Source organism: Ranitomeya imitator, chromosome 8 (assembly GCF_032444005.1).
Source record: "Ranitomeya imitator isolate aRanImi1 chromosome 8, aRanImi1.pri, whole genome shotgun sequence".
Lineage (NCBI taxonomy): Eukaryota > Metazoa > Chordata > Amphibia > Anura > Dendrobatidae > Ranitomeya > Ranitomeya imitator.
The window spans coordinates 3,444,726-3,509,358 of NC_091289.1; the positions used below are offsets into that span (position 1 = coordinate 3,444,726).

Genomic DNA, 64,633 nt, shown 5'->3' on the forward strand with positions numbered 1-64,633 from the left:
TGTGCTTACATGTACACAGCCCGTCCTGTAATATCGCAGTGCCCGCTCCGGGGAGGGTCGGAGGTGCTGGCACCACTCAGGTATATGTGCTTACATGTACACAGTCGGTCCTATAATATCGCAGTGCCCGCTCCGGGGAGGGTCGGAGGTGCTGGCACCACTCAGGTATATGTGCTTACATGTACACAGCCCGTCCTGTAATATCGCAGTGCCCACTCCGGGGACGGTCGGAGGTGTTGGCACCACTCAGGTATATATGCTTACATGTACACAGCCCATCCTGTAATATCGCAGTGCTCGCTCCGGGGAGGGTCGGAGGTGCAGGCACCACTCAGGTATATATGCTTACATGTACACAGTCCATCCTATAATATCGCAGTGCCCGCTCCGGAGAGGGTCAGAGGTGCTGGCACCACTCAGGTATATATGCTTACATGTACACAGCCCATCCTGTAATATCGCAGTGCTCGCTCCGGGGAGGGTCGGAGGTGCAGGCACCACTCAGGTATATATGCTTACATGTACACAGTCCGTCCTATAATATCGCAGTGCCCGCTCCGGAGAGGGTCGGAGGTGCTGGCACCACTCAGGTATATATGCTTACATGTACACAGTCCGTCCTGTAATATCGCAGTGCCCGCTCCGGGGAGGGTCGGAGGTGCTGGCACCACTCAGGTATATGTGCTTACATGTACACAGCCGGTCCTGTAATATCGCAGTGCCCGCTCCGGGGAGGGTCGGAGGTGCTGGCACCACTCAGGTATATATGCTTACATGTACACAGTCCGTCCTGTAATATCGCAGTGCCTGCTCCGGGGAGGGTCGGAGGTGCTGGCACCACGCAGGTATATGTGCTTACATGTACACAGTTCGTCCTGTAATATCGCAGTGCCCGCTCTGGGGAGGGTCGGAGGTGTTGGCACCACGCAGGTATATGTGCTTACATGTACACAGTCCGTCCTGTAATATCGCAGTGCCCACTCCGGGGAGGGTCGGAGGTATTGGCACCACTCAGGTATATGTGCTTACATGTACACAGTCCGTCCTGTGCAGTTATGGTGTATATTCCCTTCGCTGGCCTTGTTGGTGGGGCGGAGGTTGGCATCGGCACTGTACACATGGCATGTGACGGGATAGTGTGCACAGGAGCAATGCTCTGCAGGGAGCACACATACTTGTACAATGAGGTCAGGAACACATCAGTGATGACTTTTCAATCTGTGTCAAATATTCAGAAAGAAAGAAGGAAAGAAAAAAAGGAGGAAAACAACACGAGAAGAGACGGAGGAGGGCGAGGAGCCTGGCAGCAGCCGGTCACTGACCTGTACATGTGATGACTATAGCAGATCTACAACCCCTGGATGATCCCCTGCTGCACCGCTCATGCCATAACAATCCTCTGCATTCCCCCACAGCCCCCAATATTATATCCACACAACCACATGGAAAGCTATCTCCTAACAACAACCACGGTCACTACAACGTCTGCTCAACTGTAATCCTCACATCACAGATTACAATCCATCACCACAGAGACACCGTGTACATACAGCATTGTATTATACTCCAGAGCTGCACTCACTATTCTGCTGGTGCAGTCACTGTGTACATACATTACATTACTGATCCTGAGTTACATCCTGTATTATACTCCAGAGCTGCACTCACTATTCTGCTGGTGCAGTCACTGTGTACATACATTACATTACTGATCCTGAGTTACATCCTGTATTATACTCCAGAGCTGCACTCACTATTCTGCTGGTGCAGTCACTGTGTACATACATTACATTACTGATCCTGAGTTACATCCTGTATTATACTCCAGAGCTGCACTCACTATTCTGCTGGTGCAGTCACTGTGTACATACATTACATTACTGATCCTGAGTTACATCCTGTATTATACTCCAGAGCTGCACTCACTATTCTGCTGGTGCAGTCCCTGTGTACATACATTACTGATCCTGAGTTACATCCTGTATTATACCCCAGAGCTGCACTCGCTATTCTGCTGGTGCAGTCACTGTGTACATACATTACTGATCCTGAGTTACATCCTGTATTATACTCCAGAGCTGTACTCGCTATTCTGCTGGTGCAGTCCCTGTGTACATACATTACTGATCCTGAGTTACATCCTGTATTATACCCCAGAGCTGCACTCGCTATTCTGCTGTATCTAAGCCTATGACGTGTGATACTGTGCGCGGAGCCTCCTGTATCTTGCGTGGTGCGGGGACAATACCAACATCTGGCTGCTGTTTCCCACCTGTTACGTTTGCATGATGCCCCTGGTATCTCTCTGCTAAGGTGGGTGGGGGTCCTATGGCTTCAGCATGCCGGCAGTGCCCATGTTAAGCAGCATCCCCCGGCAGTGCACAGGTTAAGCAGCGTCCCCCGGCAGTGAGCAGGTTAAGCAGCGTCCCCCGGCAGTGCACAGGTTAAGCAGCGTCCCCCGGCAGTGCACAGGTTAAGCAGCATCCCCCGGCAGTGCACAGGTTAAGCAGCATCCCCCGGCAGTGCACAGGTTAAGCAGCGTCCCCCGGCAGTGAGCAGGTTAAGCGGCATCCCCCGGCAGTGCACAGGTTAAGCAGCGTCCCCCGGCAGTGAGCAGGTTAAGCGGCATCCCCCGGCAGTGCACAGGTTAAGCAGCGTCCCCCGGCAGTGAGCAGGTTAAGCGGCATCCCCCGGCAGTGCACAGGTTAAGCAGCGTCCCCCGGCAGTGCACAGGTTAAGCAGCGTCCCCCGGCAGTGAGCAGGTTAAGCAGCGTCCCCCGGCAGTGAGCAGGTTAAGCGGCATCCCCCGGCGTGAATCTTATCTCCTGTATTTTTACCTTGCAGGTAAATTCATGTGAGTCGGGAAGGAGAAGAACCTCACTTTCTGCCTCTCCTCTCTCCTTAGGAAACCACCAGATGTCCCTCCCTAGGGGCGAACAGGCAGCGACATAACTAAGACCCCTCCGATCAGACACTGCCCCCCAGACCCCGCTGTCCTAGGAGCTGAGAACAGTCAGAGAGCAGAGGTCACAGCCGGCACCCACAGTGGGGGTCACCTCTCCGCAGGGATGGCCGCGGTCACACCAGCACCAGGTATGTGGCGAATTACAGCTCAGCACACGACGACACACGGATGAGAGGGTGACGCACCAGCTCTGCTGCATCTGCAAGGATGGCAAAGTGCACCCCTAAAATGAGGAGTCGTCACCAACAGCGCTAGTCATGGATCCTAATCATGAGCAGGATCTCTGCATTCTGCCAGTGAAAGGAGTAAGTCCTACTTTCAGGGATGATACAATGATCACCTACTGAACGATGGCGGGCGAGGGGACAGCGAAAGGAGGTGAGGGGACTGCAAGGGGAGGTGAGGGGGATGGCGAGGGAACGACAAGGGAACAGCGAGAAGAGACGAGGGGAGACGAGGGGACGACGAGGTTACAGCGAGAAGAGACGAGGGGACAGCGAAGGAATGACGAGGGGATGGCGAAAGGAGAAGAGAGGGATGGCGAGGGAATGACAAGGGAATGGCGAGAAGAGACGAGTGGATGGCGAGGGGAGGCGAGGGGACGGCGAGGGGAGACAAAGGGACGACAAGGGGAAACGAGGGGACGGCGAGGGGAGACGAGAGGACAGTGACAGGATGATGAGGGGACGGCGAAGGAACATGAAAGGACGGCGAGGGGAGACAGCAAGGGGAGACGAGGGGAGACGACGGGACAGCGAGAGGAGATGAGGGGACAGCGAGGGGAAACGAGGGGAGAAGAGGGGACAGCGGGGGGAGATGAGGGGATGGCGAGGGGAGACGAGGGGACAGCGACAGGATGATGAGGGGACGGCGAAGGAAGACGAGACGACGGCGAGGGGATGGCGAATAGAGATGAGGGGACGGAGAGGGGAGACGAGAGGAAGGCGAGGGGAGATGAGAGGACGGCGAGGGGAGACGAGGGGACAGCAAAGGGAGATGAGGGGACAGCGAGGGGAAATGAGGGGATAAGACAGGACAGCGAGGGGATGGAGAGGGTACAGTGTGGGGAGATTAGAGGACAGTGAAGGGAGACAAGGGGAGACGAAGGGACAGTGAGGGGAGACGAGGGTACGGCAAAGGGAGATGAGGGGACAGAGAGGGGAGACGAGGGGACGAGAGGGGAGATGAGGGGACGGAGAGGGGAGATGAGGGGAGACGAGGGGTGTTATGACCTGGTGGTCAGGACAATAATGGACCTGGTGGTAAAGAGCACACGGAATTACCTGATAGTTACTGATAATAAAAGACGAGCTCTGGGACGTGGGAACTCTGCTGACCGCAATCCCTAATCCTATCAAACACACTAGAAATAGCCGTGGATTGCGCCTAACGCTCCCTATGCAACTCGGCACAGCCTAAGAAACTAGCTAGCCCTGAAGATAGAAAAATAAAGCCTACCTTGCCTCAGAGAAATTCCCCAAAGGAAAAGGCAGCCCCCCACATATAATGACTGTGAGTAAGATGAAAATACAAACACAGAGATGAAATAGATTTAGCAAAGTGAGGCCCGACTTACTGAACAGACCGAGGATAGGAAAGGTTACTTTGCGATCAGCACAAAAACCTACAAAAAGACCACGCAGAGGGCGCAAAAAGACCCTCCGCACCGACTCACGGAGCGGAGGCGCTCCCTCTGCGTCCCAGAGCTTCCAGCAAGCAAGACAACAATAAAAATAGCAAGCTGGACAGAAAAATAGCAAACCAAAGAAATACAAGCTGGAACTTAGCTTCTGCTGGGAAGACAGGTCACTAGAACGATCCAGGAGAGAACTAAACCAATACTGGAACATTGACAGGTGGCCTGGAGCAAAGATCTAAGTGGAGTTAAATAGAGCAGCAGCTAACGAATTAATCTCGTCACCTGTGGAAGGAAACTCAGAAACACCCACCAGAGGAAGTCCATGGACAGAACCAGCCGAAGTACCATTCATGACCACAGGAGGGAGCCCGACAACAGAATTCACAACAGAGGGGACAGCGAGGGGAGACGAGGGGACAGCAAGGGGAGATGAGGGGACGGAGAGGGGAGACGGCGAGGGGAGACGAGGGGACGGTGAGGGTATGGTGAGGAGAGACGAGGGGATGGTGAATAGAGATGAGGGGAGACGAGGGGACGGCGAGGGGAGACGAGGGTACAGCGACAGGATGATGAGGGGATGGCGAAGGAAGATGAGAGGACGGCGATGGGAGACGAGGGGAAAGCAAGGGGGACGATGAGTGGAGACAGCGAGGGGAGACGAGGGGACGTCGAGGGGATGGCGAGGAGAGACAAGGGGATGGCGAATAGAGACTGGGGGACGGAGAGGGGAGACGAGGGGACGGCGAGGGGAGACGACAGGACGGTGAGTGGAGACGAGGGGACAGCGAGGGGAGACGAGGGGACAGAGACAGGATGATGAGGGGACGAAGAAGGAAGATGAGAGGATGGCGAGGGAAGATGAGAGGACGGCGAGGGGAGACGAGGGGACAGCGAGGGGAGACGAGGGGAAATGAGGGGAGAAGAGGGGAGTGCGAGGGGAGACGAAGGGATGGCGAGGGGAGACGAGGGGACAGTGACAGGATGATGAGGAGACAGCGAAGGAAGACGAGAGGACGGCGAGGGGAGACAAGGGGACAGCAAGGAGAAACGAGGGGACAGCGAGGGGAGACGAGAGGACAGTGACAGGATGATGAGGGGACGGCGAAGGAACATGAGAGGACGGCGAGGGGAGACAGCAAGGGGAGACGAGGGGAGACGACGGGACAGCGAGAGGAGATGAGGGGACAGCGAGGGGAGAAGAGGGGACAGCGGGGGGAGATGAGGGGATGGCGAGGGGAGACGAGGGGACAGCGACAGGATGATGAGGGGACGGCGAAGGAAGACGAGATGACGGCGAGGGGATGGCGAATAGAGATGAGGGGATGGAGAGGGGAGACGAGGGGAAGGCGAGGGGAGATGAGAGGATGGCGAGGGGAGACGAGGGGACAGCAAAGGGAGATGAGGGGACAGCGAGGGGAAATGAGGGGATAAGACAGGACAGCGAGGGGATGGAGAGGGTACAGTGTGGGGAGATTAGAGGACAGCGAAGGGAGACAAGGGGAGACGAAGGGACAGCGAGGGGAGACGAGGGTACGGCAAAGGGAGACGAGGGGACAGAGAGGGGAGACGAGGGGACGAGAGGGGAGATGAGGGGACGGAGAGGGGAGATGAGGGGAGACGAGGGGTGTTATGACCTGGTGGTCAGGACAATAATGGACCTGGTGGTAAAGAGCACACGGAATTACCTGATAGTTACTGATAATAAAAGACGGGCTCTGGGACGTGGGAACTCTGCTGACCGCAATCCCTAATCCTATCAAACACACTAGAAATAGCCGTGGATTGCGCCTAACGCTCCCTATGCAACTCGGCACAGCCTAAGAAACTAGCTAGCCCTGAAGATAGAAAAATAAAGCCTACCTTGCCTCAGAGAAATTCCCCAAAGGAAAAGGCAGCCAACAACACATATAATGACTGTGAGTAAGATGAAAATACAAACACAGAGATGAAATAGATTTAGCAAAGTGAGGCCCGACTTACTGAACAGACCGAGGATAGGAAAGGTTACTTTGCGATCAGCACAAAAACCTACAAAAAGACCACGCAGAGGGCGCAAAAAGACCCTCCGCACCGACTCACGGAGCGGAGGCGCTCCCTCTGCGTCCCAGAGCTTCCAGCAAGCAAGACAACAATAAAAATAGCAAGCTGGACAGAAAAATAGCAAACCAAAGAAATACAAGCTGGAACTTAGCTTCTGCTGGGAAGACAGGTCACTAGAACGATCCAGGAGAGAACTAAACTAATACTGGAACATTGACAGGTGGCCTGGAGCAAAGATCTAAGTGGAGTTAAATAGAGCAGCAGCTAACGAATTAATCTCGTCACCTGTGGAAGGAAACTCAGAAACACCCACCAGAGGAAGTCCATGGACAGAACCAGCCGAAGTACCATTCATGACCACAGGAGGGAGCCCGACAACAGAATTCACAACAGAGGGGACAGCGAGGGGAGACGAGGGGACAGCAAGGGGAGATGAGGGGACGGAGAGGGGAGACGGCGAGGGGAGACGAGGGGACGGTGAGGGTATGGTGAGGAGAGACGAGGGGATGGCGAATAGAGATGAGGGGAGACGAGGGGACGGCGAGGGTACAGCGACAGGATGATGAGGGGATGGCGAAGGAAGATGAGATGACGGCGAGGGGATGGCGAATAGAGATGAGGGGATGGAGAGGGGAGACGAGGGGAAGGCGAGGGGAGATGAGAGGATGGCGAGGGGAGACGAGGGGACAGCAAAGGGAGATGAGGGGACAGCGAGGGGAAATGAGGGGATAAGACAGGACAGCGAGGGGATGGAGAGGGTACAGTGTGGGGAGATTAGAGGACAGCGAAGGGAGACAAGGGGAGACGAAGGGACAGCGAGGGGAGACGAGGGTACGGCAAAGGGAGACGAGGGGACAGAGAGGGGAGACGAGGGGACGAGAGGGGAGATGAGGGGACGGAGAGGGGAGATGAGGGGAGACGAGGGGTGTTATGACCTGGTGGTCAGGACAATAATGGACCTGGTGGTAAAGAGCACACGGAATTACCTGATAGTTACTGATAATAAAAGACGGGCTCTGGGACGTGGGAACTCTGCTGACCGCAATCCCTAATCCTATCAAACACACTAGAAATAGCCGTGGATTGCGCCTAACGCTCCCTATGCAACTCGGCACAGCCTAAGAAACTAGCTAGCCCTGAAGATAGAAAAATAAAGCCTACCTTGCCTCAGAGAAATTCCCCAAAGGAAAAGGCAGCCAACAACACATATAATGACTGTGAGTAAGATGAAAATACAAACACAGAGATGAAATAGATTTAGCAAAGTGAGGCCCGACTTACTGAACAGACCGAGGATAGGAAAGGTTACTTTGCGATCAGCACAAAAACCTACAAAAAGACCACGCAGAGGGCGCAAAAAGACCCTCCGCACCGACTCACGGAGCGGAGGCGCTCCCTCTGCGTCCCAGAGCTTCCAGCAAGCAAGACAACAATAAAAATAGCAAGCTGGACAGAAAAATAGCAAACCAAAGAAATACAAGCTGGAACTTAGCTTCTGCTGGGAAGACAGGTCACTAGAACGATCCAGGAGAGAACTAAACTAATACTGGAACATTGACAGGTGGCCTGGAGCAAAGATCTAAGTGGAGTTAAATAGAGCAGCAGCTAACGAATTAATCTCGTCACCTGTGGAAGGAAACTCAGAAACACCCACCAGAGGAAGTCCATGGACAGAACCAGCCGAAGTACCATTCATGACCACAGGAGGGAGCCCGACAACAGAATTCACAACAGAGGGGACAGCGAGGGGAGACGAGGGGACAGCAAGGGGAGATGAGGGGACGGAGAGGGGAGACGGCGAGGGGAGACGAGGGGACGGTGAGGGTATGGTGAGGAGAGACGAGGGGATGGCGAATAGAGATGAGGGGAGACGAGGGGACGGCGAGGGTACAGCGACAGGATGATGAGGGGATGGCGAAGGAAGATGAGAGGACGGCGATGGGAGACGAGGGGAAAGCAAGGGGGACGACGAGTGGAGACAGCGAGGGGAGACGAGGGGACGGCGAGGAGAGACAAGGGGATGGCGATAGAGACTGGGGGACGGAGAGGGGAGACGAGGGGACAGCGAGGGGAGACGAGGGGACAGAGACAGGATGATGAGGGGACGAAGAAGGAAGATGAGAGGATGGCGAGGGAAGATGAGAGGACGGCGAGGGGAGACGAGGGGACAGCGAGGGGAGACGAGGGGAAATGAGGGGAGAAGAGGGGACTGCGAGGGGAGACGAAGGGATGGCGAGGGGAGACGAGGGGACAGTGACAGGATGATGAGGAGACAGCGAAGGAAGACGAGAGGACGGCGAGGGGAGACAAGGGGACAGCAAGGAGAAACGAGGGGACAGCGAGGGGAGACGAGGGGACGGCGAGGGGAGACGAGGGGACGGTGAGGGTATGGCGAGGAGAGACGAGGGGATGGCGAATAGAGACGAGGGGACGGAGAGGGGAGACGAATGGACAGCAAGGGGAGATGAGGGGACGGAGAGGGGAGACGAGGGGACGGTGAGGGTATGGCGAGGAGAGACAAGGGGATGGAGAATAGAGATGAGGGGAGACGAGAGGACGGCGAGGGGAGACGAGGGGACAGCGAGGGGAGACGAGGGGAAATGAGGGGAGAAGAGGGGACTGCGAGGGGAGACGAAGGGATGGCGAGGGGAGACGAGGGGACAGTGACAGGATGATGAGACAGCGAAGGAAGACGAGAGGACGGCGAGGGGAGACAAGGGGACAGCAAGGAGAAACGAGGGGACAGTGAGGGGAGACGAGGGGACGGCGAGGGGAGACGAGGGGACGGTGAGGGTATGGCGAGGAGAGACGAGGGGATGGCGAATAGAGGCGAGGGGACGGAGAGGGGAGACGAGGGGACAGCAAGGGGAGATGAGGGGACGGAGAGGAGAGACGAGGGGACGGTGAGGGTATGGCGAGGAGAGACAAGGGGATGGCGAATAGAGATGAGGGGAGACGAGAGGACGGCGAGGGGAGACGAGGGTACAGCGACAGGATGATGAGGGGACCGCGAAGGAAGATGAGAGGACGGCTGTTGTGAATTCTGTGGCTGAATTCACTCCTGTGGTCACAAGTGGTACTGCAGCTTCTGAGCTTCCTCCTTCAGGTGTTCTGGTGAGCTCGTTAACTGCTTCATTACTTAACTCCGCCTGATGCTGCTATCCTTGCTCCTTGTCAATGTTTCAGTGTTGGATCTGAGCTTCTCCTGATTGTTCCTGTGACCTGCTGCTCTGTATAGCTAAGTGCTTTTTGCTTTTTAGTTGCTTTTTTTCTGTCCAGCTTGTCTTTGGTTTTGCTGGAAGCTCTGAGACGCAAAGGGTGTACCGCCGTGCCGTTAGTTCGGCACGGTGGTTTTTTTTTGCCCCCTTTGCGTGGTTTTGCTTTAGGGTTTTTTGTAGACTGCAAAGTTCGCTTTACTGTCCTCGCTCTGTCCTAGAATATCGAGCCCCACTTTGCTGAATATATTTCATCCCTACGTTTTGTCTTTTCATCTTACTCACAGTCATTATATGTGGGGGGCTGCCTTTTCCTTTGGGGAATTTCTCTGGGGCAAGTCAGGCCTATTTTTCTATCTTCAGGCTAGCTAGTTTCTTAGGCTGTGCCGAGTTGCCTAGGTAGTTGTTAGGCGCAATCCACAGCCGCTTTTAGTTGTGTTTAGGATAGGATCAGGTGTGCAGTCTACAGAGTTTCCACGTCTCAGAGCTCGTTCTTGTATTTTTGGGTATTTGTCAGATCACTGTGTGCGCTCTGATCGCTAAGCACACTGTGTTTCTGGATTGCCTTCATAACACCTGTCATTAGCAAACATAACAGTACAAGGAGCCAAACTAATGATTCTCAATAGAGGGAAAGAGAAAGTTCTGACATCATTTTTTTTTTTTTTTTTTCTCAGCTCTGTGTTCACTTTTTTTTTCCCCTAGACATTTGGGTGATTCTGGACACAGGTGTGGACATGGATATTCAGGGTCTGTGCTCTTCAATGGATAATCTCGTTATAAATGTACAAAAAATTCAAGATACTATTGATCAGAAATCTATGTAGAATTCCTATTCCTGATTTGTTTTTTGGAGATAGAACTAAGTTTCTAAGTTTCAAAAATAATTGTAAGCTATTTCTGGCCTTGAAACCTCATTCTTCTGGTAATCCTATTCAACAGGTTTTGATTATTATTTCTTTTTTGCGCGGCGACCCTCAAGACTGGGCATTTTCTCTTGCGCCAGGAGACCCTGCATTGAGTAGTGTCGATGCGTTTTTCCTGGCGCTCGGATTGCTGTACGATGAGCCTAATTCAGTGGATCAGGCTGAGAAAAATTTGCTGGCTTTGTGCCAGGGTCAGGATGATATAGAAGTATATTGTCAGAAATTTAGGAAATGGTCAGTACTCACTCAGTGGAATGAATCTGCGCTGGCAGCTTTGTTCAGAAAGGGTCTCTCTGAGGCTCTTAAGGATGTCATGGTGGGATTTCCTATGCCTGCTGGTTTGAATGAGTCTTTGTCTTTGGCCATTCAGATCGGTCGACGCTTGCGCGAGCGTAAATCTGTGCACCATTTGGCGGTACTGCCTGAGGTTAAACCTGAGCCTATGCAGTGCGATAGGACTATGACTAGAGTTGAACGGCAGGAATACAGACGTCTGAATGGTCTGTGTTTCTACTGTGGTGATTCCACTCATGCTATTTCTGATTGTCCTAAGCGCACTAAGCGGTCCGCTAGGTCTGCCGTCATTGGTACTGTACAGTCCAAATTCCTTCTGTCCATTACCTTGATATGCTCTTTGTCGTCGTTTTCTGTCATGGCATTTGTGGATTCGGGCGCTGCCCTGAATCTGATGGATTTGGATTATGCTAAACGTTGTGGGTTTTTCTTGGAGCCTTTGCGGTGTCCTATTCCATTGAGAGGAATTGATGCTACACCTTTGGCCAAGAATAAACCTCAATACTGGGCCCAGCTGACCATGTGCATGGCTCCTGCACATCAGGAAGTTATTCGCTTTCTGGTGTTGCATAATCTGCATGATGTGGTCATGTTGGGGTTGCCATGGCTACAAACCCATAATCCAGTATTGGATTGGAATTCCATGTCGGTATCCAGCTGGGGTTGTCAGGGGGTACATGGTGATGTTCCATTTTTGTCGATTTCGTCATCCACCCCTTCTGAGGTCCCAGAGTTCTTGTCTGATTATCAGGATGTATTTGAAGAGCCCAAGTCCGATGCTCTACCTCCGCATAGGGATTGTGATTGTGCTATCAATTTGATTCCTGGTAGTAAATTCCCTAAAGGTCGATTATTTAATTTATCCGTGCCCGAACACGCCGCTATGCGCAGTTATGTGAAGGAATCCCTGGAGAAGGGACATATTCGCCCATCGTCTTCACCACTGGGAGCAAGGTTCTTCTTTGTAGCCAAGAAGGATGGTTCGCTGAGACCGTGTATTGATTACCGCCTTCTTAATGAGATCACTGTTAAATTTCAGTATCCCTTGCCATTGTTATCTGACTTGTTTGCTCGGATTAAGGGGGCTAGTTGGTTCACTAAGATAGATCTTCGTGGTGCGTATAATCTGGTGAGAATCAGGCAAGGAGATGAATGGAAAACTGCATTCAATACGCCCGAGGGTCATTTTGAGTATCTAGTGATGCCGTTCGGACTTGCCAATGCTCCATCTGTGTTTCAGTCTTTTATGCATGACATCTTCCGTGAGTATCTGGATAAATTCCTGATTGTTTACTTGGATGACATTTTGATCTTCTCAGATGATTGGGAGTCTCATGTGAAGCAGGTCAGAATGGTTTTTCAGGTCCTGCGTGCTAACTCTTTGTTTGTGAAGGGATCAAAGTGTCTCTTCGGTGTGCAGAAAGTTTCATTTTTGGGGTTCATCTTTACCCCTTCTACTATCGAGATGGATCCAGTTAAGGTCGGGCAGCACGGTGGCGCAGTGGTTAGCACAGCAGCCTTGCAGCGCTGGGGTCCTGGGTTCTAATCCCACTCAGGACAACATCTGCAAAGAGTTTGTATGTTCTCTCCGTGTTTGCGTGGGTTTCCTCCGGGCACTCCGGTTTCCTCCCACATTCCAAAGACATACTGATAGGGATTCTAGATTGTGAGCCCCATCGGGGACAGTGATGATAATGTGTGCAAAACTGTAAAGCGCTGCGGAATATGTTAGCGCTATATAAAAATAAAGATTATTAAAGATTATTAAGGTCCAAGCCATCCAGGATTGGATCCAGCCGACATCTCTAAAAAGTCTGCAAAAGTTCCTGGGCTTTGCTAATTTTTATCGTCGCTTCATCTGTAATTTTTCTAGCATTGCCAAACCATTGACCGATTTGACCAAGAAGGGTGCTGATTTGGTTAATTGGTCTTCTGCTGCTGTGGAAGCTTTTCAGGAGTTGAAGCGTCGTTTTTGTTCTGCCCCTGTGTTGTGTCAGCCAGATGTTTCTCTTCCGTTCCAGGTCGAGGTTGATGCTTCTGAGATTGGAGCAGGGGCGGTTTTGTCACAGAGAGGTTCTGATTGCTCAGTGATGAAACCATGTGCTTTCTTTTCCAGGAAGTTTTCGCCCGCTGAGCGTAATTATGATGTGGGCAATCGAGAGTTGCTGGCCATGAAGTGGGCATTCGAGGAGTGGCGTCATTGGCTTGAAGGAGCTAAGCATCGCGTGGTGGTATTGACTGATCATAAGAACTTGACTTATCTCGAGTCTGCCAAGCGCTTGAATCCTAGTCAGGCCCGTTGGTCGTTATTTTTTGCCCGCTTCGACTTTGTGATTTCGTACCTTCCGGGCTCTAAAAATGTGAAGGCGGATGCTCTGTCTAGGAGTTTTGTGCCCGACTCTCCGGGTTTATCTGAGCCAGCGGGTATCCTCAAGGAAGGAGTCATTGTGTCTGCCATCTCCCCTGATTTGCGGCGGGTGCTGCAAAAATTTCAGGCGAATAAACCTGATCGTTGTCCAGCAGAGAAACTGTTCGTCCCTGATAGGTGGACTAATAAACTTATCTCTGAACTTCATTGTTCGGTGTTGGCTGGTCATCCTGGAATCTTTGGTACCAGAGAGTTAGTGGCTAGATCCTTCTGGTGGCCATCTCTGTCACGGGATGTACGTACTTTTGTGCAGTCCTGTGGGATTTGTGCTAGTGCTAAGCCCTGCTGTTCTCGTGCCAGTGGGTTGCTTTTGCCCTTGCCGGTCCCAAAGAGGCCTTGGACACATATTTCGATGGATTTCATTTCGGACCTTCACGTTTCTCAAAAGATGTCAGTCATTTGGGTGGTCTGTGATCGCTTTTCTAAAATGGTCCATCTGGTGCCCTTGGCTAAATTGCCTTCCTCCTCTGATTTGGTACCTTTGTTCTTTCAGCATGTGGTTCGGTTGCATGGCATTCCTGAGAATATTGTTTCTGACAGAGGTTCCCAGTTTGTTTCAAGGTTTTGGCGAGCCTTTTGTGGTAGGATGGGCATTGACCTATCCTTTTCCTCGGCTTTCCATCCTCAGACTAATGGCCAGACCGAACGAACCAATCAGACCTTGGAAACATATCTGAGATGTTTTGTTTCTGCAGACCAGGATGATTGGGTGTCCTTTTTGCCGTTGGCTGAGTTCGCCCTTAATAATCGGGCCAGCTCGGCTACCTTGGTTTCTCCATTTTTTTGCAATTCTGGGTTCCATCCTCGTTTCTCTTCAGGACAGGTTGAGTCTTCGGACTGTCCTGGTGTGGATTCTGTGGTGGATAGGTTGCAGCAGATCTGGACTCAGGTAGTGGACAATTTGATCTTGTCCCAGGAGAAAGCTCAACTTTTCGCTAATCGCAGACGCCGTGTGGGTCCCCGACTTCGTGTTGGGGATCTGGTTTGGTTATCTTCTCGTCATATTCCTATGAAGGTTTCCTCTCCTAAATTTAAACCTCGTTTTATTGGTCCGTATAGGATTTCTGAGGTTCTCAATCCTGTGTCTTTTCGTTTGACCCTCCCAGACTCCTTTTCCATACATAATGTATTCCATAGGTCGTTGTTGCGGAGATACGTGGCACCTATGGTTCCATCTGTTGAGCTTCCTGCCCCGTTTTGGTGGAGGGGGAATTGGAGTATATTGTGGAGAAGATTTTGGATTCTCGTGTTTCTAGACGGAAACTCCAGTATCTGTTTAAATGGAAGGGTTATGCTCAGGAAGATAATTCCTGGGTTTTTGCCTCTGATGTTCTTGCTTCCGATCTTGTTCGTGCCTTTCATGCGGCTCATCCTGGTCGGCCTGGGGGCTCTGGTGAGGGTTCGGTGACCCCTCCTCAAGGGGGGGGTACTGTTGTGAATTCTGTGGCTGAATTCACTCCTGTGGTCACAAGTGGTACTGCAGCTTCTGAGCTTCCTCCCTCAGGTGTTCTGGTGAGCTCGTTAACTGCTTCATTACTTAACTCCGCCTGATGCTGCTATCCTTGCTCCTTGTCAATGTTTCAGTGTTGGATCTGAGCTTCTCCTGATTGTTCCTGTGACCTGATGCTCTGTATAGCTAAGTGCTTTTTGCTTTTTTGTTGCTTTTTTTCTGTCCAGCTTGTCTTTGGTTTTGCTGGAAGCTCTGAGACGCAAAGGGTGTACCGCCGTGCCGTTAGTTCGGCACGGTGGGTTTTTTTTGCCCCCTTTGCGTGGTTTTGCTTTAGGGTTTTTTGTAGACTGCAAAGTTCGCTTTACTGTCCTCGCTCTGTCCTAGAATATCGGGCCCCACTTTGCTGAATCTATTTCATCCCTACGTTTTGTCTTTTCATCTTACTCACAGTCATTATATGTGGGGGGCTGCCTTTTCCTTTGGGGAATTTCTCTGGGGCAAGTCAGGCCTATTTTTCTATCTTCAGGCTAGCTAGTTTCTTAGGCTGTGCCGAGTTGCCTAGGTAGTTGTTAGGCGCAATCCACAGCCGCTTTTAGTTTTGTTTAGGATAGGATCAGGTGTGCAGTCTACAGAGTTTCCACGTCTCAGAGCTCGTTCTTGTATTTTTGGGTATTTGTCAGATCACTGTGTGCGCTCTGATCGCTAAGCACACTGTGTTTCTGGATTGCCTTCATAACACCTGTCATTAGCAAACATACCAGACGGCGAGGGGAGACGAGGGGAAAGCAAGGGGGACGACGAGTGGAGACAGCGAGGGGAGACGAGGGGACGTCAAGGGGATGGCGAGGAGAGACAAGGGGATGGCGAATAGAGACTGGGGGACGGAGAGGGGAGACGAGGGGACGGCGAGGGGAGACGACAGGACGGTGAGTGGAGACGAGGGGACAGCGAGGGGAGACGAGGGGACAGAGACAGGATGATGAGGGGACGAAGAAGGAAGATGAGAGGATGGCGAGGGAAGATGAGAGGACGGCGAGGGGAGACGAGGGGACAGCGAGGGGAGACGAGGGGAAATGAGGGGAAACGAGGGGAGAAGAGGGGACTGCGAGGGGAGACGAAGGGATGGCAAGGGGAGACGAGGGGACAGTGACAGGATGATGAGGAGACAGCGAAGGAAGACGAGAGGACGGCGAGGGGAGACAAGGGGACAGCAAGGAGAAACGAGGGGACAGCGAGGGGAGACGAGTGGACGGCGAGGGGAGACGAGGGGACGGTGAGGGTATGGCGAGGAGAGACGAGGGGATGGCGAATAGAGACGAGGGGACGGAGAGGGGAGACGAGGGGACAGCAAGGGGAGATGAGGGGACGGAGAGGGGAGACGAGGGGACGGTGAGGGTATGGCGAGGAGAGACAAGGGGATGGCGAGGGGAGACGAGGGGACGTCGAGGGGATGGCGAGGAGAGACAAGGGGATGGCGAATAGAGACTGGGGGGCCGGAGAGGGGAGACGAGGGGACGGCGAGGGGAGACGACAGGACGGTGAGTGGAGACGAGGGGACAGCAAGGGGAGACCAGGAGACAGCGAGGGGAGATGAGGGGACAGAGACAGGATGATGAGGGGACGAAGAAGGAAGATGAGAGGACGGCGAGGGGAGAAGAGGGGACCGCGAGGGGAGACGAGGGGACAGTGACAGAATGATGAGGGGACAGCGAGGGGAGACGAGGGGACAGCAAGGAGAAATGAGGGGACAGCGAGGGGAGACGACAAGACGGCGAGTGGAGACGAGGGGACAGCAAGGGGAGATGAGGGGATGGCGAGGAGAGGTGAGCGGACGGCGAGGGGAGACGAGGGGACAATGACAGGATGATGAGGGGATGGCGAAGGAAGATGAGGACGGTGAGGGGACAGCGAGGGGACAGCGAGGGGAGACGACGGGATGGCGAGTGGAGACGAGGGGACAGCGATGGGAGATGAGGGGACAGCGAGGGGAAGGCGAGGGGAGAAGAGGGAACGGCGAGGGGAGAAGAGGGGACGGCGACAGGATGAGGGGACAGCGAAGGAAGACGAGAGGAATGCGAGGGAAGATGAGGGGACAGCAAGGAGAGAAGAGGGGACGGCGAGGGGAGATGACGGGACAGTGAGGGGAGACAAGGGGACAGCGAGGGGAAACGAGGGGATAAGACAGGACGGCAAGGGGACAGCGAGGGGAGATGAGAGGACAGCGAAGGGAGACGGGGAGATGAAGGGACAGCGAGGGGAGACAAGGGTACGGCAAAGGGAGACGAGGAGACAGCGAGGTGAGACGAGGGGACAGAGAGGGGAGACGAGGGGACGGAGAGGGGCGACGAGGGTACAGTGAGGGGAGATGAGGCGACAGTGAGGGGAGATGAGGGGACAGCGAAGGGAAACGAGGGGACGGAGATGGGAGACGAGGGGGATGGTGAGGGGATGACGAGGGAACAGCGAGGGGACAGCAAGAGGAGATGAAGGGATGGCGAGGGGAGACAATAGGAACACGAGGGGAGACGAGGGAGACAACGAGGAGAGACAACGGGATGGCGAGGGAAAGAGGGGCTGACGAGGGAACGGTGTGGGGACGGCGAGGAGAGATGAGGGGACAGTGAGGGGACGATGAGGGAACACCGAATGGTCGTGCTGTGCCCACCTAGCCTGCAGTATGACAGTAGATCTGGTTTTATGCTGTTAGTTGTTGCTGGTGCATTTTCCATGTAAAGATAATGACCAGTTTCTTTCCAATCAGATCATTGTCCATCGAAATTGATGTGTAAATGGTTGTAGGACAGGTGACTACAATCTATTACTCCCTGTTATCAGCCATTACTGGGGGAGGTGACTGTAGGACAGGTGACTGCAATCTATTACTCCCTGTTATCAGCCATTACTGGGGAGGAGACTACAATCTATTACTCCCTGTTATCAGCCATTACTGAGGGAGGAGACTACAGTCTATTACTCCCTGTTATCAGCCATTACTGGGAGGAGACTGCAATCTATTACTCCCTGTTATCAGCCATTACTGGGGAGGAGACTACAGTCTATTACTCCCTGTTATCAGCCATTACTGGGAGGAGACTGCAATCTATTACTCCCTGTTATCAGCCATTACTGGGGAGGAGACTGCTATCTATTACTCCCTGTTATCAGCCATTACTGGGGGAGGAGACTACAATCTATTACTCCCTGTTATCAGCCATTACTGGGGAGGAGACTACAATCTATTACTCCCTGTTATCAGCCATTACTGGGGAGGAGACTACAATCTATTACTCCCTGTTATCAGCCATTACTGGGGGAGGAGACTACAATCTATTACTCCCTGTTATCAGCCATTACTGGGGGAGGATACTACAATCTATTACTCCCTGTTATCAGCCATTACTGGGGGAGGAGACTACAATCTATTACTCCCTGTTATCAGCCATTACTGGGGGAGGAGACTACAATCTATTACTCCCTGTTATCAGTCATTACTGGGGGAGGAGACTACAATCTATTACTCCCTGTTATCAGTCATTACTGGGGGAGGAGACTACAATCTATTACTCCCTGTTATCAGCCATTACTGGGGGAGGAGACTACAATCTATTACTCCCTGTTATCAGCCATTACTGGGGAGGAGACTACAGTCTATTACTCCCTGTTATCAGCCATTACTGGGGAGGAGACTACAGTCTATTACTCCCTGTTATCAGCCATTACTGGGGAGGAGACTACAATCTATTACTCCCTGTTATCAGCCATTACTGGGGAGGAGACTACAATCTATTACTCCCTGTTATCAGCCATTACTGGGGAGGAGACTACAATCTATTACTCCCTGTTATCAGCCATTACTGGGGAGGAGACTACAGTCTATTACTCCCTGTTATCAGCCATTACTGGGGAGGAGACTACAATCTATTACTCCCTGTTATCAGCCATTACTGGGGAGGAGACTGCAATCTATTACTCCCTGTTATCAGTCATTACTGGGGAGGAGACTACAATCTATTACTCCCTGTTATCAGCCATTACTGGGGGGAGACTACAATCTATTACTCCCTGTTATCAGCCATTACTGGGGAGGAGACTGCAATCTATTACTCCCTGTTATCAGTCATTACTGGGGAGGAGACTACAATCTATTACTCCCTGTTATCAGCCATTACTGGGGAGGAGACTGCAATCTATTACTCCCTGTTATCAGCCATTACTGGGGAGGAGACTACAATCTATTACTCCCTGTTATCAGCCATTACTGGGGAGGAGACTACAATCTATTACTCCCTGTTATCAGCCATTACTGGGGGGAGACTACAATCTATTACTCCCTGTTATCAGCCATTACTGGGGAGGAGACTACAATCTATTACTCCCTGTTATCAGCCATTACTGGGGAGGAGACTACAATCTATTACTCCCTGTTATCAGCCATTACTGGGGAGGAGACTACAATCTATTACTCCCTGTTATCAGCCATTACTGGGGGGAGACTACAATCTATTACTCCCTGTTATCAGCCATTACTGGGGAGGAGACTACAATCTATTACTCCCTGTTATCAGCCATTACTGGGGGGAGACTACAATCTATTACTCCCTGTTATCAGCCATTACTGGGGAGGAGACTACAATCTATTACTCCCTGTTATCAGCCATTACTGGGGAGGAGACTACAGTCTATTACTCTCTGTTATCAGCCATTACTGGGGAGGAGACTACAATCTATTACTCCCTGTTATCAGCCATTACTGGGGAGGAGACTACAATCTATTACTCCCTGTTATCAGCCATTACTGGGGGGAGACTACAATCTATTACTCCCTGTTATCAGCCATTACTGGGGAGGAGACTACAATCTATTACTCCCTGTTATCAGCCATTACTGGGGAGGAGACTACAGTCTATTACTCTCTGTTATCAGCCATTACTGGGGAGGAGACTACAGTCTATTACTCCCTGTTATCAGCCATTACTGGGAGGAGACTGCAATCTATTACTCCCTGTTATCAGCCATTACTGGGGGAGGAGACTACAATCTATTACTCCCTGTTATCAGCCATTACTGGGGAGGAGACTACAATCTATTACTCCCTGTTATCAGCCATTACTGGGGGAGGAGACTACAATCTATTACTCCCTGTTATCAGCCATTACTGGGGGGAGACTACAATCTATTACTCCCTGTTATCAGCCATTACTGGGGAGGAGACTACAATCTATTACTCCCTGTTATCAGCCATTACTGGGGAGGAGACTGCAATCTATTACTCCCTGTTATCAGCCATTACTGGGGGAGGAGACTACAATCTATTACTCCCTGTTATCAGCCATTACTGGGGGAGGAGACTACAATCTATTACTCCCTGTTATCAGCCATTACTGGGGAGGAGACTACAATCTATTACTCCCTGTTATCAGCCATTACTGGGGGAGGAGACTACAATCTATTACTCCCTGTTATCAGCCATTACTGGGGAGGAGACTACAATCTATTACTCCCTGTTATCAGCCATTACTGGGGGAGGAGACTACAATCTATTACTCCCTGTTATCAGCCATTACTGGGGGGAGACTACAATCTATTACTCCCTGTTATCAGCCATTACTGGGGAGGAGACTACAATCTATTACTCCCTGTTATCAGCCATTACTGGGGAGGAGACTGCAATCTATTACTCCCTGTTATCAGCCATTACTGGGGGAGGAGACTACAATCTATTACTCCCTGTTATCAGCCATTACTGGGGGAGGAGACTACAATCTATTACTCCCTGTTATCAGCCATTACTGGGGAGGAGACTACAATCTATTACTCCCTGTTATCAGCCATTACTGGGGGAGGAGACTACAATCTATTACTCCCTGTTATCAGCCATTACTGGGGAGGAGACTACAATCTATTACTCCCTGTTATCAGCCATTACTGGGGGAGGAGACTACAATCTATTACTCCCTGTTATCAGCCATTACTGGGGAGGAGACTGTAGGACAGGTGACTACAATCTATTAGGGTACCGTCACACAGTGCAATTTTGATCGCTACGACGGCACGATTCGTGACGTTCGAGCGATATAGTTACGAGATCGCAATGTCTGACACGTTCCTGCGATCAGGGACCCCGCTGAGAATCGTACGTCGTAGCAGATCGTTTTAAACTTTCTTTCGTCGTCTAGTGTCCCGCTGTGGCGGCATGATTGCATGGTGTAACATATATCGTATACGATGTGCGCATAGTAACCAACGGCTTCTACATCGCACATACGTCATGAAATTATCGCTCCAGCGTCGTAGATTGCAAAGTGTGACAGCAGTCTACGACGCTGGAGCGATATTGTTACGACGCTGGAGCGTCACGGATCGTACCGTCGTAGCGATGAAAATTGCACTGTGTGACGGTACCCTTACTCTCTGTTATCAGATGTCTCATGCTGGGGAGTTTGCACTCTCTCGCTAGTTGGGGTCTGTATGGCCATGTCAGCAGGTACAGATATGATTGGGGGTCTCGCAGACAGTTCTCGCCCCCCCGTTCGTGTGTGTGGATTGGACAGGAAGGACTGCGGCTTGTGATCTGCGGTGTACGAGGCTCGTGGGATCTGCTTCTGTAATTGATCGCAGCTCTTGAATTAGCTGTTAATTTTATTAATGTGTAACTGATGTTAAACGTCTGGGGAAACCGCGTGATGATGAGTGTGGGGCGGGGGCGACACCAGAGCAATGACACCCGAACACCACAGAGACATGGCGGATCTGACACAGGGACGACTCTGTACCTTTGTCACACAGGAAACGCAGAGATTTTGGGGCAGATTTATAAAAACGAATCTGCCGCCTGACACGAGAAGTTTCCCAATTGGTCGCATTTGTCAGAGTAATCTGCCGCTTTGTGCTTTCACCATATTCCAGACATCTGCTTGCTGTCAATGAATGAAAATATTCTTCTTCGCACCAAAAGACTGAACCACAAAGCTGCCAATGGCGCGAGGTACAAAGGACCGATGAGGGTGTTCAGCTGTGGCCGTCCTGGCATCTGCAGGGTTAGGTGCCCGCCGGCGGCCATGTGGCCCTGGCACATGTCGGTGTCCGGTGCGGACCGTGGCAGTCACTGCTGACAGGTTAACCCAATCATTGCCTGGGCACTGGCGGCGGCGTTAACGCTCAGGATGCTGGATGTCATTATTCCTTACATATATAGCGCCAGCATATTCCGCAGCGCCGCTGAATATAAGTCAGGGAACGTGAGCAGGGAAGGAGTTAATGACGTGACCCTGAGCGGGTGCAGACGGCCGAGGACAGACTGTTTTATACATACACGTATATGTCAAGGAGAAGACGCTGATTATTTGGGTTTATGAGCCGCTATCAGTCGATTATTGGACTGCGAGATGGTACTGCTGGAGACGCCCCCACTGCGTCGTGTTAAGGGTCTCGCCTTAGTCATAGCCCCTCATTTCTGTGACGTACACTGAGGAGTGTACCGAGGATTGGGGGGCCGCACAGCGTACATCAGTCACAACACCGCTGCTACCAACAGCCCCCCAATCCCGGCCGTCACTTCCCGTACATTGTAGACGAGGAGCCATAACAACACTTCTATAGCACCAACATATTCTGCGGCCCCGTACAGATGGACGGGGCCGACCTTGGCTCCACAGTAGTCACTCATCCCGGGAGCGAGGTCACAGGTCGGACAGTGACGTCATGGTGACATCATCGTTTCCGCCTCCCCCGCTTTCTTCATTAGTTGGACTTTGCCCCCGCAGATGACAGGCACACAAGGGCGCTGCCGCAGGGCTGGGGGTGCTCACGTCGCCGGAGGGGGGGGGGGACTTTCTGGGAATGGAGAGCGCTCGGTTGTTTCTGATTTTGCACTTGCTGGAAAAAGAGGCTGGAAAATCCGAGGCATCGAAAGAATGTTCTTTGTAAGTTGCTGGGGGAGATCCAGGCATGTGTGCGGCAGCTGCGGGGGGAGACGGAGGACACAACGTGTGAGCGAGGCTCTGGAGGTACCTGCCGGGCATTACTGTCACCTTAATGTGTCCCAGCAGAGAATAGGGCCCGCCGACCCCTGCACAGCCCTGCTGTGGATGGAGAGTGGCCGGGTCACCAGGAGCCGCCATCTCTGACCCCACTCCCCGCTGCGGGTCACCGGGGTGACAATGCGCTAAATGCACAGTAAATGACCTATGACCCCGGAGCGACACCTAATATCTCCTGTGTCCAACAAGCAGGGAAATGCTCTGTAAGCGTCTCCCCTCCCCCACCCTAAAGCACCTGCTCATCCCCAATCCCACACCTGCACCCACCGTACATGAGACCACCAGGCCGAGGGGCAATGTGTGCCCCACAGGGACACAAGCCGCCGCCAGACCCCGGCCAAAACCAACTTTCAGTATTCAGGACAGAATGCAAACAATGCTACTGTTCACTGACAGCAAGCAGAGATATCAGGTTAGCAGAGAGCCTCCCCCAGTAATGGCTGATAACAGAACGATCATGGTTCTCATATTCTGTACCACAGGCCTCTGTGTACACCAGTGACGCGGATACGAGGTGACTGATATGAGGTGACGGGTGGGATTACAGGCTGTTCACGTCCCCTGTAAGCCTCTGTTGGCCGATACTTCCCGCAGCAAAACCAGGCAGGACTGGGTTAAATTCTAGCTGGAGTTTATCATATGCAGCAGCCCAGCTTTGTACTAGAACCAGGGCCTGTGGTCACTAGATGTCAGTCTGCTGGATGACGCAGGGTTAAGTGTGTTGAAGCTGGTGAGTGACCAGTCAAAATGTGAGCTTTAGCTGGGAGACGTGGCGGGGTCACTCTGAATGGAGACTGCACGGGTCAGCTAGGAAAGCTGAGCAGTCTGTGTGTGGAAGCTGCAGCCTGTTCAGTGTGAACTGTGCCCGGAGTTGAACACTTCTGTTTGGCGGTGAAGGTGATACCGGTACTGGGGGTCGGCCTCTTCTGCGTATGATGCCTGCTCCTGGAGAAAGGACTCTACTGTACTGTGGTTTTGTTTTGGTTGTGAATCCCTTGGCGTTTTATGAAAGGAATAAAACTGCACCTGTATGGAACAAACTGCACTGCCTGTGTGAACACTACCTAATGCCCGAGAGCGTGAATCCCTACACTCCATATGCTTGTCCTCCATATGCTTTGCGTCTCGTTTTACACTATTCTCTTCAGACGGGTGCAGTAAATATCCGTGTCCTGCCCTGCGTTGGTGGCGTTACAGAAGTGACTGCTGGGAAATGGCGTGGCCGTCCGCCATACATACTACCACAATGACGCGCCAGTCACAGGATTAACTAGTGAATTCTGTACATCACAGCGACCTGTGCCCAATAATTGCCGCCATCTTTAGTAAGGAGCCCTTTCCCCGCTGTTATTTCCGCCTTATTTTCATCCTTGGGGTCTTCGTCTATTACTAATTATCGCCCCAGTTGCTGTTGAGTTTGGCTTTATGCTCCACATTAATTACTTCCTACCCCCCTCCATCTTCCCAGCCTTCTTTGTAAGGGTCGGCTCCTCTCATCACTTGTCCCCCAGCTCGATCCCTTTGTTTTGGGGTAAATGGGGACCACACTTGTCACTGGTAGGAATGCGCCTCTTTCTGTGCCGCGTGTGACTCCGGACGCTGCCGCCTCTTGTGTGAATCCCTCACAGGCATGTAGGAATGCACATTACACACGGGCATGGGGGGCTGCGCCCCATCATGTGCCAGCCTGCTCCTCCTGTGATACCGGGTCTATCCCTCCTGGGATACCGGGTCTGTCCCTCCTGGGCGCCCCATCATGTGCCAGCCTGCTCCTCCTGTGATACCGGGTCTGTCCCTCCTGTGATACCGGATCTGTCCCTCCTGGGATACTGGGTCTGTCACTCCTGGGATACTGGGTCTGTCCCTCCTGGGATACTGGGTCTGTCCCTCCTGCGATACTGGGCCTGCTCCTCCTGGGATACCGGATCTGTCCCTCCTGGGATACCGGATCTGTCCCTCCTGGGATACCGGGCCTGCCCCTCCTGCAATACTGGGCCTGCTCCTCCTGCGATACTGGGCCTGCTCCACCTGTGATACCGGGCCTGCTCCTCCTGTGATACCGGGCCTGCCCCTCCTGTGATACCGGGCCTGTCCCTCCTGTGATACCAGGCCTGCTCCACCTGTGATACCGGGCCTGCTCCTCCTGTGATACCGGGCCTGTCCCTCCTGTGATACCGGGCCTGCTCCTCCTGTGATACCGGGTCTGTCCCTCCTGCGATACCGGGCCTGCTCCTCCTGCGATACCGGGTCTGGCCCTCCTGCGATACCGAGCCTGCTCCTCCTGCGATCCCGGGCCTGCTCCTCCTGCGATCCCGGGCCTGCTCCTCCTGCGATACCGGGCATGTCCCTCCTGTGATACCGGGCCTGTCCCTCCTGTGATACCGGGCCTGCCCCTCCTGTGATATCGTGTCTGTCCCTCCTGGGATACCGGGCCTGTCCCTCCAGCGATACCGGGCCTGCCCCTCCTGCGATACCGGGCCTGCCCCTCCTGGGATACCGGGCCTGTCCCTCCAGCGATACCGGGCCTGCCCCTCCTGCGATACCGGGCCTGCCCCTCCTGTGATACCGGGCTTCCCCTCCTGTGATACCGGGCCTGCCCCTCCTGTGATACCGGGCCGGTCAGTGTCCGGCTCTGTTCGGGGCTCCGCAGCACATTGGGGTGGTGGCCTCAACTGTTTGCCCCCATCCTCTGTATTAGGAGTTGACTCTTTGGTTATTTTTTTTGCTATGTGCACAAATGTGCCGTCATATTCTGCCAGGCGGTGGGCGTTGTGGGAATGGAGGGCATGCTGAGAATTTGTTGCTGGTGGCCATGTGTCTGGCGCAGCTGGTCTAAGGCTCGTGCACGGCCCGGACATCAGGGGAGAGAAGGGACCGAGCGGACTCTCCTCCAGGGGGTCCACAGTGCCACAGCTGGCGAGGAATGTGTCGGTGCCTGCCCTGTGCCACATCAGTACTGCCAACATGTCAGACCGTCCAAATGCAGAGACTCTTCCCTTAACCTCTTAGGCTACGTTCACATTAGCGGAACGCTAATGTGCGTCGCTGTTGCGTCGGCGACGCAGCGGCGACGCGCCCCTATGTTTAACATAGGGGACGCGTGCATTTTTTTGGTTGCGTTTTTCGACACGTGCGTCGTTTCCGACGCTAGCGTCGGACGCAAGAAAATGCAACAAGTTGCATTTTTCGTGCGTCCGATTTTCGTCAAAAAACAACGCACGCGTCGCAAAACGCAGCGTTTTTGCTCGCGTTTTTTGTGCGTCGAGCGTTGCGTCGCCGTTGCGCTAATGTGAACGTAGCCTTACTTCTCACAGCTGAGGGTTTGTTACCGTGTATCCAGCCTGGACATTGGTGAAGCCTCCAGCCTGCTCCATCCGGCAGAGGGGTCCAGGGCTGGGCTCGTCGCTGGCACTGGTGGGGCTCGTTCACACATGGAGATTTTGCTGCGGTTCTTCAGGCAGTGTATTTGGGGTGTAAAGTCCGGCACAATCACACAGATTCGTCACCTCTTGTGGGCACAATTTCCCGCCTGTATCTTGAAACCTCCGGTGTTTTTACCAAGACGCAGCAGATCGATTTTTACTGAAAATCGCAAGTAAAAATGTGACAAATGTGCATATTCTGTCAGCGCCAAAAAACCTTCTGCAAAAACGCCATGTGTGAACATTCACTACCTGCGGCAGGATCCCTGTGATGCCCGCGGTGGGGCCGGGACCGTCCCGACCTCCGTGATACGGGCGCACAATTCTGTCCACAACCTCAGGGGTGTACGGGAGCGTTGCCAGCCACTGATGGCGAGCGGAGGTCCTGGAGATGGTGACCCCAAATGTGCCCGTGTCAGACATCCCCATCTATATAAAAGCAGGACCCTCTAACCCCAGGAGGGCGGTGGGCTCTCCCAATCCTGCGCTCTCGTGTCCTCGCTGCTGTCTCTCCTCCCTCTCGCTGTCTCAATGGGGCTGGGAATGGTACGGACAAGTGGGAGGGGAGTGGGAGCCTCTCAGATGAAGAAGTGAAGTGCTCACCTCAGGGCTGGCAGCGGACCCCACAGCAGACCCCACAGCAGCAGGCACAGGACCACCGCTCCCATCTGCGGCTTAACCCTTTCTTTCCCCTGGAGTAGCGGGAGCAGGTAAGCTGTGCTCTGGGGTGACAAGGCGTTGTGTATTTCCGTGCTGGGACCGTCAGCTCTCGGGGACACAGTGCTTATGGCTGAGGAGGGAGCTCGGTGTGCAGGTGCATATTGTGCGGTGTCGCACACTGAGGCTGTGGCGCTGTACTGTGCTGTGTGTATAATGTGACCTTTGCTTTACATGTGAGGAGACTGCGACCTACCCCAGTCTGTGTTTCTAGAGCTGGGTGTACTACTACCCCCATCATACCCAGCCTGCGATCTCACTGACCCCATAGCGTTATATAATGGCTTCCTTACGCCGTGTCCTTCTCCTCCGCACATCTGTGGGAGTTTTGTTTGTCCTGTTCTGGACGTCACGGGCGGCGCCACGGTGTGAATGATCCGGTGTTCGTGCTGCAACCTGCACGCATTCTGTAAACACTCGGTAGGTGTGCTGCACGGACAGCGCACGGACACTGTACAGATCCTGCACGGACAGCGCACGGACACTGTACAGATGCTGCACGGACAGCGCACGGACACTGTACAGATCCTGCACGGATGCTGCACGGACAGCGCACGGACACTGTACAGATCCTGCACGGACACTGTACAGATCCTGCACGGATGCTGCACGGACAGCGCACGGACACTGTACAGATGCTGCACGGATAGCGCACGGACACTGCACGGACACTGTACAGATGCTGCACGGACAGCGCACGGACACTGATCAGATCCTGCGCGGACGCTGCACGGACAGCGCACGGACACTGCACGGACACTGTACAGATGCTGCATGAACAGCGCACGGACACTGTACAGATGCTGTACGGATGCTGCACGGACACTGCACAGACACTGCACGGATGCTGCACAGACACTGCACGGACACTGCACAGACAGCGCACGGACACTGTGCAGATGCTGCGCAGACACTGCATGGACAGCACACGGACACTGTACAGACGCTGCACGGACACTGTACGGATGCCGCATGGACACTGCACGAACGATGCACAGACGCTGCACGGACACTGTACAGATGCTGCACGGACAGCGCACGGACACTGTACAGATGCTGCACGGACACTGCAAGGACAGTGCACGGACACTGTACAGATGCTGCACAGACAGCGCACGAACACTGAACGGACAGCGCATGGACACTGTACAGATGTTGCACGGACACTGTACAGATGCTGCACGGACACTGCAAGGACAGCGCATGGACACTGTACAGATGCTGCACGGATGCCGCACGGACACTGCAAGGACAGCGCACGGACACTGTGCAGACACTGCACGGACACTACACGAACACCGCATGGACGCTGCACAGACACCGCACTGACGCTGTACAGATGCTGGACAGACACCGCACGGACACTACATGGACACTGCACAAACGCTGCACGGACACGGCACAGACACTACACGGACACCGCACGAACGCTGCACGGACTCTAGATGAACACCGCATGGACACTGCACGGACATAGCAGACACCGCACGGACACTGCACTGACACCGCACGGACACCGCATAGACACTGCACTGACACCGCATAGACACTGCACTGACACCGCATAGACACTGCACTGACACCGCACGGACACCGCATTGACACTGCACTGACACCGCAAGGACACCGCATTGACACTGCATGGACACCGCACGGACGCTGCGCGAACACCGCATGGATGCTGCACGGACACTGCACAGACAGCGTGCGGAGAGCACACGGACGCTGCACGGACACTGCGCGAACACTGCACAGACGCTGCATGGACACCGCACCGACACTGCACGGACGCTGATTTATAGTGAGGGCAAAGTTTTCTATTCAGGAAGGATAAAATGTGGAAGCTGGACTTGTGCTGTGGGGGATGGCGGCCTCGGCACCGAGCTCGGTTCCGGCAGACTTTGTGCCATTTATGAGGACAGGACACGGTTGGCGCAGATTCGTCCGCATGCGGTTTGGGACAAATTAGGAGCTCAGTGAAGGCAAATGCTGTAAATGCGTCGCAGCTCATCTATTCGCCATTTCTACAAACTCAGGATTGATGTTTAGTCTAGTTTATATTTCTGAAACAAATCCGCGTTGTTAAACCATAGCGGCGAATCCCCACATTGCATATTTTGTTCTGCGACTTTCCCATTGATCAGAACCAAAGCTACAAATTCAGAGGTGGAATTTTCTGCAGCTGAGAATCATCGGTTCGGTACCAGATCTGCAGCGTGGGAAAGTCGCAGATAAGGGGCGCGCCGGTGGCTCCTGGTTTTATAAAATATTTGGACTTAATAAAAAAAAAATGAGAAACTTTTTTTAAAAAGTGCCTTTGCTTCCCCTCCCATGCTCCTGCATCGATCACTGCCCTCCAGACATTTGCGCCATTGCTCCTGCAGGTCACGTGACGTCGCCCTCTCGCCCGTTACCTGGGGCATACCTCTATCTGTGGTCAGGTATCACCTGGCTCCATCGCGCTGCTGCACTCGGATTCATCCCTCTTGTGTCCTGCTGCACTCGGATTCATCCCTCTTGCGTCCTGCTGCACTCAGACCTCTCAGGTGCGGTGGCCTGGAGGGGCCACTTCCAGGCGGACCAGCTTCTAATCCGCAGGGTTACAATCTCTGGAATTTTCATAACCGTGGAGCTACGAGGAAAGAGAGAAACATTCTTGGACGATGCTAATCTGGAAATAATGGAGATGCAGGACTTAGCGGCTAATACTGTTCTCCTGATCTCGGCGCGGCTCCCATGTGCGGTCACATATGTGCCGGGTGACCACCAATTCATCCTCAAAGACCCTGTTGTTGTACGTGACGTCGGCCGACCCAGCAACAAAGCTCGTTATGTGCGCTAATTACTTAAGATATGAGGTCTGTGTTATTATAAAAGCCGAAACCTTGGTCCGTGCATCATCCGGAAATCTGGACCAGATGACACAGGGAACTGTCTGCTGCGCAGCAATCATTGTGATGGTGCATGTAGCAGAGCTGGCGGTGCGCACAACACAGTACAAAAGCCCTTCACTGGGACAGGGCGAATGTGCTGGATCCTCGGCGGCTGCAGAAAGTGCGCAGGGCTCTGTTCACACCCAGTACAATGCTGCAGCACACGAGATGTCACATCCTATCCGTACACTGCAGGAAAATCTATGGGAAAAGTCACCTGCGGCGTGGCAGATGTCAAAACAGAGCGGTTTCTGCAGATTTCACCATTCACAGGGCAGAAAGTAAAATTCGCAGCAAATCCAGATTTTTATGCGGATTTACAACCAAATTTATTGCAAAATCCACAACAGATTTTGTGTCCAAAGTACAGTGAATGCACCGAAGACTGTAAGGGTGGTCACTGTCAGGGCCCCGCTATCCCCTATCCCCCCATACATGTGGCCTCTCAGGGCCCCGTTATCCCCCCCATACATGTGGCCGCTCAGGTCCCTGTTATCCCCTATCCCCCCTAGACATATGGCCTCTCAGGGCCCTGTTATCCTCTATCCCCCCATACATGTGGCCTCTCAGGGCCCCGTTATCCCCCCCATACATGTGGCCGCTTAGGTCCCTGTTATCCCCTATCCCCCCCTAGACATGTGGCCTCTCAGGGCCCCGTTATCCTCTATCCCCCCATACATGTGGCCTCTCAGGGCCCCGTTATCCCCCCCATACATGTGGCCTCTCAGGGCCCCGTTATCCCCCCCATACATGTGGCCTCTCAGGGCCCCGTTATCCCCCCCATTCATGTGGCCGCTCAGGTCCCTGTTATCCCCTATCCCCCCTAGACATATGGCCTCTCAGGGCCCCGTTATCCTTTATCCCCCCATACATGTGGCTTCTCAGGGCCCCGTTATCCCCTATCCCCCCATACATGTGGCCTCTCAGGGCCCCGTTATCCCCTATCCCCCCATACATGTGGCCTTTCATGGCCCTGTTATCCCCTATCCCCCCATTCATGTGGCCTTTCATGGCCCTGTTATCCCCTATCCCCCCATTCATATGGCCTCTCATTGCCCCACTATCCCCTATCCCCCCATACATGTGACCTCTCAGGGCCTCGTTATCCCTCCATAGACATATGGCCTCTCAGGGTCCCGTTATCCTCTATCCCCCAACATGTGGCCTCTCAGGTCCCTGTTATCCCCCCATTCATGTGGCCTCTCAGGGCCCCGTTATCCTCTATCCCCCCATACATGTGGCCTCTCAGGTCCCTGTTATCCCCCCATTCATGTGGCCTCTCGGGGCCCCCTTATCCCCCCATACATGTGACCTCTCAGGGCCCCGTTATCCCCTATCCCCCCATTCATGTGGCCTCTCAGGGCCCCGTTATCCCCCCATACATTGGCCCCTCTCATGACTCCATGGTCCCCAGTGTTTTGGGTGGCTCTCGCCCCTCCGCCTGTCATTAATCATGGCGCTCGTCCACTGGCCCCACTCTGTTCTGCATTAATCTCTTGTTTTTACTGATCGTGTTTTATATTGCGCTAATAAAGAAGGGTTCCAGTGATTGCTGGACGGCCGCCAGCGCCCGCTACACTTCACCAGGACATCAAAAGGGAATCTCGCTTTGAAACTTATATTGAGATTTCTTCAAAAGCCGCAGTTCTCCATCTGCCGCCCTCGCTATCTGCAGAGTAAACACTGGTCTTTATGTTACTGGATCCCAAAGCTCGGCGGGCTATGTCCCCATCCCCCGCCCGCTGCAGGGGTCCGTGTCACCTTACACCTGTGGTTTCCTACCTGCCTCCATGACAAGAGTTTCCCAGTAGCTTGTGGTATATAATGGCTGATTTGGTCACTGGCTCCGCACATCGATGTTCCTTTATCCTGATCGCCCTATAAATCCCAGAACCTGCTCCTCTTGTACCGTCCATTACACCCACGGCCGCCCTCCATACGACAACCATCGCCCACTCACCTTCTGAGCCAAACTCATCAAAATGCAGCAAAAAGGTTTAAGAAATTTGCCACAAATTAACACTTGCTTTTTTTTTTTTTGTTCTTTTGCATCTTCTTCGAGTGAAATGTTGCACAAACGTTTTACTACATTTTAAAATGCTGCAAATTAATCTTCAATAGTGAAAAAAAATGATTTGGAGAATAAAAAGCAAAAAAAAATAAAAATAAACAATTATAAAAATTTGTAAAATTGGTGAAAAATTACAATGTATCTGGTACAAAAATAAAAATTCATAAATGTCAAACGTTTAATTTCAAAAAGGAAATAGAATGAGGATTCAGGGCGTAAACCTTGTTGTAAACAGGCTTGGATGCAGCCCGCAGTGTAACGAATGACGGTTTTGATTCCAGGAGTCTTAGCTGTAAGTTTCAGTAATGCCCTGATGTTGTAGAGTGTGCACACGAGGTGTAGCCTGCAGGGGACGGTGGGTCGCGAGGGCTCCTGGTTGTCCGGTGGAGCCCATCGCTACGTGTATGGTACGGCTCTGGCACATCGGTGTATGCTGGGAGCAGTAAGGCGATGACCACGCTGTGCCCCCGGGGAATCCTGGCTGGAGGGCGTCCAGGGATGTGTTGTGATGAGGAGGATGCTGGCTCGGGGCCACATGCAGAGACGAGCGGCTCGTGCTGGAGACGGTGTAATACTGGGGGGGGCTCTGTCCGATCAGAGATCTCGCAGGAAATAATGAAGCGATGCTTTGCTGGCTCTGTAATAATGGCCGTCTTGTTTCTTGCAGATTGGAGAGTCACCGGCGCCTGGAAGATGAAAGTTTTCTGCAGTCACCTGCTGATCAGCGTTTTACTGTGTTGGGGTGTCAGAGGGAACAGTACGGTGACCCCGCGCCTGAAGCTGTCCTATCAGGGTGAGTACGGTGACCCCGCGCCTGAAGCTGTCCTATCAGGGTGAGTACAGTGACCCTGCGCCTGAAGCTGTCCTATCAGGGTGAGTACAGTGACCCTGAGCCTGAACCTCTCCTATCAGGGTGAGTACAGTGACCCTGCGCCTGAAGCTGTCCTATCAGGGTGAGTACAGTGACCCTGCGCCTGAAGCTGTCCTATCAGCGTGAGTACAGTGACCCTGCGCCTGAACCTCTCCTATCAGGATGAGTACAGTGACCCCGCGCCTGAAGCTGTCCTATCAGGGTGAGTACAGTGACCCCGCACCTGAAGCTGTCCTACCAGGGTGAAAACGGTGACCCCGTGCCTGAAGCTGTCCTATCAGCGTGAGTACAGTGACCCTGCGCCTGAACCTCTCCTATCAGGGTGAGTACAGTGACCCTGCGCCTGAAGCTGTCCTATCAGGGTGAGTACAGTGACCCTGCGCCTGAAGCTGTCCTATCAGGGTGAGTACAGTGACCCTGCGCCTGAAGCTGTCCTATCAGCGTGAGTACAGTGACCCCGCGCCTGAAGCTGTCCTATCAGCGTGAGTACAGTGACCCTGCGCCTGAACCTCTCCTATCAGGATGAGTACAGTGACCCCGCGCCTGAAGCTGTCCTATCAGGGTGAGTACAGTGACCCCGCACCTGAAGCTGTCCTACCAGGGTGAAAACGGTGACCCCGTGCCTGACGCTGTCCTATCAGGATGAGTACAGTGACCCCTGTACATGACATGCGTCATTCTTAGTTATCGCTAAGAACGCTGGTGACCGTGGGAGTGCGAACGCTGGCCGCGCCGGGTGTCACTCGGTTCTCCCAGTTTTAGCAGTGTGACAGACGAGGGCGACGTCAGGACTCACCCTTCCTTTAGGATTTTCCTTTCCACGATCCCTCTTGGCAGATCACGTCTGTCTGTTTGCTCTTTGGGCGAGTGGCTGTATAGGGGGGTCCGCCATTCATCTTATAGAGAGCACTGATGCAGCAATAGGGGGACATAAAGCACCATCATGAATGACACTCGGCTCACAGCCCGCGCACACTTCACCTCTGACCTGTAACTGACTTGTGGGGAAAGACTAGAAATGGTGAACAGCGTACAGAGTACCGGAGCTGCTGCGCCACTTCTTACCTTATCTTATGGTATTCTGCCGGCAACACAGACTATGGAACCGATGCGACTCCATCAGAGTCTATGCAGACCTGAAGGTGACCGCAGCTCTGGAGGTGACCGGAGAATAAGACACAATGTAACAGCAGAATAGGGACTGCAGCTCTGGAGGCGACCAGAGAATAAGAAGCAATGTAACAGCAGAATAGGGACTACAGCTCTGGAGGCAACCGGACAATAAGACGCAATGTAACAGCAGAATAGGGACTGCAGATCTGGAGGCGACCGGAGAATAAGACGCAATGTAACAGCAGAATAGGGACTGCAGCTCTGGAGGCAACCGGACAATAAGACGCAATGTAACAGCAGAATAGGGACTACAGCTCTGGAGGCAACCGGACAATAAGACGCAATGTAACAGCAGAATAGGGACTGCAGATCTGGAGGCGACCGGAGAATAAGACGCAATGTAACAGCAGAATAGGGACTGCAGCTCTGGAGGCAACCGGACAATAAGACGCAATGTAACAGCAGAATAGGGACTGCAGCTCTGGAGGCAACCGGACAATAAGACGCAATGTAACAGCAGAATAGTGACTGCAGCTCTGGAGGCGACCGAAGAATAAGACGCAATGTAACAGCAGAATAGGGACTGCAGCTCTGGAGGCAACCGGACAATAAGACGCAATGTAACAGCAGAATAGGGACTGCAGCTCTGGAGGCGACCGGAGAATAAGACGCAATGTAACAGCAGAATAGGGACTGCAGCTCTGGAGGCAACCGGACAATAAGACGCAATGTAACAGCAGAATAGGGACTGCAGCTCTGGAGGCGACCGAAGAATAAGACGCAATGTAACAGCAGAATAGGGACTGCAGCTCTGGAGGCAACCGGACAATAAGACGCAATGTAACAGCAGAATAGGGACTGCAGCTCTGGAGGCGACCGGAGAATAAGACGCAATGTAACAGCAGAATAGGGACTGCAGCTCTGGAGGCAACCGGACAATAAGACGCAATGTAACAGCAGAATAGGGACTGCAGCTCTGGAGGCGACCGGAGAATAAGACGCAATGTAACAGCTGAATAGGGACTGCAGCTCTGGAGGCGACCGGAGAATAAGAAGCAATGTAACAGCAGAATAGGGACTGCAGCTCTGGAGGCAACCGGACAATAAGACGCAATGTAACAGCAGAATAGGGACTGCAGCTCTGGAGGCGACCGGAGAATAAGACGCAATGTAACAGCAGAATAGGGACTGCAGCTCTGGAGGCAACCGGAGAATAAGACATGATGTAACAGCAGAATAGGGAAATAGGGACTGCAGCTCTGGAGGCGACCGGAGAATAAGAAGCAATGTAACAGCAGAATAGTGACTGCAGCTCTGGAGGCAACCGGAGAATAAGACGCAATGTAACAGCAGAATAGGGACTGCAGCTCTGGAGGCGACCGGAGAATAAGACGCAATGTAACAGCAGAATAGGGACTGCAGCTCTGGAGGCGACCGGAGAATAAGAAGCAATGTAACAGCAGAATAGGGACTGCAGCTCTGGAGGCAACCGGAGAATAAGACACAATGTTACAGCCGAATAGGGACTGCAGCTTTGGAGGTGACTGGAGAATAAGACACTATGTAACAGCAAAATATTGACTGCAGCTTTGGAGGTGACTGGAGGATAAGACATGATGTAACAGAGGAATAGTGACTGCAGCTCTGGAGGTGACTGGAGGATAAGACATGATGTAACAGAGGAATAGTGACTGCAGCTCTGGAGGTGACTGGAGGATAAGACACAATGTAACAGCAGAATACAGTCTCTAACTGGGTCGCTGTGACCAGTGGGGTACCGCAGGGGTCGGTATTGGGACCTGTTCTCTTCAACATATTCATTAATGATCTGGTAGAAGGTTTACACAGTAAAATATCGATATTTGCAGATGATACAAAACTATGTAAAGCAGTTAATACAAGAGAAGATAGTATTCTGCTACAGATGGATCTGGATAAGTTGGAAACTTGGGCTGAAAGGTGGCAGATGAGGTTTAACAATGATAAATGTAAGGTTATACACATGGGAAGAGGGAATCAATATCACCATTACACACTGAATGGGAAACCACTGGGTAAATCTGACAGGGAGAAGGACTTGGGGATCCTAGTTAATGATAAACTTACCTGGAGCAGCCAGTGCCAGGCAGCAGCTGCCAAGGCAAACAGGATCATGGGGTGCATTAAAAGAGGTCTGGATACACATGATGAGAGCATTATACTGCCTCTGTACAAATCCCTAGTTAGACCGCACATGGAGTACTGTGTCCAGTTTTGGGCACCGGTGCTCAGGAAGGATATAATGGAACTAGAGAGAGTACAAAGGAGGGCAACAAAATTAATAAAGGGGATGGGAGAACTACAATACCCAGATAGATTAGCGAAATTAGGATTATTTAGTCTAGAAAAAAGACGACTGAGGGGCGATCTAATAACCATGTATAAGTATATAAGGGGACAATACAAATATCTCGCTGAGGATCTGTTTATACCAAGGAAGATGACGGGCACAAGGGGGCATTCTTTGCGTCTGGAGGAGAGAAGGTTTTTCCACCAACATAGAAGAGGATTCTTTACTGTTAGGGCAGTGAGAATCTGGAATTGCTTGCCTGAGGAGGTGGTGATGGCGAACTCAGTCGAGGGGTTCAAGAGAGGCCTGGATGTCTTCCTGGAGCAGAACAATATTGTATCATACAATTATTAGGTTCTGTAGAAGGACGTAGATCTGGGGATTTATTATGATGGAATATAGGCTGAACTGGATGGACAGATGTCTTTTTTCGGCCTTACTAACTATGTTACTATGTAATACTGAGTGCAGTTCTGGAGGATAGGACCCGATATGACTGCAGCTCTGGAGGTGACTGGAGAATAGTAATATTCCCCATGGCTCATGATGCCTTTGTACACGGATATATTTAACCCTGTGGTTTCCTGTGTCCCCAGATCTGTCTCTCCACGGTCTGCGCACGTACACCATCACTCGCTCCTGCTGTTTCAATGTGCTGTTGCTGGACGAGGAGCGCAGCCGCCTGTTCGTGGGGGGTAAGAATTACCTGCTGTCGCTGAGTCTGGATAACATCACACAGAACGAGCTGCTGGTAAGATCCGCTGGCTTCATTATTACCAGTGACCTGTATGGATGCCCCACACGTGGCAGTATGATGCCAGCTCTGCCGTCATGTCATGTGCTGCTCAGGGGTTTGCAGGACAGCGCTGTGTGACCGGAGCAGACGGTAGATTCCCATCGTACATGCGCTGCAGCAGTCGTCGCTGATACGTAATAATGCGACCTTTCCTCCCCGCAGATTCCGTGGCACGCGCCCGTAGAGTGGAGGGAAGAGTGCAACTGGGCAGGAAAGGACATTAATGTGAGTGCACAAGCGCCGGCGCCCCCTACTGGGAGGATATATTTTGCGGGTTACCAGCTGTGGGATCTTCTATAACTCAGCGCTGCACCTTAGTGTTCCCAACTGCCGACTCTGCAGCAGCTTCAGAACTACAACTCCCATCATGCCCTGAGAGCCAGCCGGGACACTAGGGCTCGTCCAGTTAACCCCCCAGATATTAGTATTCACATTGTCACCGGTGAATCAGACGTCTACCAATTATGTACATAATCCCGCTCAATGCAAGAGTCACTAAACCATCTCATACAGATGTCGGTCCAGCCTCTGTGTGAAGACTTCCATTGAAGGAGAACTCACCACCTCTCGTGGCCGCCTGTTCCACTCATTGATCACCCTGTCAGCCTTCTAATATCTAATCTGTATCTTCTCCCATTCAGTTTCCTTCCATTGCTTCTCGTGTTTCCAGGTGTAGATGAGAATAATGATCCTTCTACACTGTGACGGCCCTTCAGATATTTGTAGACGGCTATAAAGTCTCCTCTCAGTCTTCTTTTTTGCAGTTAAACATTCCCAGATCCTGGAACCGGTCCTCGTAGGACATACTTTGCAGTCCGATCACCATCCTGGTCGCTCTTCTCTGAACTTGCTCCAGCTTTTCAATGTCTTTATTATAATGTGGAGCCCAGAACTGGACACAGTATCCAGATGATTCCTGACCAAGGAGAAGTAGAGGGAGATAATGACTTCATGCGATCTAGACTGTGCTTCTCTTAGTACATCCTACAACTACGTTTGCCTTTTTTGCTGCTGCATCACACTGTTGACTCCTGTGCAGTCTGTAATCTACTAGTATAAACACGCTCTGCCGCTTAGTTCTATTCCTCCCATTCTATAGATGTAATGTTCGTTTTTCTTGCCCAGATGTAGAGTCTTGCGTTTCTCCCTGGTAAATATCATTCTATTAGTCGCTGCTCTTTGTTCAAGCTTCTTCTGAATCTTTTCTCTGTCTTCTCAAGTGTTAGTTATCCCTCCTAGTTTTGCATTATCTGCAGATGTAATTAGTTTACCTTCAGTTCCCTTATCTAGATCACTTATAAAAATCTTGAGTCTTGTGGTCCCCACTAGTAACACTGGGGCAAGGACAGAGCCTTGTGGTCCCCACTTGTAACACTGGGGCCAGAACAGAGCCTTGTGGTCCCCACTTGTAATACTGGGGCCAGGACAGAGCCTTGTGGTCCCCACTTGTAACACTGGGGCCATGACAGAGCCTTGTGGTCCCCACTTGTAACACTGGGGCCATGAAAGAGCCTTGTGGTACCCCACTTGTAACACTGGGGCCATGAAAGAGCCTTGTGGTACCCCACTTGTAACACTGGGGCCAGAACAGAGCCTTGTGGTACCCCACTTGTAACACTGGGGCCAGAACAGAGCCTTGTGGTTCCCACTTGTAACACTGGGGCCAGGACAGAGCCTTGTGGTTCCCACTTGTAACACTGGGGCCAGGACAGAGCCTTGTGGTCCCCACTTGTAACACTGGGGCCAGGACAGAGCCTTGTGGTTCCCACTTGTAACACTGGGGCCAGGACAGAGCCTTGTGGTCCCCACTTGTAACACTGGGGCCAGGACAGAGCCTTGTGGTCCCCACTTGTAACACTGGGGCCAGGACAAAGCCTTGTGGTCCCCGCTTGTAACACTGGACCAGTACAAAAACTTGTGGTACCCAAGGAACCATTTATTGCTGATATCCAAATGCTAAAAAAGTCCCGATCCTGAGTTTTCTGCAATAACCCGGCTCTGACAGCAAGAAAAGACCTTGAAACGTAATAGAAACTAAATGCTCCTTGAAGATTAGTCAGAGCTTTTCATTACACATAACCCCTTTTGCTCCAATTTTGCTGGTGAGGTAGATTTAACCCTGAGGTGATGTGAGGCGACACTTATCACGTCTGAGCGGCTCACACCCCATCCACCAGCATGCTAGGCGGTCTGTTTACTTTCTGGGCCATTAATAGGTTCAGTGGGTTAAAGAGCATACGATGAAATAAAGGTGCAGGTGATGGAAGGATATGAGTCCCATCTAGGACAGCAGGTCCCGGCTCAGAGGTTAGACGGGATATAAGAGACGCTATGGGCTGCAATGGCTCCTGCCTCTTACCCATCTGTGGCAGTGGCCATAGCAGTGGCAGGAGTCGGCGTCCCCCCTCGATGCCGGTGTCCCCCTCGATGCCGGTGTCCCCCTCGATGCCGGTGTTCCCCTTCTATGTTGGCATCTCCCCTTGATGCCGGTGTCCCTCTCGATGTCAGCGTCCCCCCTCGATGTCGGCGTTCCCCCTTGATGTCGGCATCTCCCCTTGATGCCGGTGTCCCTCTCGATGTTGGCGTTCCCCCTCGATGTCGGCGTTCCCCCTCGATGTCGGCGTTCCCCCTCAATGTCGGCGTTCCCCCTCGATGTCGGCGTTCCCCCTTGATGTCTGCGTCCCCCCTCGATGTTAGCGTTCTCCCTCGATATCGGCGATCCCCCTTGATGTCGGCATCTCCCCTTGATGCCGGTGTCCCTCTCGATGTTGGCGTTCCCCCTCGATGTTGGCGTTCTCCCTCGATGTCGGCGTTTCCCCTCGATGTCGGCGTTCCCCCTCGATGTTGGCGTTCCCCCTCGATGTCGGCGTTCCCCCTTGATGCCTGCGTCCCCCCTCGATGTTAGCGTTCTCCCTCGATATCAGCGTTCCCCCTTGATGCCGGTGTCCCCCCTCAATGTCGGCGTCCCCCCTTGATGCCGGTGTCCCCCCTCGATGTCGGCGTTCTCCCTCGATGCCGGTGTCCCCCCTTGATGCCGGTGTCCCCCCTCAATGTCGGCGTCCCCCCTTGATGCCGGCATCCCCCTCGATGTCGGCGTTCCCCCTTGATGTCTGCGTCCCCCCTCGATGTCGGCAATCTCCCGCGATATCGGCGTTCCCCCTTGATGCCGGTGTCCCCCCTCGATGTCGGCGTTCCCCCTTGATGCCGGTGTCCCCCCTCAATGTCGGCGTTCCCCCTTGATGCCGGTGTCCCCCCTCAATGTCGGCGTCCCCCCTCAATGTCGGCGTCCCCCCTTGATGCCGGTGTCCCCCCTCGATGTCGGCGTTCCCCCTTGATGTTGGCGTCCCCCCTCGATGTCGGCGTCCCCCCTCGATGTCGGCGTCCCCCCTCGATGTCGGCTTCCCCCCTCTATGTCGGCGTTCCCCGTGATACCGGTGTCCCCCCTCGATGTCGGCGTTCCCCCTCTATGTCGGCGTTCCCCGTGATACCGGTGTCCCCCCTCGATGTCGGCGTCCCCTCGATGTCGGTGTTCCCCCTCGATGTCGGCGTCCCCTCGATGTCGGTGTTCCCCCTCAATGTCGGCGTCCCCCCTCGATGCCAGAGGTAGTACTTAGCATGGAGAGAAGCCCCCAGCATCCTGCATTCCCTGCACGGGATGAGCATTGAAGATCAGGTATGGGGGGTGTCTGTGATTTAGTGCATTCCAGTGACGGTGTGACTCCCCCTCCTCTTCATCAGTGGGGTCCTTTCCTTGTGAGTTATGCCGGTGATCTGTAAGACGCGGGGGAGGGACGGCTGCTCTATATGGCACCAGCTGGCTCTCAGGGCTGTAAATTGTCATTTTCTACAAGTTGTGACATTGCAGCCTCATTCCATTTCTCCTCTTGCAGCTGGAATGTATGAACTATGTGAAAGTCCTGCAGCTATATAACCGCACTCACCTGTTCACCTGTGGGACTGGCGCCTTTCACCCGGTCTGTGGCTTCCTGCACGTGGGACAGCGAGCCGATGTAAGTAGCCATATTTGTGGAGGCAGCGCCTGTAATGAAGAGACGCAGACTTGTCACTCCAGGACTTTGGTAGCCGCATTCACTTGTAGCAATAACACCAGAAAGAAATGAGACAAATGCCGACTACGGCCGCACCGCCGGTCTGTGCAGCTGCGAGGACACCGGTAACGTGCGGCGCCTTTTCTGCAGGACGCCGTGTTTAAGCTGGACACCAAGAGGCTGGAGGACGGGAAGGGACGCTGCCCATATGACCCCAAACATGCCGCAGCCGCCATACTTGTGGGTGAGAAGAAATGATTCTGACCCCTAAGAAACTTCATTTATGATCTGTAATATTCTATAAAGCCCCACACGGTGCACACAGTGCGGACCACCTCTCACAGGGCGGTCCCCGGCCCCCCACCGACCCCAGCAGGAGGGCCACATACGGTATGATCACCCCAACAAACACACGCCGACTCGGCTACATACAGCAACGAGGTGCGTCCCTTGTCTACAGCCAGTATACGTCCGTATACACCATGCTACTATATACACCCAGCGTATGGCTATATACACCTGGCACAACCCCCGCTGCAGAAATATATATAGGAGCAATTCACGCTGTCAGGTAGGCATTAGGCAGTGTTCACACAGGTGCAGATTATTGCTTTCATAAAACTACGAGGAATTCAAAGCCAAAAACAAAACAGAAAACCAGTCTCTTCTGGGTAGAAAGAAAACACAGCAGAAAACCAGTTCATCCGGCAGCAGATATACAGGAGCTGCTCATACGATGAGAATATCATCAAAAAGTGAATCTCATATATTCTATAGTCATTACACAGAGTGATCTATTTCACTTGTTTATTTCTGTTAATGTTGATGATTATGGCTTACAGCCAATGAAAATCCAAAAGTCATTATCTCAGTAAATTAGAATACTTTATAACACCAGCTTGAAAAATGATTGTAAAATCTGAAATGTTCCCTACTGAAATGTATGATCAGTAAATGCCCTCAGTACTTGGTCGGGGCTCCTTTGGCATCAATTACTGCATCGATGCGGCGTGGCATGGAGGCGATCAGCCTGTGGCACTGCTGGGGGGTTATAGAAGCCCAGGTTGCTTTGATAGCAGCCTTCAGCCCGTCTGCATTGTTGGCTCTGGTGTCTCTCATCTTCCTCTTGACAAAGCAACCTGGGCTTCCACAACCCCTGTATAGGCTGCAGCTTCCACACACAGACTGCTCAGCTTTCCTAGCTGACCCGTGCAGTCTCCATTCAGAGTGACCCAGCCACGTCTCCCAGCTAAAGCTCACAATTTGGCTGGTCACTCACCAGCTTCAACACACTTAACCTTGTATCATCCAGCAGACTGACATCTAGTGATCACAGGCCCTGGTTCTAGCAAAAAGATGGACAGGTGCATCTGATAAACTCCTAGAGAGCTAGGCCTTAACTCTGTCCTATGTGGCTCCACTACAATACACACAGATAGATATATATAAAGTACAAATGTACACAGCATATAGATATAATATATATACACATACTCTGCATTGTATCACCTATATACATGTAGTACATTACTATAATATACACACTGTACTGTATCCCCTATATACGATACGATACGATACACTTTATTGTTCCCGTGGGAAATTATGGTATCACAGCAGCACAACTTAAATCATAAAAATCATAAAGGAATTACATAGTTGACATGGCAGTTTGTTGACAGAAGAACATTATACATTAGAATAGGACATACACAACGAGTGAACTGAAATGTAGAGAAATAAGTAGACATTCACCTTGGTGGTTTAACCCTAATGTTATTATTGTACATTCCCATGGCAGTTGGCACAAACGATTTCCTATATTTTTCCTTCTTACACCTCAGAAGTATTAGCCGGTTACTGAAGGTGCTCTTCTGTCTCATGAATAGCTCATATAATGGATGTGCATTATTGTTCATAATTGCCACACACTTTTTCAGAGTTCTTCTCTCCACTACCTCCCCAAAAGAGTCCAGATTGCAGCCCACAGCAGAACTTGCCTTCTTGATAATTTTATTCATACATGTAGCACATTACTATAATATACACACTGTACTGTATCCCCTATATACATGTAGCACATTACTATAATATATATACTCTGCACTGTATTCCCTATATATCGATGATAACATGTCGGTGCATTAATCTTTTCTGCATTCCTGGGAATCTAAGCTGATTTAACCGTTTCATCCCCACTCTTGGTCCCTATAGGAGATGAGCTGTATTCTGGGGTGGCCACTGATCTTATGGGGCGAGATTTCACCATCTTCAGGAGCCTGGGCCATAGACCACCTCTGCGCACGGAGCAGCACGACTCGCGCTGGCTGAATGGTGAGCTATCATCTCCTGGAGGGCAGTGTGCCCCAGGGAAGATCGAGGGGCGGTGGTGCAGTGGAATGTGGAGGACGCAGTGGTGGAGAGCGCCTCACTGTGGAGTGGAATGTGGAGGACGCAGTGGTGGAGAGCGCCTCACTGTGGAGTGGAATATGGAGGACGCAGTGGTGGAGAGCGCCTCACTGTGGAGTGGAATGTGGAGGACGCAGTGGTGGAGAGCGCCTCACTGTGGAGAGGAATGTGGAGGACGCAGTGGTGGAGAGTGCCTCATTGTGGAGTGGAATGTGGAGGACGCAGTGGTGGAGAGCGCCTCACTGTGGAGTGGAATGTGGAGGACGCAGTGGTGGAGAGTGCCTCATTGTGGAGTGGAATGTGGAGGACGCAGTGGTGGAGAGCGCCTCACTGTGGAGTGGAATGTGGAGGACGCAGTGGTGGAGAGCGCCTCACTGTGGAGTGGAATGTGGAGCACGCAGTGGTGGAGAGCGCCTTACTGTGGAGTGGAATGTGGAGGACGCAGTGGTGGAGAGCGCCTCATGGTGGAGTGGAATGTGGAGGACGCAGTGGTGGAGAGCGCCTCATTGTGGAGTGGAATGTGGAGGACGCGGTGGTGGAGAGCGCCTCACTGTGGAGTGGAATGTGGTGGAGAGCGCCTCACTGTGGAGTGGAATGTGGAGGACGCAGTGGTGGAGAGCGCCTTACTGTGGAGTGGAATGTGGAGGACGCAGTGGTGGAGAGCGCCTCATGGTGGAGTGGAATGTGGAGGACGCAGTGGTGGAGAGCGCCTCACTGTGGAGTGGAATGTGGAGAACGCAGTGGTGGAGAGCGCCTCATTGTGGAGTGGAATGTGGAGGACGCGGTGGTGGAGAGCGCCTCACTGTGGAGTGGAATGTGGTGGAGAGCGCCTCACTGTGGAGTGGAATGTGGAGGACGCAGTGGTGGAGAGCGCCTCATTGTGGAGTGGAATGTGGAGGACGCGGTGGTGGAGAGCGCCTCACTGTGGAGTGGAATGTGGTGGAGAGCGCCTCACTGTGGAGTGGAATGTGGAAAACGCAGTGGTGGAGAGCGCCTCACTGTGGAGTGGAATGTGGAGGACGCAGTGGTGGAGAGCGCCTCATTGTGGAATGGAATGTGGAGGACGCAGTGGTGGAGAGCGCCTCACTGTGGAGAGGAATGTGGAGGACGCAGTGGTGGAGAGCGCCTCATTGTGGAGTGGAATGTGGAGGACGCAGTGGTGGAGAGCGCCTCACTGTGGAGTGGAATGTGGAGGACGCAGTGGTGGAGAGCGCCTCACTGTGGAGTGGAATGTGGAGGACGCAGTGGTGGAGAGCGCCTCACTGTGGAGTGGAATGTGGAGCACGCAGTGGTGGAGAGCGCCTTACTGTGGAGTGGAATGTGGAGGACGCAGTGGTGGAGAGCGCCTCATGGTGGAGTGGAATGTGGAGGACGCAGTGGTGGAGAGCGCCTCATTGTGGAGTGGAATGTGGAGGACGCAGTGGTGGAGAGCGCCTCATTGTGGAGTGGAATGTGGAGGACGCGGTGGTGGAGAGCGCCTCACTGTGGAGTGGAATGTGGTGGAGAGCGCCTCACTGTGGAGTGGAATGTGGAGGACGCAGTGGTGGAGAGCGCCTTACTGTGGAGTGGAATGTGGAGGACGCAGTGGTGGTGAGCGCCTCATGGTGGAGTGGAATGTGGAGGACGCAGTGGTGGAGAGCGCCTCACTGTGGAGTGGAATGTGGAGGACGCAGTGGTGGAGAGCGCCTCACTGTGGAGTGGAATGTGGAGCACGCAGTGGTGGAGAGCGCCTTACTGTGGAGTGGAATGTGGAGGACGCAGTGGTGGAGAGCGCCTCATGGTGGAGTGGAATGTGGAGGACGCAGTGGTGGAGAGCGCCTCATTGTGGAGTGGAATGTGGAGGACTCAGTGGTGGAGAGCGCCTCATTGTGGAGTGGAATGTGGAGGACGCGGTGGTGGAGAGCGCCTCACTGTGGAGTGGAATGTGGTGGAGAGCGCCTCACTGTGGAGTGGAATGTGGAGGACGCAGTGGTGGAGAGCGCCTCACTGTGGAGTGGAATGTGGAGGACGCAGTGGTGGAGAGCGCCTCATTGTGGAGTGGAATGTGGAGGACGCGGTGGTGGAGAGCGCCTCACTGTGGAGTGGAATGTGGTGGAGAGCGCCTCACTGTGGAGTGGAATGTGGTGGACGCAGTGGTGGAGAGCGCCTCATTGTGGAGTGGAATGTGGAGGACGCGGTGGTGGAGAGCGCCTCACTGTGGAGTGGAATGTGGTGGAGAGCGCCTCATTGTGGAGTGGAATGTGGAGGACGCAGTGGTGGAGAGCGCCTCACTGGGGAGTGGAATGTGGTGGAGAGCGCCTCACTGTGGAGTGGAATGTGGAGGACGCAGTGGTGGAGAGCGCCTCATTGTGGAGTGGAATGTGGAGGACGCAGTGGTGGAGAGCGCCTCACTGTGGAGTGGAATGTGGAGCACGCAGTGGTGGAGAGCGCCTCACTGTGGAGTGGAATGTGGAGCACGCAGTGGTGGAGAGCGCCTTACTGTGGAGTGGAATGTGGAGGACGCAGTGGTGGAGAGCGCCTCATGGTGGAGTGGAATGTGGAGGACGCAGTGGTGGAGAGCGCCTCACTGTGGAGTGGAATATGGAGGACGCAGTGGTGGAGAGCGCCTCATTGTGGAGTGGAATGTGGAGGACGCGGTGGTGGAGAGCGCCTCACTGTGGAGTGGAATATGGAGGACGCAGTGGTGGAGAGCGCCTCATTGTGGAGTGGAATGTGGAGGACGCGGTGGTGGAGAGCGCCTCACTGTGGAGTGGAATGTGGTGGAGAGCGCCTCACTGTGGAGTGGAATGTGGAGGACGCAGTGGTGGAGAGCGCCTCATTGTGGAGTGGAATGTGGAGGACGCAGTGGTGGAGAGCGCCTCACTGGGGAGTGGAATATGGAGGACGCAGTGGTGGAGAGCGCCTCATTGTGGAGTGGAATGTGGAGGACGCGGTGGTGGAGAGCGCCTCACTGTGGAGTGGAATATGGAGGACGCAGTGGTGGAGAGCGCCTCATTGTGGAGTGGAAAGTGGAGGACGCGGTGGTGGAGAGCGCCTCACTGTGGAGTGGAATGTGGTGGAGAGCACCTCACTGTGGAGTGGAATGTGGAGGACGCAGTGGTGGAGAGCGCCTTATTGTGGAGTGGAATGTGGAGGACGCAGTGGTGGAGAGCGCCTCATTGTGGAGTGGAATGTGGAGGACGCAGTGGTGGAGAGCGCCTTACTGTGGAGTGGAATGTGGAGGACGCAGTGGTGGAGAGCGCCTCATGGTGGAGTGGAATGTGGAGGACGCAGTGGTGGAGAGCGCCTCACTGTGGAGTGGAATATGGAGGACGCAGTGGTGGAGAGCGCCTCATTGTGGAGTGGAATGTGGAGGACGCGGTGGTGGAGAGCGCCTCACTGTGGAGTGGAATGTGGTGGAGAGCGCCTCACTGTGGAGTGGAATGTGGAGGACGCAGTGGTGGAGAGCGCCTCATTGTGGAGTGGAATGTGGAGGACGCAGTGGTGGAGAGCGCCTCACTGGGGAGTGGGTGCTGGAGAGGCTCTTACTGAGTGCCATGTGACTGGAGCGATCATGTATCTGGGAGCGATCAGGTGATTACTACATGCCACCATACTCTTCTGTAAGACGCCTTGTTCTCCTTCTAGAACCAAAGTTTGTAAAAGTTTTCTGGATTCCGGAGAGTGAGAACCCAGACGATGATAAAATCTACTTCTTTTTTCGGGAGACACCGGTGGAGGCCCTGGGAGGGGTGAAGCAGTCCTACGCCCGGATAGGGCAGATCTGTCGGGTAATTACTAGATAGTAACCTATGGCTAATCTGTAACCTGCCAGCTCGTCACCCCGCTCCATCTAATGTAGAGGTCATCGATTGGGGTCCATTGTGTCTTACAGAACGACATGGGCGGCCAGCGGACCCTTGTGAATAAATGGACCACGTTCCTGAAGGCGCGCCTCGTGTGCAGTGTGCCCGGGAAGGAGGCAGGGGGCGACACTTACTTTGACGAGCTGAGTGAGTTGTTCAGGGTTTGTTGGCAGTAACTATGTAATACGAGGTCGTGAGGACGCGGCTGACGGCTTTTATGGCGCTGAGGTTAAACATTAGTTATATGTGCTCCATAAATAATGTAAGAATATAACCAGGACAAAACACGAGGCATCGCCTGCAGTGACTGCAACAGATCACAACCCCGCTCACCGGACAAGGGCATGATGCTGGGAGTTGTAGTGTCTGGATAATCATAAAGGACATGGAAAGAAGTAGATAAAGCTGTGAAGCGGCAATCACAGATGTTACATAGATTCACAATGTGAAGACGACACGAGAAAGCAAAAAATATACTTGGTGTAAACCCCCATCCTCCGTAGTACAGGGATTATTCACTGCGACATTAATATTGCTGCACAATAATCTGAAACCAGCCCAAAATCATAGGAATGACTAATAAGTCTTGTGCTCATCTCCTATAGAGGACGTATTCCTGCTGCCAACACGGGACAGGAGGAACCCACTGATATATGCCCTGTTCTCCACCGCCAGGTAAGAGGCCGCAACCCCCAGGAAGGGTCGACTATTACCCAGATCCTGTGTACACACATCACTGATCCTGAGCTACCTCCTGTATTATCCTCCAGAGCTGCACTCACTATTCTGCTGGTGCAGTCACTGTGTACATACATTACATTACTGATCCTGAGTTACCTCCTGTATTATCCTCCAGAGCTGCACTCACTTTTCTGCTGGTGCAGTCACTGTGTACATACATTACATTACTGATCCTGAGTTACATCCTGTATTATACTCCAGAGCTGCACTCACTATTCTGCTGGTGCAGTCACTGTGTACATACATTACATTACTGATCCTGAGCTACCTCCTGTATTATCCTCCAGAGCTGCACTCACTATTCTGCTGGTGCAGTCACTGTGTACATACATTACATTACTGATCCTGAGTTACATCCTGTATTATACTCCAGAGCTGCACTCACTATTCTGCTGGTGCAGTCACTGTGTGCATACATTACATTACTGATCCTGAGTTACATCCTGTATTATACCCCAGAGCTGCACTCACTATTCTGCTGGTGCAGTCGCTGTGTACATACATTACATTACTGATCCTGAGCTACATCCTGTATTATACTCCAGAGCTGCACTCACTATTCTGCTGGTGCACTCACTGTGTACATACTGTGCATTACTGATCCTGAGTTACATCCTGTATTATCCTCCAGAGCTCCACTCACTATTCTGCTGGTGCAGTCACTGTGTACATACATTACATTACTGATCCTGAGTTACATCCTGTATTATACTCCAGAGCTGCACTCACTATTCTGCTGGTGCACTCACTGTGTACATACATTACTGATCCTGAGTTACATCTTGTATTATCCTCCAGAGCTGCACTCACTATTCTGCTGGTGCAGTCACTGTGTACATACATTACATTACTGATCCTGAGTTACCTCCTGTGTTATACCCCAGAGCTGCACTCACTATTCTGCTGGTGCAGTCACTGTGTACATACATTACATTACTGATCCTGAGTTACATTCTGTAATTTACTCCAGAGCTGCACTCACTATTCTGCTGGTGCAGTCGATGTGTACATACATTACATTACTGATCCTGAGCTACATCCTGCACTATACTCCAGAGCTGCACTCACTATTCTGCTGGTGCAGTCACTGTGTACATACGTTACATTACTGATCCTGAGCTGCATCCTGTATTATACTCCAGAGCTGCACTCACTATTCTGCTGGTGCAGTCACTATGTACATACATTACATCACTGATCCTGAGTTACATCCTGTATTATACCCCAGAGCTGCACTCACTATTCTGCTGGTGCAGTAACTGTGTACATACATTACATTACTGATCCTGAGTTACATCCTGTATCATACCCCAGAGCTGCACTCACTATTCTGCTGGTGCAGTCACTGTGTACATACATTACTGATCCTGAGTTACATCCTGTATTATACCCCAGAGCTGCACTCACTATTCTGCTGGTGCAGTCACTTTGTACATACATTACTGATCCTGAGTTACATCCTGTATTACACCCCAGAGCTGCACTCACTATTCTGCTGGTGCAGTCACTGTGTACATACATTACATTACTGATCCTGAGTTACATCCTGTATCATACCCCAGAGCTGCACTCACTATTCTGCTGGTGCAGTCACTGTGTACATACATTACTGATCCTGAGTTACATCCTGTATTATACCCCAGAGCTGCACTCACTATTCTGCTGGTGCAGTCACTGTGTACATACATTACTGATCCTGAGTTACATCCTGTATTACACCCCAGAGCTGCACTCACTATTCTGCTGGTGCAGTCACTGTGTACATACATTACATTACTGATCCTGAGTTACATCCTGTATCATACCCCAGAGCTGCACTCACTATTCTGCTGGTGCAGTCACTGTGTACATACATTACTGATCCTGAGTTACATCCTGTATTATACCCCAGAGCTGCACTCACTATTCTGCTGGTGCAGTCACTGCGTACATACATTATATTACTGATCCTGAGTTACATCCTGTATTATACTCCAGAGCTGCACTCACTATTCTGCTGGTGCAGTCACTGTGTACATACATTACATTACTGATCCTGAGTTACATCCTGTATTATACCCCAGAGCTGCACTCACTATTCTGCTGGTGCAGTCACTGTGCACATACATTACATTACTGATCCTGAGTTACATCCTGTATTATACCCCAGAGCTGCACTCACTATTCTGCTGGTGCAGTCACTGTGTACATACATTACTGATCCTGAGTTACATCCTGTATTATACCCCAGAGCTGCACGCACTATTCTGCTGGTGCAGTCACTGTGTACATACATTACTGATCCTGAGTTACATCCTGTATTATACCCCAGAGCTGCACTCACTATTCTGCTGGTGCAGTCACTGTGTACATACATTACTGATCCTGAGTTACATCCTGTATTATACACCAGAGCTGCACTCACTATTCTGGTGGTGCAGTCACTGTGTACATACATTACATTACTGATCCTGAGCATCCTGTATTATACCCCAGAGCTGCACTCACTATTCTGCTGGTGCAGTCACTGTGTACATACATTACATTACTGATCCTGAGTTACATCCTGTATTATACCCCAGAGCTGCACTCACCATTCTGCTGGTGCAGTCACTGTGTACATACATTATATTACTGATCCTTAGTTACATCCTGTATTATACTCCAGAGCTGCACTCACTATTCTGCTGGTGCAAGCACTGTGTACATACATTACATTACTGATCCTGAGTTACATCCTGTATTATACCCCAGAGCTGCACTCACTATTCTGCTGGTGCAGTCACTGTGTACATACATTACATTACTGATCCTGAGTTATATCCTGTATTATACCCCAGAGCTGCACTCACTATACTGCTGGTGCAGTCACTGTGTACATACATTACATTACTGATCCTGAGTTATATCCTGTATTATACCCCAGAGCTGCACTCACTATTCTGCTGGTGCAGTCACTGTGTACATACATTACATTACTGCTCCTGGGTTACATCCTGTATTATACCCCAGAGCTGCACGCACTATTCTGCTGGTGCAGTCGCTGTGTACATACATTACTGATCCTGAGTTACATCCTGTATTATACCCCAGAGCTGCACTCACTATTCTGCTGGTGCAGTCACTGTGCACATACATTACATTACTGATCCTGAGTTACATCCTGTATTATACCCCAGAGCTGCACGCACTATTCTGCTGGTGCAGTCACTGTGTACATACATTACTGATCCTGAGTTACATCCTGTATTATACTCCAGAGCTGCACTCACTATTCTGCTGGTGCAGTCACTGTGTACATACATTACATTACTGATCCTGAGTTACATCCTGTATTATACCCCAGAGCTGCACGCACTATTCTGCTGGTGCAGTCACTGTGTACATACATTATATTACTGATCCTGAGTTACATCCTGTATTATACTCCAGAGCTGCACTCACTATTCTGCTGGTGCAGTCACTGTGTACATACATTACTGATCCTGAGTTACCTCCTGTAGTATAACCCAGAGCTGCACTCACTATTCTGCTGGTGCAGTCACTGTGTACATACATTACTGATCCTGAGTTACATCCTGTATTATACTCCAGAGCTGCACTCACTATTCTGCTGGTGCAGTCACTGTGTACATACATTACATTACTGATCCTGAGTTACATCCTGTATTATACTCCAGAGCTGCACTCACTATTCTGCTGGTGCAGTCACTGTGTACATACATTACATTACTGATCCTGAGTTACATCCTGTATTATACTCCAGAGCTGCACTCACTATTCTGCTGGTGCAGTCACTGTGTACATACATTATATTACTGATCCTGAGTTACATCCTGTATTATACTCCAGAGTTGCACTCACTATTCTGCTGGTGCAGTCACTGTGTACATACATTATATTACTGATCCTGAGTTACATCCTGTATTATACTCCAGAGCTGCACTCACTATTCTGCTGGTGCAGTCACTGTGTACATACATTACATTACTGATCCTGAGTTACATCCTGTATTATACTCCAGAGCTGCACTCACTATTCTGCTGGTGCAGTCACTGTGTACATACATTACATTACTGATCCTGAGTTACATCCTGTATTATACCCTGGAGCTGCACTCACTATTCTGCTGGTGCAGTCTCTGTGTACACATATTACTTCTCCCGAGTTACGTTCTGCTTTTTGCCCTCAGTTCAGTATTTCGAGGTTCTGCCATCTGTGTCTACACCATGAATGATGTCCGCAGAGCTTTCCTGGGGCCCTTTGCACACAAGGAAGGGCCGAACTACCAGTGGGTGTCCTATCAGGGCAGGGTGCCCTATCCTCGCCCAGGGATGGTAAGTGATCAGAGGGAGACTGATGGTTTCTGGGTCGCAGGTTTTGCAGCGCCGTGTTCAATGGTCTCCGCTGTTTCTAGTGTCCTAGTAAAACTTTTGGAAGTTTTGAATCCACTAAGAACTTTCCAGACGATGTGCTGCAGTTTGCACGGAATCACCCGCTCATGTTTAACCCTGTAACTCCTGGCACTGGGAAGCCGATCTTCCTGCACAGTCATGCCGACTTCACCTCCACCCAGCTTGCTGTGGACAGAGTGACGGCAGCTGATGGAGAATATGACGTCATGTTCATCGGCACAGGTGAAAGCTCCGGCCGCCGCCTCGTTATGTCAGTAATGTCCCCTGGTGCCTCTACCTCTGACACTGTGCTTTCTCGTTCTGCTAGATGTGGGCACCGTACTGAAAGTGATTTCTGTGCCTAAACAGAGCTGGAGCGAGAGGGAAGAGCTGGTGCTGGAGGAGCTTCAGGTCTTCAAGGTAAAGACGCAAGGGTTCCAGGTGGTCTGATGCAAGCACACAAGTTTAGGGGCCCCTCTTATTGGTGGTGCTCTAATGACAGATGCTATTGGTTATAACTGTAACGCAGATATAGTGACTAGATGTTTTTGGGGGTAAAGACGTGTTTGGTTGTTCCTGACATGGTTGCCTCTTCCTCCCTTGGTGCAGAACGCGTCCCCCGTCACCAGCATGCAGCTCTCATCTAAGCGGGTAAGAAGGATTTTGCTGTTTGCAGTTCTCTTGGTCAATGTGTGGTTCTCCCGTCTTCACATTGCTTTCACCTTCTCCGCAGCAACAACTATATGTGGGGTCAGCGAGCGGCGTTTCCCAGGTGCCCCTACATCGCTGTGGGATCTACGGGAAGGCTTGTGCCGAGTGCTGCTTGGCCAGGGATCCATATTGTGCCTGGGACGGCGCCAGCTGTACCCGTTATCTGCCCAACACCAAGAGGTAAAGACTGATGTCAAAGCTATACCACCCCCCAGACTAATAATGCAACCCTAACATACCCATATAGCAACTAGTACTGCCAGGGTAGATGAGCCACCATCACAACCATGTACTCATCATGTCTCACGCAGGAGGTCTCGCCGTCAGGACGTCAGGAATGGAGACCCCAACTCGCTGTGTTCTGGAGGTGAGTTTTACGCACCTCTCTATTCGCCCCATATGCAGGTTAAGTGTCGCCTGATTTCAGCATTTCCGGGAGATGACTTGGACAGTCGTTATCCCACATCTATAGACAGCCATGGGCTGAGCCTGTACACAGGACAGATGTCTCCGTGTGCCACCACACTGGCTCTGGGGGTCACCGCTCGGGCTCGGCCATCCTGCAGTGTTATCACTACTGTATGTGATGACGTTGTGATAGATTCCCGTTCTTCCATCACCATTTCTCCATACAGAGCAGCAGAGACTCAGCATCCAGAAGAAGCGCCTGTACGGCGTGGAGGGGAGCACAGTCTTCCTCGAGTGTCTCCCCAAATCTTTACGAGCTCAAGTGACATGGATCCACCAAAAGGCACCCGAAACGCCAAGAAAAGAGGTAAGAACCACCATCCTTCATATTGATGAAGCCTTTGGTGCAATCCGTGGCTCCACGTCCTGGTTGTCTCTGGCCACCACAGCCCGTTGCTTTCTCCATAGTCCCCATATAATGATATAATCTACATACAATGTTATATACCTCTGCTTTATGTACATTGCACTAGTTTTACTTCTGTCTCATGATGCAGTCACATCTATATGAGGGGTCACCTCTCAGGACCCATCTCTGCCGCTCAGTTTGTTTCTTTCCATAAAAGTAATTTTCGGTTTCTTTCCAGGTGCACTTTGATGAGCGAGTTATAAAGACGGAGCGTGGCGTCCTGCTGCGTAGTGTAATGAGGCGTGATGCTGGGAGTTATCTCTGCCATTCCTCAGAGCATGGGTTTACACAGCTTCTTCTTCAGCTGGATCTCGAGGTCATTCCACCTTCTCGGGCAGAGGAGTCGTTGGGTGCTCACCGTGGGTCACAAATGAGATGGTATCATGACTTTATGCGTCTCGTTCAGCAGCCAGGCTCCAAAGGAGAGCAAATGTGTGAGGAGTTATGGGCTCGTAGGGGCCACACATCCCACCCTCCCGAGCCCCAGGGTGCACCACAGATACCACCAGGCTTAAAGGGCCCCGGAAGGCCTCTACCTCCCCTCAGTATGAAGGCAAAAGCACAAAAATGGAAGCACCTGGAGGAAAAGATTAAAGTGCGGAGTCGCAGGATGCATGAACACCAAAGGGCTGAACGCGGACCCAGAAGTGCCCCAAGTTAGATGGCGACATCTCATGGACCCATGAATCTCTAAACTGTACATGGTGCCAGAGCTGGTAGGGGGTACCCTGTGAGGGGTAGAGGGTGGCCTGTATCACTGTAATGCGGAGCGATGGATGTGTACAGACTGCATCGCCTCATAACTGCTGGTCAAGGTAGGGATACAAAATATGTCCTATACGAGCTCAACCCTTGGGTTACCCTCCAGATCCCCCTATTTATGAGCACTCCAATGATCCTACGACAGCAAGCTGCAATGTTACTGAGTATGCAGACGAAGGGCTGTGGCCCCGAACTGGACGGCACTTGTGGAATACAGACCCCATGTGAAAGGACCGCAGCTGAACAACAGCTAAGTTTATTAGGGAAATCCACTATTCTGTAGAGAAAATCCCAAACCATTCATGGTGCAAAATCCAATCCAAAAACCGGCACCATCACGATGGACACCGCAGAGTAAACTGATGCGTGCCATACCTGCCACCACTGACCGTGCTCGGACCCTCACTGCCTGGACAATGGGACAAGTGTGGACAAAGTGGAAGCTCGCTGAAAATTATCCATGAGACACACGATTTCCACTGCCTCCATCGTGAAAGACCTTTCTAACGTCACAGAACCCATCTCAGGTTATCTCACATCTCTGTACTTGGATTACAGCAAATTTCTCCAAAATCAAAAATTTGAAGAACATTTAAGACGTGTCCATAGTTGATGTGAAAAAGTGATGAGAAGAGAACAAAGAGGTGGAAGTTGTGGTCTGTTCTCCTGGATAGTGGCCGGCGGCTTCTCTGTGGGCCGGGGACCATCCTTGTGCTCCCGGGGTATCAGGACTGTTACACGGGCTCCGTCTCTGCTCGTCCTATACAATGAGGGTTTTCTGCATTAGTCCCAGCACACAGCTGTCCATCACCACTGTTACAATTCGTGCTGGAGACGCCGCCGCCTATAACTCTTTATTGTAAAATACAATGATTTCTCTGGCAGCGGCGGCTTCGCTCAGTGACACGGCACGGTATATACTGCATGGTCCGCTACATTTCACACAACTCCTCAGCGTTCAGTGAGATTAGCGAGACCCCCCATCCCCTCGGCAGACCCCTCCCCAGTACTGACAGATTATTTTTATTAGTGTAAATATCTTTAAATATAAATTAACCCTTTCTGCTGCTACAGGTCTAAGAGTCCAGCCCGGCTGGTGACTGGCACGGTGGGAGAAGTACTGGATAATATTGTGCGAACTGGAGACAGAAAACGAACTATTAAGTTAACACAATAAAAGCAATTATTTAGAGCCGTGTGGATTATTGTGGACCGTCTGTGGATAGTGGGAGGCCCAGCTCTGACTTCTGGGCTCTTCAGATGAATCGTGCGATGCTTCGGGCTGCCGGAGACCACAACTTCACAGTCTCTCTACAGATAGAATTTATTCTGTAAAGTGTTTCTGTGCAGGAATTCCCCATAAAGGGAACCAGGGGACCATGAAATAGCGACAGGGGGCCTTGTAGCAATAAGCCGTGCTTTCCCCTGAAATGCAGTGGAGTTTCCTGGCATATCTCAAAATTGAAACTTATCCTCTACCCATAGTGTAAGGGATAACTAGCCTAGTGATCAGTCCGGGTCTGACAGCTGGGACCACCAGCAATCCTGAGAGAGGGGCTCACCCAGCCTTGTCTGAATGCAGCAAAGGTAGACCTCTGTTCCGTTCAGAGGGGGCTCTGACCTTCTCGGGATCGCTAGGGTCCAAGCAATTGATTCCCAGTGATTAGTAAGTTATTCCTTACACTATTGATAGAAGATAAACCCTAAGAATAACCATCATTGAAGAAAGATGGAATCACGGAGGAGACTCATCAGTCCTCTGCTGCCGAGGATCCAGAGGGCAGGCGCACCGCGGACACTACTCCCCGTGCTCGGCTTTTACTGACTTGTTTCTCTGTCACCGCCACAAACGTGGATCACTGCAGAGATACCCATCACTACTCTACGCGGCTACTGCTTATTGCTTCCCTTTGCTGACATTTGCAGGCGCCGTGCCTGAGGCCGTAGCATTTCCCGTACTATGATGATACAGTATGTTGTGATCAGATAAACATACGGCCCGGAGCCGTGTTATAGTCTTCAGAGCTGTTACTTGTGCAAGGGAACCACAAGTCACAGCATGCACTACGCGTCTGCAAGCAGCTGGTCATCCGCATACCTAGGTCAGGTAATGCCCTTAGAGGTCAGAGGCTTGTGCTCACCTGTTCCAGGACTACAAGTATCAGCACTCCTATACGTAGCGGGTACAATGGCAGATATTGGAGGTAGGGCTTTGGTGATAACATTCAGTGCTCTTTAATGATAGATTGCAGAGAATATTTTATAGCTGAGAGCTTTCATGTCTCCTTCACGGATGTCTGGAGCCCACAAAGTCCGCACATGTCAGAAGAAAGAGCTGGAGGCAGATCAGAGACAAAAGTCTGGATCCAGAAAAGTCTGAGTCATCCACGTTCCCATCAAAGGGCGCTCTGGACCGGACACGTACAGACCGTCTTCCAAGGAACATGTATGTGCGTGTGGCACGGTCAGACAGGCAGAAGAGAGCGGCTCGGAGCCATAACATGTGCGGGGGTGACAACAGACACACATTACACATGTGCTGCCGAAATATAGGGCGAACACGGCCACGGGAATGATCTGCTCCTTCTCATCAATGTTCACGTCTAGTCATGGCTCCGGTGTGCCGTCTTGTGAGACATGGCAAATGCCGACTAATATTTCACCGATCACTGGGTAAAGATGATCATCAAGATCCTATCCAAGTTGTGACCTCACTGACTCGTCCACACAGAAACTGCAGACTTCAGGACCAGCCACGAGGATGAGGTCCTGCGGTGCGTCGTCCGTCAGAGTAGCGGGATGAGATCCGTGTGGACGCATCTTCAAGCCCAAAGTTAAAGAACGACTATTAATCCATGTGATTACGACGCCCCTCTTCCATGTGTAGTGTCGCAGGATGTAAGCCTGGTGTGAACAATGGTGTGCACAGATGTGCTCGTGTGTGACGGGTGTGGATCTGAGTGCTGACTTGCGTCTCTACACCATATGGCAAGATCTGATTTACACGACTTACCCGTGACATTGCTCCTTTCTCCCGTGACGCTCATGTAATCGTCTGTCGGTGGCATCGAGGTCTAGTGACCAAGAGAAGAAAAAACACAGATTAATTAGGATTTATAAGTCCAGACTGTGATTTCATAACCACACACATAAACAAAGCAGTGAACTATGATACACAAGCAACACGAGGCGTGATTGAAAACGAGCACAAAGATGAAGGAGCAGAAAATCAGACCGATCAGCTACTAACAAGCCCGACTATAATAATAATAATCTTTATTTTTATATAGCGCTAACATATTCCGCAGCGCTTTACATTTTGCACACATTATCATCACTGTCCCCGATGGGGCTCACAATCTTAATTCCCTATCAGTATGTCTTTGGAATGTGGGAGGAAACCAGAGTGCCCGGAGGAAACCCACGCAAACACGGGGAGAACATCCAAACTCCTTGCAGATGTTGTCCAAGGTGGGATTAGAACCCAGGACCCCAGCGCTGCAAGGCGCTATAATACTTTCTACAAATCCCACCGAGAGAAATGTGACATTACTGCAGCAAATCTGCCTCCCAAGAAAGGACCATATAAACCGAGCTACATGTTGTCTTCTGACCAGCGGTGCCTGATACAAGAAGCCACACAGGGGCCCTAAGAAGCACGTGGCCCCACTGAGCGCTCATGGGGCCGCTCCGTTCACTTCTGCCATCCATCATCGCAGCAGAACAACGCTTCACTACTAGAGGGCATGTCCCAGATAATAATAATAATCGCTTTATATTCCGCCAACATATTCCGCAGCGCTTTAGTTTCCACATATTATCATCGCTGTCCCGATGGTGCTCACAATGTAAGTTCCCTATCAGTATGTCTTTAGTTTATTGGTTACAATATTGTAAATGACAAAATCTGATAACCGAACACAGGCGCTTCCGGATGATCGCCGGGATGTGAGCGGCCGAATTCAACGACATCACTGCGGCCACAGGGAATTTGATTTTCCATTTATTTCTGCAAGAGAAATGAAATAGATAAAAGGAAAAGCAACATAAAAGGCAGCTGACCATATATCTATACCACAAATACATCGCCGGGGGTCACAAGTGCAAAACATGACTCCATGGTGAAATCCTCTGCTTGTTTTAGACGTGTCGTAATCCTCCGTTGTGTAAGACGTGACCGAGCAGAATGTGATGAAAGTAGGGACCACAGAATGGGGTCAGTGCGACCATCGGATGTCCTGCGGAGAATGAGATTTCCTGGCATACAGTTTGCCGAGTGGCGGCATCGCGGTGCCAAACACTGGGCACCTGAGCTTCTCCCATCATCACTGCTCAGTACTGAGTTCCTCTATGTGAAACACGCCACCAATAAACCGAGGAAACCGCAACACACAGCAGTAACCCATCATCCGAGGACCATGGGACTGTAGCATAAGAGTGCCACCTAGTGGTGATCAGGATACATATCAGTCAATCATAAAGATGTCGGGGTGACAGATCAACAGAGAGGAGGCCGCGCTCACTGAGATTCAGACTCTTCTTTACAGCCCTTCTTACTTTCATTACTTTCCTCCTAAATGATGTTGAATGGCAAAAATAAATCTGTGTTTTAACGACATGTTCACAGGTTTTCAGTGTGGATTTTACAGACTTAAAATCATATTAAAAAAAAAAAAGTCCATTAAGTTTTCTGGTGCTGTTTGTGGTGTAGATTTCAGTATCTCTCATGTTTTGGGGTTTAGTACTCCTCATTCAGTGCGAAAAAAAAAACAAACTAAAGAGCAGCTTCTTTTTACACCTGAAAAAGCGGGAAAACGAGAGCTACAGGTGCGAGGCTGACATCCATAGGAAACGTAAAGAGGATACGAAATAATCATCGTTAATGGAGATTTGCCACTAGAATCAACACCAAAAACTGCAATCCTAAGAGAAGCTTTTTCCGAGGCTGAAAAAATCCAACAATATTTTCAAAGGAAATCCATCGGCTTTTTAACAAGGTTTTCAAATGCATCGGGCAATTTTGAAGTTTGGATCGGCTGCCGGAGGAACCTGCATCACAGCAGCGAAGCGACGCGTTCCAAATACCCCCGCAGGACATTGCGGATTTCCATCAATACTAGCAGGAAGCGCATTCATAGTTTCATGGCCCATGTAATACCCAGTACTATCGCCCCAGATGCCCCCGGAGTCACGCTCTGCCATTTTCCTACATGTTAATCCCCCGGCGGTGATGTAATTTGTTATCAGGATTCTGTCAGATTTGTCTATTATTCCCTCAATAGGATCGGTGTATTAGCACCAAATATAACGGAGGTCACGTTACCGGCGGCTGAAGTGACAGTCTGGGACGAGACGACCAACGCGTCCGGCCACATCAGATCTTCTGGGCGACCTGGACGTGATGAAGGTTCCTCACCAGGTCCACTCAACCCACAGAGGAGGTCACAGATAAAAATCGTCCAAAAGGACGCGGCCATAGGTTACAGCAAGCAGACGCCGCATGTGGGGCAGACACAGTCCAGATACGGCACAGTGGGGCAGATACGGTCCAGATATGGCACAGCGGGGCAGACACGGTCCAGATACGGAACGGCAGATACAGCCCAGATAAGGCACGCCGGGGCAGATAGGGTCCAGGTAAGGCACGGTGGTCCAGATAAGGCACGCCGGGGCAGATAGGGTCCAGATAAGGCATAGCAGGGCATAGGATCCAGATACGGCCCGGCGGGGCAGACACGGTTCAGATACGGCACGGCAGATACAGTCCAGATAAGGGACGTCGGGGTAGATAGGGTCCAGATAAGGCACAGCGGGGCATAGGGGCCAGATACGGCCCGGCGGGGCAGATAGGGTCCAGATGAGGCACAGCAGTCCAGATAGGGTCTAAATAAGGCACGGCGGTCCAGATACGGCACGGCAGATACAGTCCAGATAAGGCACAGCGGTCCAGATACAATACAGCAGGGCAGATACAGTCCAGATACGATATGGCGGGGCAGATAAAGTCCAGATTAAGGCACAGCAGTCTAGATAGGGTCTAGATAAGGCACAGCGGTCCAGATACGGCACGGCGGGGCAGATACGGTCCAGATATGGCACGGCGGTGCAGATACAGTCCAGATACGATACGGTGGGGCAGATACAGTCCAGATTAAGGCACAGCAGTCCAGATAGGGTCTAGATAAGGCACAGCGGTCCAGATACGATATAGCAGGGCAGATACAATACGGCGGGGCAGATATGATACGGCAGGGCAGATACAGTCCAGATACGATACGGCATGGCAGATACGGTCCAGATACGATACGACAGGGCAGATACGGTCTAGATACAGCGTGGTGGGGCAGATACAGTCCAGACAAGGCGGGGCAGATACAGTGTGGCGGGGCAGATACGTCATTCCATTCACTGACAACAAACAGCAGTGTTTGATCAGTTACGGTGTTTGATTGTTACAGCGTTTCCAGTCCGTCATTATGGCGGACACAGCAGCATCCAGCACCTCAGAGAATCCAGAGCCAAATGGTTTACAAACATAAGGATTCTATAAAAATGATACAAAGAAGAAAATTATATAACACGGGACGGTCAGGACGTTCCTCCTCCTCTTCAGGATGCTCCTGCTCCTCTTCAGGACTGACAGGACGTTCCTCCTCCTCTTCAGGACGGACAGGACGTTCCTCCTCCTCCTCTTCAGGATGGACAGGACGTTCCTCCTCCTCTTCAGGACTGACAGGACGTTCCTCCTCCTCCTCTTCAGGATGGACAGGACGTTCCTCCTCCTCTTCAGGATGCTCCTGCTCCTCTTCAGGACTGACAGGACGTTCCTCCTCCTCTTCAGGACGGACAGGACGTTCCTCCTCCTCCTCTTCAAGATGGACAGGACGTTCCTCCTCCTCTTCAGGACGTTCCTCCTCCTCCTCCTCTTCAGGATGGACAGGACGTTCCTCCTCCTCTTCAGGACTTACAGGACGTTCCTCCTCCTCTTCAGGATTGACAGGATGTTCCTCCTCCTCTTCAGGATGGACAGGACGTTCCTCCTCCTCATCAGGATGGACAGGACGCTCCTCCTCCTCTTCAGGACTGACAGGACGTTCCTCCTCATCTTCAGGACTGACAGGACGTTCCTCCTCATCTTCAGGACTGACAGGACGTTCCCCCTCTTCAGGATGGACAGGACGTTCCTTCTCTTCAGGACTGACAGGACGTTCCTCCTCCTCTTCAGGACGGACAGGACGTTCCTCCTCCTCTTCAGGACGGACAGGACGTTCCTCCTCTTCAAGACGGACAGGATGTTCCTCCTCTTCAGGACGTTCCTTCTCCTCTTCAGGACGGACAGTACGCTCCTCCTCCTCTTCAGGACGGACAGGACGCTCCTCCTCATCTTCAAGACTAACAGGACGTTCCTCCTCCTCTTCAAGACTGACAGGACGTTCCTCCTCCTCTTCAAGACTGACAGGACGTTCCTCCTCTTCAGGACGTTCCTCCTCCTCTTCAGGATAGACCAGACGTTCCTCCTCCTCTTCAGGACGGACAGGACGTTCCTCTTCTTCAGGATGGACGGGATGCTCCTCCTACTCTTCAGGACGGACGGGACGCTCCTCCTCCTCTTTAGTACGGACGGGACGTTCCTCCCCTTCAGGAAGGACAGGACGCTCCTCCTCCTCTTCAGGACTGACAGGACGTTTCTCCTACTCTTCAGGACTGATAGGACGCTCCTCCTCCTCTTTAGTACGGACGGGACATTCCTCCTCTTCAGGACGGACGGGACGCTCCTTCTCTTCAGGACAGACGGGACGTTCCTCCTCCTCTTCAGGACTGACAGGACGTTCCTCCTCCTCTTCAGGACAAACGGGACGTTCCTCCTCCTCTTCAGGACAGACGGGCCGTTCCTCCTCTTCAGGACTGACGGGACGCTCCTCTTCAGGAGAGACAACGCTCCTACTCCTCTTCAGGACGGACGGGACGCTCCTACTCCTCTTCAGGATGGACGAGACGTTCCTCCTCTTCTTCAGGACAGACAGGACGCTCCTCCTCCTCTTCAGGACAGACGGGACACTCCTCTTCAGGATGGACGGGACGTTCCTTCGCCTCTTCAGGACGGAAGGGACGTTCCTCTTCAGGAGAGACAACGCTCCTCCTCTTCTTCAGGACTGATAGGACGCTCCTCCTCCTCTTTATTACGGACGGGACATTCCTCCTCTTCAGGACAGACGGGACGTTCCTCCTCCTCTTCAGTACTGACAGGACGTTCCTCCTCCTCTTCAGGACAGACGGGACGTTCCTCCTCCTCTTCAGGACAGACAAGCCGTTCCTCCTCTTCAGGACTGACGGGACGCTCTTACTCCTCTTCAGGACGGACGGGACGCTCCTCCTCCTCTTCAGGACAGACGGGAAGTTCCTCCTCCTCTTCAGGACTGACAGGACGTTCCTCCTCCTCTTCAGGACAGATGGGACGTTCCTCCTCCTCTTCAGGACAGACAGGCCGTTCCTCCTCCTCTTCAGGACTGACGGGATGCTCTTACTCCTCTTCAGGACGGACGGGACGCTCCTACTCCTCTTCAGGACGGACGGGACGCTCCTACTCCTCTTCAGGAAGGACGTGACGCTCCTACTCCTCTTCAGGACGGACGGGACGCTCCTACTCCTCTTCAGGACGGACGGGACGCTCCTACTCCTCTTCAGGACGGACGGGACGCTCCTACTCCTCTTCAGGACGGACGGGACGCTCCTACTCCTCTTCAGGACGGACGGGACGCTCCTACTCCTCTTCAGGACGGACGGGACGCTCCTACTCCTCTTCAGGACGGACGGGACGCTCCTACTCCTCTTCAGGACGGACGGGACGCTCCTACTCCTCTTCAGGACGGACGGGACGCTCCTACTCCTCTTCAGGACAGACGGGACACTCCTCTTCAGGACGGACGGGACGTTCCTCCTCCTCCTCTTCAGGACAGACCAGACGTTCCTCCTTCTCTTCAGGACGGACAGGACGTTCCTCTTCTTCAGGACGGACGGGACGCTCCTCCTACTATTCAGGACAGACGGGACGCTCCTCCTACTCTTCAGGACGGACGGGACGCTCCTCCTCCTCTTTAGTACGGACGGGACGTTCCTCCCCTTCAGGAAGGACAGGACGCTCCTGCTCCTCTTCAGGACTGACAGGACATTTCTCCTCCTCTTCAGGACTGATAGGACGCTCCTCCTCCTCTTTAGTACGGACGGGACATTCCTCCTCTTCAGGACGGACGGGATGCTCCTTCTCTTCAGGACAGACGGGACGTTCCTCCTCCTCTTCAGGACTGACAGGACGTTCCTCCTGCTCTGCAGGACAGACGGGACGTTCCTCCTCCTCTTCAGGACTGACGGGACGCTCTTAGTCCTCTTCAGGACAGACGGGACGCTCCTACTCTTCTTCAGGACGGACGGGACGCTCCTACTCCACTTCAGGACGGACGGGACGCTCCTACTCCTCTTCAGGACGGACGAGACGTTCCTCCTCCTCTTCAGGACAGACAGGACGCTCCTCCTCCTCTTCAGGACGTACTGGACGCTCTTACTCCTCTTCAGGACGGACGGGACGCTCCTCCTCCTCTTCAGGACGGACGGGACGCTCCT

The 64,633-nt window shown here is 52.1% G+C and overlaps 1 protein-coding gene across 4 annotated transcripts; it reads left to right on the forward strand.

The window, feature by feature from the left end:
- Nucleotides 1-2,943: 2,943 nt before the first annotated feature.
- On the forward strand, nt 2,944-56,207 carry SEMA3B (semaphorin 3B). 4 transcript variants are annotated; one of them, XM_069736031.1, is made up of 18 exons: nt 2,944-3,093; nt 32,807-32,932; nt 37,049-37,203; nt 37,411-37,473; nt 41,139-41,258; nt 41,448-41,541; nt 43,512-43,631; nt 47,334-47,476; nt 47,581-47,698; nt 48,157-48,226; nt 52,464-52,608; nt 52,689-52,908; nt 52,994-53,085; nt 53,275-53,316; nt 53,399-53,556; nt 53,688-53,743; nt 54,012-54,151; nt 54,432-56,207. In XM_069736031.1, exons 1-18 carry the CDS (start codon nt 3,069-3,071, stop codon nt 54,912-54,914), a joined length of 2,370 nt encoding a protein of 789 aa, XP_069592132.1. In that variant the 5' UTR covers nt 2,944-3,068; the 3' UTR covers nt 54,915-56,207. The 4 variants fall into 4 exon arrangements, with proteins under 4 accessions (XP_069592132.1, XP_069592135.1, XP_069592133.1 ...); XM_069736034.1 differs by lacking the exon at nt 2,944-3,093 and adding an exon at nt 22,700-22,879; XM_069736032.1 differs by lacking the exon at nt 2,944-3,093 and adding an exon at nt 26,977-27,128.
- The last annotated feature ends 8,426 nt before the right edge of the window (nt 56,208-64,633 follow it).

Bases quoted from the DNA above. Each gene is read 5' to 3' on its own strand.
- SEMA3B (XM_069736031.1), top strand. From the start codon at position 3,069: ATGGCCGCGGTCACACCAGCACCAG. The intron at 48,227-52,463 runs GTAAGAGGCCGC...TTTTGCCCTCAG, and splicing joins GCCCTGTTCTCCACCGCCAG to TTCAGTATTTCGAGGTTCTG. The intron at 52,909-52,993 runs GTGAAAGCTCCG...TCGTTCTGCTAG, and splicing joins CGTCATGTTCATCGGCACAG to ATGTGGGCACCGTACTGAAA.